This window comes from Grammomys surdaster, unplaced genomic scaffold (genome assembly GCF_004785775.1).
Source record: "Grammomys surdaster isolate TR1022 unplaced genomic scaffold, NIH_TR_1.0 271, whole genome shotgun sequence".
Lineage (NCBI taxonomy): Eukaryota > Metazoa > Chordata > Mammalia > Rodentia > Muridae > Grammomys > Grammomys surdaster.
In genome coordinates, this window is record NW_021604712.1 from 9,212,603 (window position 1) to 9,269,177 (window position 56,575).

The following is a 56,575-nucleotide window of genomic DNA, read 5'->3' on the forward strand; positions in this document are numbered from 1 at the left end:
TGCGCCTTTAAGAGGGGACCATGCCCGGCGCGCGCGGCCGGCGACTCCGGCGCGAGGCGACAGCGGCTCCTGAGGCTCGCGTCCCCCGGCTGGCTCGGCTCGGCTCGCGCTGCGCCCGCCCTCTCGGTGCCCTGCGCCGCCTCTGCAGCTGCACATCCTCCGGCTTAGCGCGCCATTGCAAAGGAGCCCCTCACGTCACGCACCGCGCGTTAAGAAGCGGCCCGCCGGCAGCGTGCCGTGGCCCCTCTCGGGATCCGTCCGCGCCTCGTGATTGGCGCAAAAGTGAATGGGGGGCAGTTCACGTGGCCAAAGTTTAACCAAAAAAAAAAAAAAAAAAAGAAGAAGAAGAAGAAGAAAGAAAGAAAAGCACCCGCCCCGCAGTCCGCGGCCAGGCTGAAGGGGTGTTGGGTTAGCATCGACGGGAGCGGGGCGGGCGGGACTCCAGCCCCCACTGCCGGGTACCCGCGGCCACGCCCCCGTCGCCAGCGCTCCGAGCCGGCGGCTCCGCACCGCACGTGGACTGAGTTGACCGGCTCCCCAGATGCCCCTAGAACTGCCACGCCCTTCCCTCCCCAGGCCGACCTCCCGGCTTGGTGGCCAGGACAGCCGCGTCCACACTGCAGCTTTGTACGCTGCGGACGGAGGTGGAGCCACACAGCCACAGTTCACCTCCGAGAGCTTGGGCATTTGTGGGCTGGGAGCGACGCGTGAATTTCGCTAAGTAGCTACGGCTGGCCTCGAACTCAAGAGAATCTGAGGTCTCCGTCTCTGCCTCTCGAGCCCCGCATATTAGTTTTTAATGGGTATTGAAGAGATGGATGAGTGAATTACCACTAGATGATAAATACCTTTATTTAGTCCCAGTGTGCAGGGAGCTGGTTAGTACCCCTCACCTAAGTCCGACAGTTTTTTCAAGAGTAGGTTTAAAAAACGGGTATGGATTGTGTACATGGTGTGGGGGAGGAGGGCACGCGGTTCCTCGGGAGCCATACACCTAGTTTTTTGAAACAGGATCGATCTCTCACTATCTTGGAGGTCTCCAAGTAGGCTAGGCTCACTGAATGGATTTTTTAAGTTGGAACCAGATTCCCCTATATTTGCTCGGTCTTAACTTATACATTTTGTTACAAATGAAAGCCCTTCAACTAGGGGGCCTACATGACAAATGTTTGTAAATACTAATTTTATTTCTTAGTCACCAACGTGTTAGGATTATAACAGCAAAAAGTAGCCACTTGGACCTGAGAGGTTCTTTAAGAAAGTCTAATAGAGCCCAGGTGCTAGCTGAAGCTGAAGATTACCTTGAACTCCAGATTCTCTTGTTTATGGAGCTGGAATGGCCTGGGCCTATGTGGTACCATCCCTGTTGGGATCAACCACTGGATATCTGATATTCTAGGCCAGTACTCTACCGTCTGAACTACAGTCCCGGAACCTGAGGAGTTCTCATTTAATCAAACAAGAAGACAGAAAACAAGAGTGCTTGGGGTGGTGGTGGTGGGGCTATTCTTGTATCTCTTTTTCATGATTAATAAACCAAACAACTAAAATATTCCAGTTTAAGCCACAAAGCTGTGTAAGGCACAGTTCCTCTCTGCCACTGAATGGTGGTTACTCTTGTTTATTCTTTGGATAGTACCACTTTCTATGACACTTGTGATTTATTTTGAGAATAGTTCATCACCTCCCTCCCCTGACTCCTTCTGTAAGAGATGGTCCACATCTAAGGATAAAATATTCATTGTGCAGTGAAGAACAGATTCCAGCAGTGGTCTCTGGGAAATACAGAATACCTAGCCATGAATTACAGGCTGGGAAACCATAGAGAAAGGTTCCAGTAAGACTATAACCACAAACACCAAGACATCACCAGAGCCCCCAAATTCAGCAGCTGCCCCATAATTCACACTGATTTACATAAAGCACAGATCTGGCAAGACACAGATGCTCGACTTTGTGACATAGTCAATGCCTTCAGTATCTTCAAGCCTGCTTTGGACGTGTCTATATTTTCTAAACTTGAGTCCAATGAAAAGACAGGAGTGTGTGTGTGTCGGGAATATGCTAAGAATGTTGAACATCTTGTTCCTAGTCCCCGGCTTCCTAGAAGTCCCTCAGTTACCAAGTCAACAACGGATGAATAGAGAAGCCAGGAGCTGGAGTGGCTCCTCGGAGAGTTAAAATTATTACATTAATTTAGTGCGTCTCTGCGAGTATTCGTGCTCATGCTATGATACACATGTGGTCCTCAGAGGACAACGTTCAGGAGATGGTTCTCTTTTTCCACGATGTGGAGCCTGACAACTGAACTTAAGTCATCAGGATTGGTGGCAAGTACCTTTACCTGCTAAGCCATCTCACTATCCCCTTGTAGCTGTTTGATAGCATGCATACACCGCCTGAACTGGATGCATGTCCAGCCTGGAATAAGATGTGAGTTCTACACTGAGTCCTACTTGGCCAAGCCCAGAGTCTTAGGATCTGACAGGCCCTTGTTTCTATGTGGGTGTTCGTGCTGCAGCATCTGAAGGGCTCTGTGGTAGCAGCAGTTCTAGGCTGGTGTTTCAAAATGTATTCAGAAGAGGCAGATCACCTACTTTTCTGCTTGCATGAGTGCAATTCTTTATGACATAATTAAGACTGCTCTCTGCCTTCGTTCCATGTTCTCACAGATTGCAGCTTTGTTCACTCACACAGCACCTTTTTTTCTGCTGCAAATACATTTGATTGCCTCTTTCTAACAGGTATAACATTTTGTATGATTTGCCGAAATTTCTTGGAAACCTGTGGTAAATACCTCAATTGTTTGTTGGCAGCATGCCTCAAATAACTGACAGAGTTCCCTGTGCAAGCTTCTTTAAAGACACAGCATCTGGACTCAAGCCTCAAACAGAGGTCCCTGGAAAAAGCAGTCATCTTTTTTAAAAAAAAAAACTTTTCTTTTAAAGTTCAGAAACACTTCTTTTGTTCTTTCAGCAGGTTCTGTCTGCTGCCTGCAAAGAGCAACTGTAATGGCCGTTCTAATATCACCACTTAATCTCAGTTAGTCCAGCGGTACTTTCTTCATTGCTAACTCGTCAAGATCTTCATTACATTAGCCATTTTTCTAATCAGGAGTGACAGTACACACTTGCACTTCTAGCTGAGGCAGGAGGACTGTCAGTTCAAGGCCTGGGAAAGTTGGTGAGATCCTGTTTCAAACTTAAATAAAAAAGGAAAGGGAAGGGAAGGGAATGGAAGGGAATGGAAGGGAAGGGATGGAAAGGAAAGAAAGGGAAAGGGTTTCAGGCATAGCTGAGTGTTTGCCTATTACACACATGGCCTTGGGTTCAATTCTCAATATTCCTCCATTTTTTTTCTCAATATTTCCTTCTATTTGAAGCATTTCCTGTCTGAGGCAGGAAATGACAATCAATTGTTGATTATGTTACAGCTGCCTGAGAGTAGCAGATTCAACATTTGTTGTCTAGAATGTCCTTAGTGCTGCATTAGCCAGGGTTCTCTAGAGGAAGAGAATGAATAGACTCTATATATGTTAGAAGGGGGGTTTTATTAGAGTTGCTTACGGGCTATAGTCCAGCTAGTTCAACAATGGCTGTCTCCCAGTGGAAGGTCCAGAAATCTGGTAGTTGTTCCATCCATGAAGCTAGGTGTCTCGGCTACTCTATGGTCGCTGCTAGAGTCTCAAAGAAGTAGGCTCTAATATCAGGAAAGAAATGCCTTGGCAGCAGGGTAGGTGAACTTGACGTCAAGAGTGAGGGCCAGCAGCAAAACTTTATTTATGTGGATTGCTACCAGAAGGTGTGGTTCAGATTTAGCATGGGTCTTCCCACCTCAAACTATCCAATCAAGAAAAATCTCTCTCAGGTATTCTCCAATTCTTGGTTTCCATTGGTTCCAGACTTAGTCAAGTTGACAACCAAGATTAGTCATCACAGGCGCCTCATGCATCCTTGGTCTACTTGTAAGTTCTATATACAGTTTTTACGAGACATGGTGAGTGCTTCTCACACAAGCATTCGTGCACATGCACACATGTATCTCAGAGACGCAGCACAGCGCTGGCAGCCCGCCAGATGCAATAGACTAGCCAAAGGAGACAGAATAACCAGTAAATGGTGATGCACAGACACTCTGGAGATAGTCTAAATGTTTTTAGGGGATGCCTTCACAACAAGGTTTGCTCTACTCAAAGATTTAATCCTGCTTTAGCAAAGACCTATAACTAAACATAGGTTAAATGCTATCTCTAAAGCAAGGCCAGAGTTTCTACAATTGAACAGTCTGAACAATGGTCCCACCCAAAGGAGGACACCCTTCCCTTCTGCATCGCACCCCCAGTGCTTGTCTGCTAGTGAATCATGCCAGCACTTGGTGAGCTGACCCACAGCATGGTCACCAGAAGTTTCAGATTCCGGCGGTTCATGGAGCCACTCCGGAAGTGTAGCTCAAACTCCCTTTGTTTTAGTGGTGGTCTAACGAGCTGCAGAAGAAGGCTTAAGCTACTGATTGAGGCAGAAGACATTTGGATCTACAGATATCTGTAAGTATAATTTTGAAGATAAGAAAAACATTTACAGTGTAACCTTTGCTGCTAAGTGATCCATCCATGTTACACACCCTGTTAACAGTGCTAGGCCATCTTGTCTTAACACTTACCCCGTAGGTGCTGACTGCTGTCAGCCAAGAAATGAAGGCCTTTCTGAGAAGTGTCAGAAATGAGAGCAAGACACATTTTGCTGGGGGAAAGTAAATCATGTAACTCATTATGAGGCCAAGTTTTTCGTTGTCAATAATGGCAACGGCACTTATCTATTTACTTATTTAGCCTGCGGTGTGAGTGTGTGCACACCTGTGAGGGGGCACATGTGCAAGCTTTAGTATAGAGGCCTAAAGTTGACATTGGGTGTTTTCTCTGGTTACCTTCCACTTTATTTATTGAGGCAGAGTTTCTCAGCAGGAGCAGAGCCCTCAAATCCAACTAGTCCAGCCAGCTTGCCACAAGGATCCTCTCTTTGTCTTTTCTGGGATTATGGGCAGCTGCCACATCTGCTCTGTTTTTATGTGGTTTTGAGGGATCCTAACTGGGCCTGGCACTAGCACGGCAAGAACTCTATCTACTGACCCACCTCCTTGGCCTCTGCGTTAGCTTTTGACCTTAGCAATCTCACTTCTAAGAATTCTCCCTCATCCACACCAGCACAAAGTGCCACTCGGACGGGTTATTCTCGGCTCCGTTGTATGTGAGGGTGAACTGGGCAACCCGAGTGTCCATTTATAAGACTATGAATGGAAGACAGTTGCTGCTCTATTTGTGATGGGGTTATGTTCTGATATCCCATTGTAAGTTGGGACTGTTTTAAGTGGGAAAGCTGTGGAATACTCCTAGTGTACTAAAACACCCCAGTGTAGCTACAGGGCCCATAGAAAGCTGACTATCTCTCCTAGGGATTATGTGGCTGTAGTCCAGCATCAGAAGAGAGGACTAGATCACAGATCACCAGCCTAGGAAAAGAACAAAATTCAAAGTGCAGTTTCTACTGAATGCATTTTACTTTTAAAAAAAAAGCAGCAAGAAGTCATACTTTCTTTTTCTTTTTCCCCCCAATAATGTATTTATTTATTCACTTTTCATCTTCATCACAGTCCTTTTCCCTCCTTTCATCTCAGTCCCACCATTACAAATCTCTTCCCCTATCACCGCCTCTCCTTCTCCCCAGAGAAGGGGAAGCTCCCTTGGGTACCATCCCATCCTGGGACATCCAGTCCCAGAAGGACTAGGTACCTTCACTCCCACTGAGGCCCAGCCAGGCAGTCCAGGTAGGGGAAGGGGATCCAATGGCAGGCCATGGAGTCAGAGACAGCCTCCACTCTGGTTGTTAGGGGAACCACATGAAGACTAGGCTCCACATCTGCTACAAGTGGATAGTGGGCCTAGGTTCAGCCCCTCATGCTCTTTGGTTGGTGGTTCAGTCTCTGTGAGCCCCCATAGGCAGAGGTTAGTTGCCTCTGTAGGTCTTCTTGTGGCGTCCTTGACCCCTCTGGCTTGTTTACCAGAAGTCAAACTTTCTTAAATTAGGACCATCTGTGTCCTGCAGCTGTAAGACAGAGAGTGAAGGGTTCCCTCCACTCGGAGTTGGAAAGAATCCATCGAGATGAGACACACACAGCAGTAACAAAAGGCATTTCCTTAGTGTCTTTATTATAAAATGCAAGAAATGAAAGTGAAGACCTGGGGAGCCAGGGAAGCGAGTGGTCTGAAAAGAAGGATGAGTCCGAGTGAGATTGCCCATGTACGTCAGCAAATTCAATGCTCTCAAATATTGACAGTGTAGCTCATTAAGACAATGGCTTCTACCTCAATTTATTCAAGCCTTTATCTTACGTGAGTGGAAACTGAGGCCCAGAGAAATGAAGTCACTGAGGGCCGTCACCAGCAGCAACCAGAGAGCCTGGGTTAGGAGCAGGAATTGCCAAAACGCTCTCACGCATGTCTGGTTTCTCACCTCTCAGCAGTCTACTTAGTCAAAACTGCAAACAGTAAATCGACTTTTTGCTTCGTAGTTTCTTTAACAGACCACTGTGTCCTCCCAGTTGGGAAATACTACTGAGAATCTTCCTAAGTCATTAAAGGGCCTACACGGGGTGGGTGTCCCTAACCTGGAAAATCTCAATCCCAAATGTTCCAAACTCTGCAATTCCTTAACTGCTTGCTGACAGATGCCACAAGTGGAAAAACTCCAAAACACGATATTTTGTCTTGTTCACAAATTATTTAAAATAGTGCCTAAAATTACTTTCAGACTAAGTAAATGAAGCGTATATGAAATATAAATGAATTTAGTCTCACATCAAATATGTCTCATTATACACATGCAAAAGTTCAACAACAACAAAACTACTCTGAAGTCAATCCTTTGCCTGTGCGCACTTGGGTGAAGGCTGTTCAACCTCCGTTCAGAATCTCTCTCCACCCGGTTCATACTCAGCATCTCCCTTCACTTTGTTCTTGGGCTGTACCTAGTACTAGAGATTGATCTTTTTACCCTTAAACAGGTAGAAGAAAAAGGCTTCCAAAATGTTCTTAGCTAGTACATTGTTCATGGAAAAAAAAAAAAAAAAAAAACCAGCACGGGTACTTGGAGCAACAGCGCCCCCTTCTGTTATATTTATTCCATGATAGGATTTCTTTTTAAAGAGTATGTGTGTCTATGGAGGTCAGAGGATAACTAATAGGAATTGGTCCTTGTTTCCATCATGTGGGTTTTGGGGATTGAACTGAAGATGCCCAGAGTTCACAGCAAGAGCCTTAACCCACTGAGCCATCTGGTCCACCCAGGATTTCTTGAATCTTCCGTCTCACAGAGAACGACGAGCTGAGCATGGTGGTGTGCACATTTAATCCTAGCACTTGGGAGACAGACAAGGAGAATCTCTATGAGTTCAAGGCCAATCTCATCAACATATTGAACTCCAGGACAGCACAGACTACACAGAGAGACCCTGTCTCAGAAGAGAGACAGAAAGACAAAGACAGAGAGCAATGCTCCCATGTTTCATGGTCCATTTTACTGTTTCTAAATATACCTAATCCAGGATTTAAAAGTGGTGTTCTGGTTCTGGGTTTGTGATGAAACTGTAAACTGAGAGAAGTTTCACTTTAAAAATCTGTAAGCCTGAATCTATCCTCGGCATCCCGAGTTGAGAATTTCAAGAAGGTGGGGTTGGCTTCTGCAAGATTAGCAATTATTCCAGCTGACCCTGATGTGCAGACTGGTATGGAGCCATGGCTGGCCTCTTTGATGAGCGTCCCATCTCCCATCTCACCCCCCCCAGTGAATGTGAAATATCAGTCAATGTAAGTATCACATATAGACATAGATGCTACACAGAACCACAAGGTGCACATGGGAATGGGTATCAGAAGTCTCCTGCAGCAGACTCTCAAAGCTCTGGCATTACATGGCTGCAGAAACTGGGGAGGCTTTTAAATATGCTCTACTGCGTGTTCTGTCTCCACCATGCACAGCCGTGATTCAAACAATCATAAGAGTGCTTCCCCCAAACCTGAGAAGTCCACGTCTTCTGGGGTTTGGGTAGCAATGGAGTCACTTAGTGTGCAATTGGAGGAAAGAATGGATCTGAAGGTCAGAAGGGTGGTTTATGCCATCAGTATTTCATCAGTAACCGCAGCAGCAATGTGAAGACATCTATGTCCCTGCTTGGTGTCACAGCTTGGACCTGGAATGTCCTGCAAAGATCCATGTGTTCAAAACTTGCTCATGAGTCCCTAGTGCTATTGAGATGTGGTGGAACCTTTCTGAGTTGGGACCTACTGAGTGAGTCCAGTCTTAGAGGCATGCCCTAGACGGATGTTGGGGCCAGGACTCTTCCTGTTTCTCATTTCCTGCTTGCCATGAGGTGAGTAGTTTCCTCTGCTGTGGGTTCCTGACATGATATGCTATGCTTCCACAGGCCCAAAGGCAACGAAGCCAAATGGCCTGGAACGAAAACCTCAGAAATTAACAAGTCTTTATAAGCTGGATGTTGCCATGGTTTACAATTAGCCCTGATTCTCAGCTGCCACTGCTGATGCTTCAACCCATTTCATCAATGTTCAAGTGTTCAAATGAGTCCAGTGCAGTGGTGTATACCTGTAGTCCCAAGAATTCTCCTGAACTAGTGTGTGTGTGTGTGTGTGTGTGTGTGTGTGTGAGAGAGAGAGAGAGAGAGAGAGAGAGAGAGAGAGAGAGAGAGAACTTGGAGTGAGTAAAGGCTCTTGCCATCAAGTGGCCTGAGTTCTGCCCCAGGCCTGCATGGTAGATAGAAAGAACTGACTTCCCCAAGTTATCCTCTGACCTACACACACACACACACACACACACACACACACACACACACACACCATGACTGATCGATCAGGGCCACAGAACAGACTCAGGAGCTGGCTGCAACCATGAACCAGGATCCTACAGTGCTTTTAAGCCTTGAAACCCACAAACATCTGTGCCAAGTTATTTCATTCAACCAGGATTTAGGAATAGGGGACTTCCTTAGGAACATTTCTTTGTTGTACATTTATCCTGTTACCATTGGTTGAGATATTCACCTGTAGTGGGGGAATTGCCTTGCCAAACATTCATGTCTTAACTTGCCAACCAGGACATCAGTTACCCAGGTACATGTCTCTTTCTGCCAAGCAGAATGTTAGTTCCCAGGAAGGTCTTGGCACTTAAACTTTATTCGACTCCTACTCAAAATAGAGGTTTCTTATATTGGTGCAGGTGTCCCTCTTATGTTGGAGTCCATTTCAGGAGCAGCTTATAAAGGCAAGAAACCATAAAAGCTCAAACCTGGGTGCAGGAAGTGTTGCTGGGTGGTTGGTTTGGGTCCAAGCTTATGGCGGGTAACTATACAAAGCAGTTCTAGTTGACTTCTATGGTGACTGGTTTCCAAGAACAGCAAAACGCAGAACATAACCGAAAATGCAATCGACTGGAGCATGAAAAAGCTTCCTAGGAATAGCACATGAAGTCATTTCCTTATAACACTATTCACAGCACAGGGTGGCAGGTTAGACAGGCAAGCGTTACCTAGGCCTTAACATTTTAGCTGGGCCTTAATACTGAGCACAATCCCTTCCCGGTTCTTCCATGTCCACCTCTCCTTGTGACTGACCTCCTCACCACCACGCCCCACAAAAGGAATAAAAAATAAGAAGAGAATGAAAACAAGAATAACACAAGTCCATTTTGTGTTGTCTATATCCTCGCTGGAGCATGGTTAAACTCTCAGTGGCCTGCCCCTTAGATAGAACTGAGTCCCTGTCCTCCCACACTTCTGTGGGGTGGGGTAGGGGTCTCAGAGACTCTTTCCATGTCCCTCCTTCTCAACTGTGCATCTGCAGTCATTGATATAACAGCAAAAGTAGCATCTTTGCTCTTCACATCAGTAGGAGTACGTGTGGTAGGACCATAGATCCAGACAAAGTCCTTGGAGGTTATTCGAACCATGGTTATCACCATGGCCTCAGGTGCAGTGTAGGCCACTGGGACCAGTCTCTGGTCCACCCCCACCTTCCACCTCCGTGACACCACTGTAGATATCAATGCAGCTTCAGGCAGCAGCACATACCATGGCCATCTGCACGGCCTTTGGTGGTAACATGTGTCATCAACATCAACCCAGACCTCGGCAGAGCAGAACCAGGCCAAGTGTCTGAAGTCATGGGCCTGTCTGGCTCACTCGGCTGCAGACTCAGCTGCCTCTTGAGCACCCTCACCTGCCCATGTTGGGGATAGGGAGCAGCGTTGGCTGCTGGTTCTTTTGCTTCACACCTTTGTCAATTTTTAATATTAGAGACAAACACTTATACCATTGTGATATGTATTTAATCCTTTCTGGTTTTGAGACAGGGATTCCTGGTGTGGCCCTGGCTATCCTGGAACTCTATATAGACAAAGCTGGCTGATCTGTCTGCCTCTGCCTCCTGAGTGCTGGAATTAAAGGCATATGCCATCACAGCTGGGCTAAAATGTATAATTTAAATTCAGGGGCAGAGAGCTTGCCTACTATGCCTGAGGCCCTAGGTTTAATCTCCAGTGCCACACATTTTTAAAATACATTTTAGTTTTTAACACATGTATGTAACTGAATTAGTTACTGTTCTACTGCTGGGATGAAACATCATGACCAGATGGAACTTATAGAAGGAAGCCTTTATTTGGGATTATGGTTCCAGAGGGATATGGGTATGTCATGGCTGGAGTCAGGGGTCAGGGTAGCAGGTTGGAGCAGGTTAGTGTGAGAGAGCTGGAACAACAAGCTGAGAGTTCACAATGCATCGGCAAGAACAAAGCCGAGCGTGTGCTGGAGACAGCATGAGATTGGGAACAACGTAAGTGTCCACCCATAGTGGCACCTCCTCCAACAAAGCCACACTTCCTAAGCCTCCCCAGACAGCGCCACCAACTGAGGACCAAGTGTTCTGACATCTGAGCCTATGTGGCACGTTCTCATTTAAACCACCACAGTGCCTAGGACACCACAGCCACAATCAGTTGAAACAGTGAACTTATCATCCCATTGTTTTCTCCCACAACCTCCTATTGGGGGTGTGGATAGAGTCTCCCACTGTAGCCCAGCCAGGCCTTGCACTTCTGACAGACTTCTGTCTCAGGCTCAGTGTTCAGAGCTGCGGGATCACAGGTGTCAACATACACATCTAGTGTTGGTGTTTTAACATTTTGCTACGTAGCTCGGGCTAGCCTAGAAATCACTAGCTTCCTACTCAACTCTTGTTTCCCTTTATAATCGTCCCTCTCTCTGCCCACCTCTCAGGCAACCTGATGTGAGCTCTATTGCTGTAGCTTAGTGGGCCTACACCAGGGTTTTGTATGAATGGAATCATGAGTGTGCTTCTTTTGCCTGTCTTCTTTCATAAGTGTTTTGAAATCTGTTGTGCTGTGGCATGTGCTTCATTCATTGCATTTTATTGCTAAGTGACATTTTACTTTATGAATGAACGTGTCTGTCCATTCACCTGTTCTTGAATGTGTTGATTTCAAGTTAGGCTGTGACCTGTATAGCTGCTGTGGACATTGGTGTTGTGGTCATGCTTTTCCAGGGGCCTGTGCTTCCTTCCATGTCCCTTAGTTAAAGTTTATGAGTACACTGGCTAGGTGGTGTTGGGTTACTACCTAGTAATTAATTTATTAGTAGAAATACTAGTAGAAATTTTTTTAAAAAGATTTCTTTTGGGGACTGGAGAGATGGCTCAGTGGTTAAAAGCACTGACTGCTCTTCCAAAGGTCCTGAGTTCAATTCCCAGCAACCACATGGTGGCTCACAACAATCTGCTCTCTTCTGGTGGGTCTGAAGACAGCCACAGTGCATTCATATAAATAAAATAAATCTTTTTTTTTTAAAGATTTCTTTTTATCCAGGTGTAGTGGCATACACCTTTAGTCTCAGCACTCAAGAGACAGAGGCAGATGAATCTCTGAGTTCAAGCATGGTCTACAGATTAAACTCCAGGACAGCCAGGATTATACAGAGGAAACCCTGCCTCAGAAAAAAAAAAAGTTTTTAATTCTTGTGTATGTGTCTTCCATATGTGTGGGGGTGTCTGAGGTCAGAAGAGGGTACTGGACCCCACAGAGCTGGAGTTACCGGTGGTAATAAGCCAGTGAACACAGGGCTAAGAAATAAACTCAGGTCTTTGGGATGAGCAGCAAGCACTTTAAGAGCTGGGTCATGACAAACTGTTCTTGTTTCTCGTTTTACCCTCCAGGGCAGTGCTGGAGATGGATCCCACAACCTTGCACATGCTAAGTGCTCTATCACTGAGCCACACCCACTGCCACCCTTCAGTTTGTTTCCAGCAGAGATTGTGTGTGTTCCAGTTCATGTGTCCTCATTGACACTTGAAAAAGTAGTCTTCTTTTTTTTTTTAAAGATTTATTTATTATATATGAATACACTGTAGCTGCCTTCAGACACACCAGAAGAGGGTATCAGATCTCATTACAGATGGTTGTGAGCCATCATGTGGTTGCTGGGATTTGAACTCAGGACCTCTGGAAGTGCAGTCAGTGCTCTTAACCACTGAGCCATCTCTCCAGCCCAAAAAAGTAGTCGTCTTAATTTCAGTCATCTCACTATGGTTTTGCTGTGTGTGTGTGTGTGTGTGTGTGTGTGTGTGTGTGTGTGTGTGTGTGTTCGCGCGCGCTTGCAGAGGCCAAAAGAGGACTTCAGATCCCCTGCAGCTAGTTACAGATATGAGCTGTGTAGTCTGGGAACCTGTGGCCCTATGTTCTGCCTCAATGCTGGCAATGTCTGGATGCTGCTGTCTGGGACAGAGTCCACAGTCCACATTTCCCTTCCAGGCATAAGACATCACTGTACACCAGACTGAGGAGGATGAAGCCTCTGGGACAGAATTTCCACAGGTCTCAGGTCTGGCCAGGAATGCTGGGGGGTGTTATAGCTCTTAAAGGGGAAATAGATTCGGGCAGCCTTTGAAAGGCAGGTAGCTGGGGTCCAGGGTCCCACAGTGGCTGTGGCAGCAATGTCAGCAGGCAGGTCCAAGATCCAACTGAGAGCTTGGGCTAGAGAGCCTTCTCTACGTGTTATAGCTCAGTAAAGACAGTCACTCTCAGACGATCCTTGGTGAAATAACTTATACACTTTATTCCATGTGGACAGGAACTATGTGAACCTTGGGTTGCGGGGTGGGATTTGGGGGATAAATGCTTTCTATCAGCTGAAGTTAAACGCTGGCGATGTTCCATTTGCATAGGGAAGAACTCCAGGTACCGTGTTACACGACTGACTGCCAGTAGCCACCTCAGTTAGGGGTCATGGTTACATGTTGTAGAGCAGGCAGAGAGGCAAGGAGGGGGCAGCTCCACTCCTGCCCTCTCAGAGCTCTGAGATGACCAGGGTTTGAACATGTCCCACCTCACCAGTTCTTATGCCTGTCTGGTGGCCAGTCCCACCTTTCCCACAGGCACCAAACTCCAGGTCTTTGGGAGACCATTATGAGCGTTTAACCATGGAGCCATTTCTATTTCCAACCCACTCTCACTTGGCTTTTAATTTGCAGCCTCCTGACTACGTGATGCTGTGGATCTGGAAAGCGTGCTCCTAAAACAGGGTTAGAGAAATGGCAGTATCCTCAGAAGCAGTCAGAGGGTCCCTGGATCAGTCTGTGAATGTAGACATAGGTAAGATGGGCAACAGGGGTCACAGGGCTGCTGGGACGTGACAACCAAAGGGACTGCAGGGGCTGTGGGGTCAACTTGCTGCTTCTGATAGCTGCTCCAAGTACACAGAGGAAGAAAGAAGCTGCAGTTATGGCCCAGTGTAGAACACAAGGGAAACCAGAAAGCTCTGCTGGTACCCCATCCTGATGACGTAACGAGCTGCAAAGGACTCTGACCCTGGGTCTCAGCACCCCGCCAGCCACGTCTATCAGCACCAGGAGCAACACTGCTAACAGGGATGCTCACCCTCATGCCTCACTCCGCAGTTCCTCATGGAGTTTCACAACACTCTTTTGAGAAGTGCATGTCTGCTATGAGTAGCCATACATATTCCTTGAGTGTGGGGCAAGATCCCATCTGCACACACAGGCAAGCAGTGGCTACGATTGTGTGTGTGGGGTGTCTCTTAGGCAGGCAGGGGACAGGACTGTGAAGGCTTATGGACATAGTGCAGGTTCACTGTTTTGGGAAGAGGGCCCAGGAGTGGTCGTATCTGCTGGGTTAGGCTCATAGTCTTTACCTTCAGGTGCTGGCCCAAGTGGACTATGTGGATGAGCTCCCACAGCTCCTATAGGTCAGCCTCCTGGAGCAGAAGCAGGTAAAGAATGGATACTGAGAGGTTTGTCTCCTGTCCTCATCATTGACCTTGCTACTAGGGCTGTTCAGGAATGGAAATGTTCTCAGGCATCTCCTGGCATGGTTCATGTGGGAGTCCCATGTAACCTTTATGCCTCACGAGCCTTCAGACTCTATCCTTTGCAACATGGGAGGGAAATGTTCACAGTGAAACTTTTTTAGTGGCTACTATAACAAATTGCCAGAAACAAATTGACTTATCGCCACAGAAAAGTAGGGAAGGAGCCTACCTTGCCCGTTCTGTTTCTGGTCAGTCCAGATGTTTGGGTTTGTAGCTATGTCACCCCCATGGCCACATGGGCACCTTGAATTTGATTACATCTACTCATACCCTATTTCCAAATAAGGCCATATCCATAGGTATGGGGCAGTGGGCTGTGAAAGGCAGCTGGGCGCCTGATCGAGCACAGGCCTCGAACCCCAGACCTTAATCAGACAGCAGATGTTCAGCTCCACTCCTGGGCCCTGGTTCCTTTCATTTAGCTTCAGCCCTCCAAAGCCCCTCCCACAGAGAGGTCTTTGGCCATCAGTTATGAGGAACAGTCTCAGGCTCTCCCACATGTAGATGAGGTATCTCCAAGCTCTCAGACCAAGCCAATACGCATTGTCTGCTGCCAGACCCTGACCCACCCCAAAACTGTATAAAAGAGCCCTATTCGGGAGAAGTAAAGTTGTGCGAGAATCATCCTGGAGAGTTTCTGTCACAAGAGCTATAACACTTGGGAAGAGATCTGCTCTCCCAAAACGCCTTCAGGACCCTCCCCTCCTTGCTAGCTAGCTAGCCAGCACCAGCACAGCCCAGACCAGCTCAGCAGAAGGACAGGTGCAGCACCTGGGAGTGACTGGGAGGCAACAGTGGAGACGTGAGTGAGCAGAGGCAGCAGCAGCAGAGGTGACTCCCCTCCCTGCTGACTGACCTGCTGACCTGGCTGGGCCCTCCAGAATGCCCTCCGGAACAGGGACCCACACATAGGTACTAGGAGTTAGAACTTCCTGTTCTTAAAAGCCTAAAAGGCAATGGTTAACCAATTTAGCAGATATTAACACATCCACAGGGGCTCCAGCTCTCAATTAGGATCAGCCAACGGAAGGCATTGGCAGTGGTAGATGGAGGAGTGTGGTCAGAACACACTGGATCTTGTTCCCTGGGTCCCTGCCAGTTGGCTGTATAGCCCTCTCCACAGATCCCTTCTGCAGACACTAGTAACTGTCTGATTACTCGCAGGTATTGACAGCTCTCTAACCTAGCAAAGCAGGCCACTGCCTGGTATTGTCTGCACCTAAACCTTGCCTTCTTGCTTGCAGAGTGTTTTTGCTAAATTCCAACCAGTCTGTATGTCTTGTTCCCTACAGGCATCAATGAAGGTTGTTTTTAGATTCTCTGTGGGCTGGGAATATAACGGATTGGTCAGAGTGGGACTCTGCACAACTGCCACTCAACCATCCAGTGTAAATCTTGGGGGTGAGCCTTAAATGTAAGATGGGCTAGCCTTGGCACAGACTGGGGCAGATTTCATACTGCAAATTATGTGATGGCTCTGTGAGGTGTTGTAATAATTATTTAATCTCTCAATTGGGGCGTCTACTCCACATCTGATCATTCAGTTCCCAGACAAAAGACACATAACTTTCATTTTTATGATAAGCCTTAATGAGCACTAGAGCTGGGCAGGTGTCTACCCCCTATGCCATTAGAATCTATTTCCCTATCAATAGCCCTGAATTAAAACTTGCAATGTTCCATCTGGGCTGCTCTTACCTGCAATTGGCCAGGCCTCATGGCCATGTATTAATAACTCACTTACCCCATGGCAGCCTCTTCCTCAATCCTTTCTCTCCCCCTCCTCTGATTCTAAGCTTGGGAACCTGGGAACCCAAGAACCCCACCTATCTTTCTTCTGCCCAGCTATTAGCTGTAGGCATCTTTATTACCAATCAAGGATAACTTGGGGGTGGGGGGCAAGGTTATATATAGAATCACTTGGGTAGTACCCCTGGGAGCAACCAGACCAGGCCAGTATTTAACATCACAATACAAGCAAAAGACCAAACTTCAACTGTGAGGTCACCTAATAATACCTGGCCAGAGTTAAGCTAATTCTAAATGGCAAGGTTTTTTGTTTGTTTTTGTTTTTAAATTCTCCTCCCTGCATTTATAGCCTTATAATGTGACTTTATAGGTCTTACCGCTGAGTACTGGTCTCCTAGCTTTTGCATTCTGAACTGCCTAAGTCAATGGGATAGTAGCAAAACGTGAAGATTTGAAAATGTCAGCCAATGCAACTCAGTGGGTAATCCACAAAAAACTGGATGCAGTGGCTTACATCCACAATCCCAAATGAAATCAGAGGTGGAGACAGGAGACTAATGGAAACTGATGGGCCAGCTAGAATGGGGTACACACAGTGGCAGAAACAAGATAGACCCTGCTTCAACAAGATGGAAGGAGAAAATCAATCCAAAGTTCTACTCTAGCCTCTATACATGCACTGTGACTGTGTGCTCCAGAAATGGCTAACGCACCTAAAACCAAACCAACCATTAAACTCTGGCACCCTGATCTTGGACTTGAGTGCCACATGAACAAGCATGCCCAGGCTCCCCTACTTCAGACTGAGGGCCACAAGAGGGTGGATACAAAGGGATGGAGAGATGAGTGGGCCTGGGGTGGATAATGTGAAATTTACAAAGAATCAATAAAAAGTTAAAAAGAAAAAAAAATACTGTCCAGAGAGTAAGCTCTGAACATCCTGGTGATCAGAAGTCAGGAAGCTGAGAAACGCAGCATCTTAGCAGCTGCTTTGTCTTCATTTCTGCAAGTGGGCACAGCCTGGGTTTCAAAAAGGCTTTATGACTGGCTCAGTCCATCCTTCCACGGGAGCCTTGGGTTTTGAACTTTGTCCTCCTGCCTTCAGTTGTCTTTCTACAGCAGGGAGACCTTTAGTAACCCCAGGCCACCTACCTGAAGTACTTACTGGCCTCAATTTGTCACAATTTCCACATTAGTTGTTTAACTGGACTAAGCTGGCCACACGTTGATTAGCTAAGGCTTTGTGGGAAAGGAAGACAGGAATGAAACAGACAACTCTTGATTAACACTGAGCGAGTCACTTAACTCTTCCAGCTTCAGTTCCTAAAACCAAACTACCTGCTTCACAGGCACAGAGTATTAACTAAGTTTGCAGATACCACATGGCAAGTGCTTTTCTAAACTGTTATACAGGTGGCATCGAAATGCATAGCCCATTAATTACAAACAGGTAACCCTGTTAATCTCTTGATGAGTTCTGTATGATATCACCATCATAGCCTATAACCATCATAGCCAGGAACTGTAATAGTAAAGGAAAACCACACTTAGTACTGTTTCTCCTGCTTACTTTCTACTACAGATCAACACTGCACCTTAGCTGAGAGCCACTTAACACACTCAGTCCCTCTAGCCTCTAGCCTTCATGAGCTATTTGTTTCTGATTGCAGTGCTACCTCATCCATCCCAACTCTTCCTCAAGTCGTCCCCCAAGACCTTTAGCCTGCACACTGCCCAGCCTGTCCTTGAACTCAAACTCCCCGGCCCAGTCCCCTAAGTATATGACTACAGGGGAGCACTGCTAGGCGGAGCTCCCCACTTAGGCCCTGTACACACTGCATTCTCTTTCAGGTCAAGACAGATAAGCACATACTATTTTGTCTCTGTAGACTTGTAACTTTTGAGCCAAGTATACTATTCTTGTCTTTTACTTTCTATAACTAGTTCTACAGCAGACGTGTCCAACACCCACCACGTAAGCCAAAGCTAGCACGAGCTAATAATGGGTTTGCTGTTTAAAACAAGCCTTAAATTATATAAAAGTCAAAGACTGCATAGCTTGGCATGATGGTGTTAGGCTCAACACTTAGGAGGCAAAGGCTGGTGGAGTTCTTAGTTCAAGGCCAGCCTGGTCTACAAAGTAAATTCAGGGACAGCACATAGAGAACAAACAAACAAAAATATCAAACAGTGACACATACACATATACATAAACAGTCTTGTAGCAAATCTCCAGCTGGTCTTCTCAATGACATAACAAATGAGTCAAATGCATAAAGAGTGTCCTGGCAGTTTAAGCAAGACTTTGTTGGTTTCGTGGGCAAGATGAGGTTTTGCTACATGGGCCAGACTGGCTCTCCCCTGGTGTCTGGAGTATTCACAGGCAACCTCCTACAGGCCTACTTGCTTTCCTTTAAACATGTTTTAGCAGTTTATTAAAAATGTACTTGTCTTTCCTTCAGCAGGGTCTCACTAGATAGCTCTGGTGAGCCTGGAACTCACCACAGAGCTCAGGCTAGCCTCAAATGTGCAGGTATCCTCAGGCCCTAGCATCCAGAGTGTGGGGTCATAGGCATCCACCACCACAGCCTGCTGTGATGTGGCTTTATCCTACTAATGTAGCAGCTGAACCCCAAGGAGTCTGTCAACTTTAAAACCACCAACCATCTGCCACTGGCCATGAGAAATAAGAAAAATAATTGGAGACAGTGAATGATATGAAGCTGTTTACTGTCTGACAAAGTCAAGCTCACAAAGAAATTTCCTTGAGTTTAATAAAGATGCTAAAAATGTTACTTTTTAAGTATGTAACTTTTTTTTTTTTTTACAAAGTTCTGTACATAAAATAAATATACAGAAGCAAACCCCATCAACTGTGTTCATCAGTAATCCTCACTGGTGGGCTCACCGTTTATAAGGAAGACATCATTCAACGCATCCTGTCACAGAGACCATCCTGTCAGCAAGGACTTCTACCCCAAAGGATCATTGCTGGGCCTCCTTTATGAAGTCTGCTAAACAGCAAGAAGCCTTCAACCTACCAACTAGCAAGTAGCCATGAAACTCGTCTAGAGTGTGGCCTAATGGCAATGTCTATATCTCATGCTGACCAAAGCCCTTAAAATACGAGTAGTTTAGAACAGAAATAAGCCCCACCTCTCCTTGGCCAGTCACTGTGAGAGTGTGCGTAAGGCAATTGAGTTGAGGGTTATAGGTTCACCTTGCTAATGTCAAAGCGACACTAACAAGAGTCTTAGTTTCATCCACCAGATGACGGGCCCCTGCGTCCAGGTCTCCAGGAGCAGGTTCCACCCCCTTCACCCGTCAGAGGGTTATAACCTGGAAGTGAAAAGGAAACAGAACCATTTCGATGGCTGGAAATCTGGGAACATCCTATATTAAAACTGTAACAGCAAATCTAGCCTGTAAATTGCATGATATAGATTCCAAATTCATGGGCAATTTCCAAGGGACTTTAGTTATTACATAAAAATAAAGAGGGTTAAGACAGTTGTGCTGCCTTCAATCCCAGTGCTTGCATGGAAAACACCAGTTGGAAATTACTGCAGATAGTCCTAAGATCTAATTATATAAAAACTCCAGTCACCATGCATAAAAAAGTATATATTCAAATAAAGGCTATTGAAGCTGCAGAAAACTTCCAGATGTGAGGCTCACACCTGTAGGCCCACTCAGGAGGTTGAGGATATATCTTCTTGGATAAGGCCAGGCTTAATTACATGGTAATTTCCAAAACAAACTCGGCTAGGTTTGAGAGCTTGTCTCAAAAACAAAACAAAATGAAAACACTTTAAGAGTGTGGTGGTCTAGGCCTATCATCTCAGCACTGGGAGCTGGGGCAAGAGGAGCAACAGGTCAAGGTCACCTTGGCTACATATGGAGCTGAAGGTCACCTAGGCCTAAGACCGTGTCTCAAAAACAAATCAACAACAGAAACCAAGCCCAACAACCAGAATGGAACTTTCCATGTCTAGTAGTCAGAACTGGGTCACCTACATCCTTTTCCATCTCTCCCTCCCACATCAGCTCCTCACAGCCAACACGGATAACTGGGACTCTGCAGATCGGCCCAGTCTCCAGAGCCAGACACACCTTCTGTGGGCTGGTTCTTTTCCTTGCTCACTGTGAAATCTTGCCTTGAGCCTTAGTTTCCTCATCTGCAAAGCCAGGCTATTTGGGTTGGCCCTAGCTCAGGGCTGCTGGACAGTACAACAGACCATGTACAAACTTAAGCATGTCAGGTGCTTTGTTTTCTACAGCTTCCACTGTGTATTCAACATTTGAGAAGTTTCAAGTTTCCACTCTTCCTTCTGCAATGTCCCTGAGCTCTGGAGGGCAGGAGGGGAGATACCTAACACACCAGGTTCTGTTGCCTCAAACTTAGCTTGACTCACAAAAGATTACTGATTACTCCATTTGTGTGTTCCATCTTCTTAAGAGAGGTGAAATCCCTTAGGGACAAAATGAAGACACGCTGCTATACTGTCACCTGAAGAGTTTGGTAATGCACACAGAAAAAAGCCAAGTGAATGTCTGTCCACACCCTGAGACACAGGAAGAGGGCAGCACTATCAGCAGGACACAGACAGTGTCCCCCACATCATCCTAGTTGCTTAGTGAAGAGCCTATTCTGCAGCTTCTTCCCTTAGATTGACAGTCCTAAACTTGGGACCCAGAAATTAAGTCTTCTTTCTTTTAGAGACAGAATCTCACAGTGTAGCCTAAGCTGGCCTCCACTTGGGCAATCCCTCTGCTTCAGCTTCCCAAGTGCTAGGATTACACGTATACATCACATGCTTTCAGCTGGAGAAATACTGGGAAGATGGCTGCTCAGCGGGGAAAAGGACGAGCAAGCAAGGACCTGAGTGGAAATCCCAGCACCCATGTACAGAGCCAGGCAGTGTAATCTCACATGCGTGTAATCTCAGTGCTTTAGTACACACAGGAGCACAGCTGTGGCTTTCCAGATGCCAAGCCAGCTCCAGGATGAGGGAGACCCTGCCTCAAGGGAATAATGTGGAAAGTAAGAGAACTAGAGACGTAATGTCCTTCTCTGGTCCGTGCACAAGCACGGGCACGTGTACTAGCGCACACACCACACATAGAGAGCACAGATAAAAGGACAATATATTTTGTAAGTGTTGAAAATCCTAAATATTTCGTTCACATTGCTAAGTTCTTACCACCTCCTCGCAAAGGTTTTTTGTCAGATTTTCCTTTGGGGATGACAGATGAAGTAGAAGGCCCAGGACCATCTTCTTCCTGTTTGAACAAACATAGGCTTAAGAATCAATACATTCCACTCGGGGCTGGAGGTACAGCTACTATATGCTATGCTCTGGGTTCAGTTTGCAAAGCCACAAAACCACTCCAAATGCCAGCACTCTAAATGACTAAGTACTGCCACCTCCAGTTACCTGAGGCCTCCCTGAGTTTCTTTTGTAACTTCGGCCTTCTTGCATGCTGTCCCACATTTCAATCTTCTGTCTCCTTTTCTCTTCTTCAAGCTAAGAAAGAAGCACACACACAATGAGCCAGGTGGTGATGGCGTGCAACTTTAATCCCAGCACTTGGGAGGCAGAAGCAGGTGGATCTCTGAGGCCAGCCTGGTCTACAAAGTGAGTTCCAGGACAGCCAGGGCTGTTACACAGAGAAACCCTGTCTCAAGACACACACACAAGAAAGCACACATAGGAAGCATACGTAAGCTCCTACTATTCTCAAAGAAAGTGCTCATTTTAAGAATTCTTAGTTCAGGCTGGAGAGGTGGCTCAGAAGTTAAAAACCACTAACTATTCTTCCAGAAGTCCTGAGTTCAATTCCCAGCAACCACACGGTGGCTCACAACCATCTGTGATGGGTTCCAATGCCCCCTTCTGGTGTATGTCTGAAGACAGCAACAGTGTACTCACATACATAAAATAAATAAATCTTAAAAAAAAAAAAAAGAATTCTTAATTCAAATATATCCCCAAACAAGTGTTCACTTTCATCTCTTTAACAACAACAACAGCAAAGCTGCTGTAGAAAGCTGGGCATGGTTGTATGTACCTGTAAGCTGCCACTCAGGAAGATGAGAGAAGTAAGTTCAAAGCCAGCCTGGCCTACACAGTGAGACCCAGTCTCAAAACTGACCTGGAATGAGTGTGTGTGGCTGGCAGAGCAGTTTTATTATCCCCTGGGTGACAACCTGGCAGTGCCACAGCCTTTTTGCCTCAGGCACTGGATCATAGGACAGCAGATTTCCAAGTGCACTGGACAGTTAAGCAGTATGGAAATCTAAGGGGGGATGACTCCCCACAGAAAACCTGCACTCAGTAAGGAGTGCCCAAGAAAGTCTGCGGGAGGACCCAATGCATGCTCTTTGTGCTGCCTCCTGTTCCATGGACAGTAGCCATTTTTTCAAGCAACCAAGTATCCCAGTGGACATGAATGTCAGTGGTATGTACGCTCCCATTTCCAATGCAGTCCATTCTGGTTCTAATTAAATTGTGATATAAGGACATGTGACAAGATTCTTTAAAAGCATATACTCTGCAGATCTCTCCATGGCCTGTACATCTCTTGCTAAACCTGTCCCTTCAGGCTTCCATTGCTTGTAAACACAGGAAGTTGAAAAAAAATAGAAAATACTTCCTAATATAAAAGTTGCTTTATGCTATTAGCTACATCAAGAAGCCAGGTGGAGGCCAGGCAACGGTGGCGCATGCCTTTAATCCCAGCACTTGGGAGGCAGAGGCAGGCAGATTTCTGAGTTCAAGGCCAGCCTGGTCTACAGAGTGAGTTCCAGGACAGCCAGGGCTACACAGAGAAACCCCATCTCAAAAAAAAAAAAAAAAAAAAAAAGCCAGGTGGTAGCAGTGGTGGCAGTAGCAGCAGTACCAGCTGCCCATGCCTTTAATCCCAGCAACTAGGGAGACAAAGACAGGTTGATCTCTGTAGGTTTGAGGCTAGCCTGGTCTATAGAGTGAGTTCTAAGACAGCCAGAAGTACACAGAGAAACCCAGTCTTGAAGGAAACGAATCAACCAACCAAACAATAACAAAAATACCCCCAAACAAACAAGAAAAAGAATATATAGCATATCACCGAGTTGGCATGGTGGCACACACCTGTGATCCCAGAATCCACAGCTCTAGGGAAGCAGAGGCAAACTTCTAGGCTAGCCAGGGCTGTATGAGACCACGCCTCCAAAAAAAAAAAAGGCAAAAGGGGAGAGAGGTGTGCAGCTGGCTCAGCAGACAGAAGGACCTGCTCAATAAGCTGGGTGACCTACATGAGCCCCAGAACTCGTGGTGGAAGGAAAGAATGGCTCCTGTAAGTTGTCCTCTGACCTCCATAGCATACCACAACACGCACATGCCTGCACTCACACACAAATTATAATAAAATAAACATCTCAAATAGATGCATAGCAGATAAATTCTAGCATTATCTATGAGAGCTCTAAGCTAACTATGAGCCAGCCAGATAGGCAAACATTCAAAAAAAATGTGCATACTATTTCTATGGAGAGGGACCCATACAATGTGCTCATAAAATATCAAATATATCTGTGAAAATACCTAAAAAAAAGAAATTAACATTACATAGGCTATCTAAGCAATAGGTAAGAAGCAAGGACAGTAGAGACTTATTTCTACAGAACAGACTTCTATACCACAGGTTTCTAATTCTGAACTTTCCAGTCAGTAGCAAACACTTTAGGCTGATGACTGAGAGAGGATGGACGACTAACTTCCACTGAAGGCTGCTACTGGAAGAAGCATTAGGAGGAGGGTGTATGTTTGTGTCTTGTTATATCCTTTCCTTCTGAGACCCAGCCAAGCTGGGCAGACCAGACCCAAAGGGATGACCAGGCAAAAATAAGAGAAGCTGCCAACTACAGCAGAAAGGCATATGTCCCTGGAAATCTCAGTAACACAACTGAGACTATAATAATGACCAAATTCTCTGGTGCCTCAAAGCTGGCAGAGGGTTCTTTTTGAGGAGATGAGACATGCTCTGGAAACTTCTGGACTAAAACTAGAAAGCAGTCATCAGTGAGAGGTCAGCTCAATGCTGGTGTGCAAGTGTGACCTCAATGAAAGGTCACCCACAGGCTCTTGCATCTCAGCGCCTGGTCTCCAGCTGGTGGCAATGTTTGGGAATGGCATGGAACCTTTGGAAGGGACAGCCTTGCTGGAGAAAGCATGTGGGTTTTGAGGATTTATAGGCCAGCCCTATTTTCTATCCTCTCTGCTGCTTGTATGAGAATGAAAAGTCATCAGTCTGTTTCCTGCTGCCATGTCCGACCATATCCTCCCCCAGGACTGTACACCAAAATAAACCCCCTCTCCCCAGCTGCTTCTGTCAGTCATCATAGCAACAGAAAAAAGCACCTGACACAGCAGTCTTATTCCCATGAATAACCTGGCTGATCAAGGCAATCCTTGTTCCTTCTGGTCCACATCTTCACCAACACAATCTTCAGCTAAGCCTTATGATGCCTTTTCTTGCCTCTTCTGAAACCCACTGCAGTGTGCTCGACCACCCCTAAACCAGGTCATATGCAATACACAACTTCAAACAAAGCTCCATACAAAGCTTGTAATCCCAGCACTTAGGATTACAAGGTATCCAAGCACAGGGAAGACAGGCTGGCATCTCCCCTGGCGCCAGTGGCCTGTGACCTGGGCACACCGTTTTGTTGACTAATACTGTTATAAAGAAAATACCTGAAGGGAAAACAGGAGATACACTTTTCTTCAAGAGTGTTTTCTCCCCTGACAATTCAAAACTGCACAAAGCAAGCATGCTGACCAACAGTAAACTAAGTGAAATTAATTCTTGATATCCACCCAAGACATACTCACTCGCTCACCTACACCACCCTCATGTGCTGTCCGTCTTTCACTGCAGCAGTAACGTATTCACACAACTATTCCTAGCTACAATATTTTTTCTATATCGCCAATGTAAACACAGTAGACTCTGAAATGCATCTTGAATTTAATGAGGCAGGACTCTGCTCTATAGGCTTACAAATAACAGTAAATATACTTTACTGTTATCATGAAGCCTTGATTAGTGATATCAAGGGCAGAAGTGTGGATCAGTGATAGAGACCCTGCTTAGTATTTTCAAGACCCTGAATAAGCAAAGAAAAGACGCAACAAATTAAGTCAACCCAGTTCATACCTGTCTTAGTTTTTCCTTATGCTTTTCAACTTGGGCATTTAGATCTTCCTGCATTCTCAAACGAGCAGCTGCTAAAGCTTCTTGTCGCTTAACAACAACATCAGGTTCTAAAGCAGAAAAACAATTAGGTGTGAGTGCTTATGAAATAGCCTATACATATAGAGAGGTTCAAATGTCAGGAAACCACAACAAAGTATCCCCCTGTCTACTCAGCAGAGCACTAAGCCCTCTGACGGCCACCACAGTGAGAGTCCGCTGTACAGGCGGCCATCTCACTTGCACCTGATCTTTAGGTTGACCAGCATTCTGCAAAGCAAAGCTGAAGGCTTTGGCATCTCTATCCATCACTTGATTAGCCCAGGTTGATGAGAACAGGTGTAAGCTTCTTGTTCCTACAAAGCAAAGTCCCTTCAACCAGCATTAAGAATCTGAATGTCCCAGTTTAACTTACTTGTGGTTGAGACAGGGTCCCATGTAACCTCAATTGGCCTTGAATTCACTATGTACCATAGAATGACCTTGAACTCCTGATCCTCCTGCATCTACCTCCCAGAGGGAGAATATAAAAGTGTGGCACCATACCCACTTTTATTTGGTACTGGAGATCAAATACTGTCTAGTATATGCTAGTCAAGCACTCTACAAACTCAGTCACGGCCCCAGCAAAAGCTTACTTAATTTTTTTTTTTTTAAACAGTGCCTCAGTACGTAGTCTGGCTGACCCCAAATCCATACAGATCTGTTGTCCACTGTCTCCTGAATATAGGGATTAAAGGTGTGTGTCCCACACCCAGACCTAGTTTACTTTTCTACCTCATTGTAAATCAAGCTTTTCCATCCCAGTCGCAGTACTGTAGTAACCAGATGGGTGGTGATCTGTATTAAGTTATACTGTAATATAAAACAGTATTTCTTTAGGAAACACCCACAGGAGTGTAGCTTCTAGATAGAATGGCTGCCCTTTGAGATTTCTTGAAGCAACCTAACAATAACTGGAAATCAGGTCTGATGAGGTCAGGGAAAAATCAAAATGAAGCCCATGTAAAAACCTAACACTAGAGATTGGGGGAGGGGGCACAGCAATTGGAATGTGAAAGAAAGGGAAAGGAAGGAAGGAAGGAAGGAAGGGAGGGAGGGAGGGAGGGAGGGAGGGAGGGAGGAAGGAAGGAAGGAAGGAAGGAAGGAAGGAAGGAAAGACCCTAACACAGGAGTGTCTGGTCACTCACAATAATTCTAGAGGTTCAATAGGGATGTCACTGGAGCACAAAGAAAACAGTGAAATTTTCATTTTAATCCTCCCTAAAATTAATGGGAACACTGCAAGTCCTAATCCAGAACAGCTGCTTGACCACTATCTAGGCTGAGCCGAGTGACACCACCACTGTCAGGTGGTCTTCCACTTCTGGTCCATCTCCACGTGTTACATGCTTGAGAGCTTTAAATATGTGTACAACTTGGGGGTATTGGATTGATGGGAAACATTAATTTTTATGCCTTCTCCCAGGATTACAGCTTCTAAGCTTTCCCAGGAAAGTCCTGAGGATACCACCCATCCCGCTTTTAGGGAGCTATCCTTATCTGGCCCTAACTTGAGAATCTTCCTTAGGCCCGGAGGTTGTGTCTTAAATAAAGACAGCAGAGATCTCCTTTTGAGACTCTGGCTCCGAGGTATTCCTGGATCACCTGCCCTGTATTCACTCAGGAACAAGATAATGAGAACAAGGGAAACTTAAAAAGATAAGTAAGATTCAGTGAGCTAGGGAAGTTGGGAGCAGACCAGGTTAAAAGCCTCTTCCTCCTATTTGCTCAGGTGAGTACATGGCATATAAGACTGGGGACCACATGTGGTATGCCCCTCCAGGAAAAAGATGTAGCCACAAAGTTAAATTGGTTTGAGGTATCTCCGCCCTGCATGGGACTTATACTGATGAACGAAGTATGGTCTGGATAAACGATAAAAAAAAAGAACCTCCTTTAGAAAAGTTAGTTCGTGCAGGGCCACTGTGGTGTCCTAAAGCATACTAAGATTAGACATATAAATTCCACAAAGATATAAACACTGTCCAAAAGTGAGTAACTGTAGCAGCTATGGCCTGAAGATTTCCCTTGGGCCTAATGACAATTAGCATTCTGACCATCAAAAGTTGATAATGAACTGTTCAGGACAAGACAATCTGCCGAGGCTGCCTTGGAGATTTTCTGTCTAGCGCCCTTGAAACCACAAAAACTATCAGCTTGAGAATGGGCTGTCATGCTTTTGCAAAAAAAAAAAAAAAAAAAAAAAAGCCTCTAGATTTTTCAAAAATGGGTTATGGAGTTGAGAGAAAATGATTGTAAAAGATAACTCTGGGGCTGGAGAGATGGCTCAGCGGTTAAGAGCACTGACTGATCTTCCAGAGGTCCTGAGTTCAATTCCCAGCCCACGACTATCTGTAATGGGGTCTGATGCACTCTTCTGGTGTGTCTGAACACAAGCTATAGTGTACTCATATAAATAAAAATAAATAAATCTTAAAAAAATAAATAATTCAGTAAAATAAAGTAAATTTTAAAAAAGATAGCTCTGTTCTGTCACGGTTTATCAATGATGACATGACTATGAGAAAGCTAAAATACATCTCGGGGACAAAAATATGATCTGTGTTTTGGAAAAACATGAATCAATCCCTGTCTACTGAGTTCTGTATAAATAAAGAAGCACCCCACTTCCAGTCAGTCAGGTTACAAGATTCCCCGGACCCCGTGTCTGACTCCCTCCTCCCTCACCACTGTTTATTTCCTCCACAGGACCTGGCCATCTCCAGGGACTGGCTCCCAGCAACTAAACATGATGTGCATTGAGTATGCTATACACCATTGGGGAGTTTTTGCATCTCAATAAAAATCTTTCAAAACCCAGACTCAGTCATGTTTTGCCGCCACCCACTAAGTAAACAACAGGCGCCTTCACTTCTATCACATGGCACTAACCCAGAACAGCCTCAGCTTGGTCCTGCTGCCTCTGCCTCAAAGCGCTCAGTCTGAGGGAGAGCTTCTGGATGACAAAGTAGAGGAGGATGCAGCTGAATAGGATGTACCAGCCGTAGCTGGCCAGCAGGGAGCCCACTGAAAAAGAAACCAGTTTCAGAAACGGAAAATAGCATTTTTTCAGTAATACTCAACAAAAATAATCATAGCTCCTTCTTTCAGAACCTTCACAATCCAGCTGAGGAAACGGACTCAAAGAAGTGAATCGGTGGGTACAGAAACTTCTCAACTACAAGGGGACTCGGGAGTAGCCCAGAGGGTGCAGAGCACAGCAGCTAGGTTCTGAAGGACTAAGGGGGACCTGTCTGTCTGATTCAGGAAAGCAAAGGCCATCCAGAGTCCGTTGAGTTACACTTTGTTAAGGAGACAGCAGTGTTAGGGGGAGGCAGAGCGAAACGCCGGGCGGAGGACTCCATTGCGCCCGCCCAGCTATGGCAACTTAGAGAAAACTGAGCTCGGGCCCAGCAAGCAGGCCCGGCCAGCCCGCGGCATTAACGCCAAGCCTCCTGGACACCGACTCACCGAGCATGGCGGCATCCGCCGCCTCTCACCTGTGACGTGCAGGAATCGCAGGCTCTCGGTTTCCAGCGCCGGCCTCGCGGACAGGGGGTCCTCTGCGCGATCCATAGCCGCCACCGCCGCCAACGACTGGCCAGCCGCTCCTCTCTGCTCTGCGCTTCCGGTTCGGCCCTATGTACACGTGGCGCTCACGGCTGTGGCGGTACTGACCTATCGCGGCTCGACCTGCCTCGACGCTCGACCAATCACAGAGGGGGTGTGACTAGAGGGCGGGGCTAAAAGAAGCCCAGGCGGAAGCGCGTTTGACTTTGAGGGAGGAGCTTGCAGCTCAGCTCAGCTTAGCGCTGATACCGGATCTCGCAAGCATTTTTTTACAGACCTTGTACTTGATAACCGATTGGACATTGAGCCCAAGAGATTTGAAGCCTCCTGGGGATGAGATTTGCGTCCGGCCCAAGTCACCGGGCCACTGAGGGGTTGCAGCATAGATTCCCCTCCCCAAACGTGCGGAAAGCGATCTATTTAAAGTTCCTTTCTTCTGAACCACTATCTCAAGGGACGGAATTAATGTAGTAATGACTTCAACATGTTTAGGCTCTTATGTGTAACTTTACCAGTTTTTGTACTGGTTCTCTGCAACATACTAGGAACGCAATAAAGGAGATAGCTGAGATTTGGAATGGAACTGATGGAATCAAATTTCCAAAGTTAGGTTAATGGGATTAAGGTAAGAACTCTGAGGTGTTTAAAGGTGGGACCTTTGGGAAACTGCTATGAGGTCAATGTGGGGTTCCCCAGGGAAAAGGAGACCAGATTTATATGCACCCCACCACGAGATGACACAGCCAAACGACCTTGGTGGAATCTATACGTGCTGCACCAAGCTTTGTGGACTTTGAATCTCCAAAATGGAAATAAAACTCACTGTGTCATAAAAATTAGTCTGTTAAGTATCTTGTCACAGTAATAAGCTAATGCAGTGATTCCATTTGAAGGACGGATGTTCGTGGGACATAGGAGAGAAAAGCCTGGAATACTTCACGTTGTCAACCACCTTGAAAATGGACTTTCACGACTGGATATTATCAGCTAAGAATATGAAGATAGCCATGAGTTTGCTGATTTTTTTTTCAGACACAACATGTTTTTTTTTTTTAATTGCTGAATTTTTAAAGTTTTATGTTCTCAATAGTTTCCTCTTAGAGGTTAAAAAAAATGATCATTCTGTTTAAAATTTTTTGGTACTGATGACTGCCATCCCACTAAGCCACACCCTAATTTGAATCATTTCTCTTTGCTTAAGGTGATTTCTCACTTACTTTGGCTTCTGAGACAAGAAAGAAGGTTGCTCATTTACCTGTTTATCCAGTCCCTTAACATCTGTAATCATGATGATGAAATAAGTAGTAATGTTTAGTTTCATTAAAAGACAAGGTGGGCCGGGCGGTGGTGGTGCACGCCTTTAATCCCAGCACTTGGGAGGCAGAGGCAGGCGGATTTCTGAGTTCGAGAGTTCGAGGCTAGCCTGGTCTACAGAGTGAGTTCCAGGACAGCCAGGGCTACACAGAGAAACCCTGTCTCGAAAAAACAAACAAACAAACAAACAAAAGACAAGGTGGAGGGGAAATTCGGGGCAGTGGTGATACACGTTTCAACCCCAGCGCTCAGCAGGGAGATACGGGTGGATTTCTGAGTTTGAGGCTAGCATGAGCTAGAGTTCAGGACAGTGAGGGCTACAGATAGAAACCTTGCCTTAAAAACTGAACAAGTCGGGAGGTGCTGGTTCATGCCTTTAATTCCAGTACACTGGTTAAGAGGGGTTAGTTTCAGTAAGAGAGTAGGTGGTGGCTCACACCTTTAATCCCAGCTCTCAAGGAGGGAGAGGCAGGTGCATTTCTGAGTTCGAGGCCAGCCTGGTCTACAGAGTGAGTTCCAGGACAGACAGGGCTACACAGAGAAACCCTGTCTAAAAGGGAGGTGAGTAGATATGATCAAAGTACATGATACAGATATAACAGTGTCATAATGGAATCATTATTTTACACAGTGACTGCCCATACAAAAGCAATCTTTTCCACTTGGGACTTTGCAATCTAAAATGGAAACTAGCAGCAATTCAGAAAGATAACATTAAAATACACAAAGTAGAAGTAGGAATGTATCTCAACTGGCCATGTGCTTCCTTGCCTACATGTACAAGCATGTAAAGCACCTCACTGCATAAACTGAGCATGTGGCAAATGCTTCTAATCCCAGCATTGGTGAGATGGTTGTAAGAAGATCAGGAATTCAGGGTCATCTTTGGTGTCAAGAGGAAGGCGACACTGGACAGTGGGAGCCTGCCTCAAGAAACAAAACCTTGAGAGACAAAGGCAGGTGGATCTCTGTAGTTAGACCTTCTCAAAAACAAAGTCAAATGTAAAAACTGACACACACATCCAACGTTAACTTTGTTTACAAACCCAGTGTACATACTTAGATACACAGTATAATATTCAACTAAAATTTAAGGTATTTTGAGTTGAGTGCATGGATTTTAGGCTTTTATTTCAGTTCCTACAATACTGCTCCTACTTCTCAGGTGTGACACCTTTGTCCCTTTCACCAAGTGGTAGCTGTCTACCCATACTTACTGCAGCACTTGAACAGCTCAGGTGGATTTGGAAAACTAGGGCAAAGGTGAATAGTAACCACAACTCCCACCGATCACTATGTAGACTCAATGCCTAGCTCTAACCTGCCACTTACAGTCACATCCTTGTATGAGTCCTTCTCATAGCCATGGCCTTAAGGTTAGAAGTTCTCCATCCATTGTATTCAGCCAGGTAAATTGCTTTGGTTAACGGCAAGTAAGCAGAAGTGTTATCGGTTTTGAGTATAGTTTAGTTAGTTGTCCAAGGAGAATTGGGCATAGAAAACCAACTCTACTCTGGTTAATCACAGATATCACAAGATTTGTACAAGACAGGGCTCCTCAACATCCTACCACTGAGAGGAGGAGGTGCTAATTGGGGCTTACCCCACCTCTCAAGACTTACAGGTATTAGTTGATGGAAGAGTAAGAAACATTTTCTTCAGTGGTGTAGCCATTGGTAAGGTGGCCAAGCTCCCATAAACAGCCCTAATTCATTCAGTCAGACACAAAAAGGGAGTAGCTAACTGGAAAGAGGGTGATCATCTGAAGGACAAAGAAAGCTAACAGGTGTATGTTTGTATATACAACTAAATTACATTATGGACATGTATGGACATGTCAAGAAGCCCATTACTATATATAATTAACACAGGGTAACAAAAGCATTAAAAATAAAGAGCAGAGTCAATATCAAAGCAAACAGATGGTGTGGCTATAACTGCCGACGAACTGCCCAAATTGCTGTTTTCCAAGGTAAAAAGCAACTACAAGGGCGAAGGGTGTGGGGAGCTCAAGGCCTCAAAGGTGGCAATAAAATGACAGTCCTGCTCAAGCAATAAGGACCTGCCACTTTCCAGGAATGCTCTTACGTGCCCGGATGTAAGTGCACCACACCTTCAGTGCCATGGAGGCCAACAGAGGCTGTTAGATTCCCTGGAACTGTTACAGAAGGTTGTGTGATCTGCCAGGTTGGTGCTGAGAACCAAATCCAGGTCCTCTTAGAGAACAAGTCCTCTGAACACTGAGCCATCTTTCCAGCTCCAACTCCTGTGTGTGCACATATATGTATGTGAGCACACGTATGGAGAGACCAGTTCTATCCTGTGGATTCCAGAGATCAAGCTTCAGCTAGTCAGTCTTGTTAACCGTATCCATTAATTTAATTAAGTCAAGCCTCAAAACTAGGGCATTTACCACTTATACAAATGCTATGAGAAAAAATATTCAAGGTCAGGTGTGGAGACACCTGTAATCTCAGCTGTTGGGATGTGGAAGTAGGATTAGGCGTTCAAGGCCAGTTCCTGTTATGTGGCTAGTTGAAGAACAGCCTGGGCTATGTGAGACCATCTCAAATTAGTATGGTAATGTAGTCCCACCAACCAATTCTTGCAGGTGTTGTATGACTATCAGGTGATACAAATTTCTGCGGTAACAGGACCAATATTAGCCTGAATGAAATTCATGCTTTACAAAACAATACATGGAAAATGTTAGGATCCAGGAAAAACATGGATTGAAGGTTCAAATGATTCAACCTCATCAATTATTTGGGTTCTGAGACACGTAAGAAAGGAAACCTCATTTGCCTCTAGCCAGCTTTGCAAAGTCCTTGATTGGGACAGTGACATACATGATGCAATTGTGTCCTGTCTTTCTTACCTACCCCAAATACTAAACCATCTAGTGGCAACATGGTTTCAGTCCAGACTGGTTAAATACATGCCCAGGCCAGTTTCAGAGTTAAGCTACTTTTAGTAAAAAAATATACAATTAGAAAGTCATCAGTAGGCCGGGCGGTGGTGGCGCACGCCTTTAACCCCAGCACTTGGGAGGCAGAGGCAGGCGGATTTCTGAGTTCGAGGCCAGCCTGGTCTACAGAGTGAGTTCCAGGACAGCCAGGGCTACACAGAGAAACCCTGTCTCGAAAAACTGGGAAAAAAATTTAAAAAAAAAGTCACCAGTAATTTGTCATAACTGGGACTACTGACCAAGATATAGCCTCATTCAGTAAGAAGACTCTTAAACGAAGCAATGGAAAACAGAAATCTGTTTTTGCTTTGGTGATGGGGGTCTTGTAGTCTTAGGAAGACTGCCAGCAAGCCATACCCCTAGCCAAAGGAAGCAAGTATTTTATCTGTCTTATCAGCACCAGGGGCTGTACATTAACAGAAGGGCTGTGGGAGCAGTACAGGTAGGCTCACTGGAGATGCTGAAAACCAGACTCCAATCCAGCATGGGAGAGAACTGAATTTATGGCTAGGGCTCAGCAGAAGCCACTGTTCCTCCATTCTTCTCAACCAGACACTTGAGAGCCACAGTTCCTCTGTATCTTAGGCATCTGATGACTCTATAAGAACAGTTTGTTACCAGCAATCACCAAGAAGCATCCGGAGACTACCTAACACGCTTGTCACATTCAGAATCACCAAAAGTTTTCAAACTATGACAAGGGCCTGGGAGGGTGGCTCAGTGGGTAAGAAAGCTTGCTATGGAAACTTGAGTACCTGAGTTCAAATTCCTATCACCCAGGTAAAAAGCTGGGTTCTTTCTACATGCATACCTGCAACCCAGTGCTGTGAGGTAGAGATAGGAAGACCACTGGGATTTGCTGGCTACAAATGAGAGGCTCAATGGGAGACAAGTGTTCTCAAGGCAACAAGGCAGAGCAGGGAAACTGAGGCACTGGTATTTAACAACAACAAAATCTTTCCTAGATAAGGAATACAGTAAGAAGCCTAGATGCTGAGAAAAATGTACCTTAACCTGCCCAATGAGAAACACGACCTCCGTGTCTCTGTCCCACAGGCTGGAGGATTATTTTTGCTCATGCTATAGCACCAACAAACAAAAGTCTCATTTCCTATTTAAAAATTTTCAAATCATTATAAATTGATTTGTGAGATGCTCATGTATGTTGATTAAAGAGGTCAAAGAACACCTATCTGTCTAGTCCTACAGCCTTCCTGCCTTTACCTTTATGAAGAATCTGTAAATTTCATGAGTGAGAATAATGTCTATTCAGGAACCCCATTCTCTCCAACTTCTAACTTAAACATCACCTTATACCTCACTGAAAACACACAGCACACAATCTGGCAGTGCAGTAAGTTGCCTTTATTTTACCATTTGTAGAAAACTGGCATTGCTATTTCAAGGTTCATATTAAAAAAATTATCAGCAGTAGTTCTGAATATTCAGCAAAGCTGTAGATTCCACGTTGCTGATACAAGCAAGGTTGTTACTCCATGCTCAAAATACAAGACTTGTCCCAAGAGAGCTTATCAGAGCATATGGCAGAGCTCAGGACCCATTTGTGACTGTGTCGTCTTCCATCTCTTCTTCACCCTCATCACTCGGCCCTGAAAAAAACAAAGAACAAGTTATGTCAGTTTTGTATTATCTGTTTACTCTCCGGACATACACATTGATTGAACCTGCACGCACGGCTGTTAATTGTGCTCCACAATTTGTGGCAGATTTCTGCATTTGAATCTAGCGTGGTAATATTGAGTTCCAGAATAGCCAGGGCTACATAGAGAAATCCTGTCTCAAACCACAAACACACACAGACACAGACAGACACAGACACACACCAAAAAGTTTTGCCTTATTCAAATGTCTAGGGAAACTACTGACAAGTCTGTCTATTATTTGGAAGCAAACAGCAGTATTCCAGATACAAGTTAGCAAGGCTTGGTTGGCTATACTGGTAGCTTCTTAGAGACAGCTCACCAAGTGAAGCTGAAATGTTTCTAGGAATCCTTCCCATTCTCACCTGCAGCCCACTACTCTACCGTGTACTCGGAATGTATCTTGCACCCATAACAGGCACTTGAATACTCAGGAAAGCTCCTTTCCTGTGTTTTGTACACCTTTCAAATGTTGAGTTGTTTCATGATTCATTAGCGTTCTCACTGACCTCCCCAGAGATGTTTGTAATATTATACCCGCAGACCTACCTTTTCTTTAACTGCCTTTCCAGTAACAGTGAAGCCTGAACCCAGGGTCTCATGCGTGTTAGGTAGTGCTCTACCAGATTTACACCCCCAGCCCAAGTTTTCCAAATTTCAATTTTTTGCTTAAATCTTCAGTTTTATCACTGGTAATAAACACTGTCAGGGGCTGAGGATGGAACTCAAGGACTTAAATATGGTATTTATTACTGAGCTCTATCTTCAGTACCACAGAAAAATCACTTTTTATTTCAGTGATGGAATGGTATATACTTAGTGGGAGTGGAAGCAAGGAAGAACAGAGCACGTGCCCTCCCTTGGCCTTGCTGAGCACCAGCAGATTTTACCACCACTGCAGATGCATCTAAACGGAAGAGCAGACATCTGGGAGTTACTACGTAATTTTACCTTGCATGTCCCCAGGGACTCAGAACCACAGTACCACAGTTCTTTAAAATATCTCAAACATTCTCCCTGATATGTTTATAAAAAGGTAAAGAGAAAGGGGAATATGTTCTAGGGGTGTGTGGTGAGGTATAGGGGAAGGGGATGTCTCAGCAGGCCCATGCCAAGGCATCCCTTCCCACTGAGGGAACAGGGATGGTATAGTATAGAACAGAGTTTATTCAGGGCATGGGGAGGGGGAGTTAAGAGAGTAGTAGAGGTAGAGAGAGAGAGAATAGAGATGTAGAGGCCCGCCATGAACACGTGGAGAGAGGGGAGAAAGAAATGAGAGAGGGGAGAGGGAATGGAGAGGGAACAGAGCGGTAGCAAGAAGGCAAGAGAGGAACAAGAGAGAGAGAGAGAGGAGGGGGCAAGCAGCCCCTTTTATAGTGAGTCAGGCCTACCTGGCTATTGCCAGGTAACTGTGGGGATGGTTTGGACAGAATGCTAACATTCCCTGAGGAGCAACTGACAAGTGATAGCTGCTGAAGTAGGGAGAGCCATTTTCTTCAGGAGGGTACTCACTGGTAAGTTGCCCTTGCTCCAGCAAACACCCCTACCCCATATTCATGCAAGCAACTGACTAAACTCAGTGGGTCACAAAAACTAAAAACAAAACAAAACAAAAAAAAACAAAACCCCCCAAAAAAAACCAGCTAAAAAATAATGACCCTTGGAAAGCTATCAAGATAGGCATCCCAGGAATACTCATACCCAACTTTATACTATGTGTTTACTTTATTTGAATAGTGTATCTCTGGTGCTCAACATGCTGACACAAATTTGGTATTCAAACAGTAGACTAGTTAACAATCAGCAAACACAGCAGTCCTCCCCCTCCTCCCTCAAAATCTTTAATGACAGCACTTATCTGAAACTGAAAGATGCAGATATTTACCTTAAATGATGAAACCTGTCCAAGGACAGTACTGGTCAGGCTCTTTATACAGCCTGTGCTGAACCACTGAATTATCATATACAGCAACACCTTGCTTTGCAGGGATTATGTTCTAAAATTTTCCTCACTGGAGGTTTTGTTATTTTGTGAAGATGAACATGACAGGGAGCACACTTACACAAACCTAAATGGCAGAGGCTATTGACCTACCTGGTGAAGGCAATTATTTTCCTAATCTATGAACCTAGACAACACGTCACTGTTCTCAATAATGCAGAGAGCTGAAAAAAAGGTACATACCCATTCATCTACACATACCTAAACTTACCCTGTGGGATCACTATTGTATGTGCAGTGTATCAGTCCACTAAAATGTCCATTATATAGCATGTGACTCAGAAGTTGATAGTCATCTCTAGAACTTAGTTCTGTCCATATGAAATGTTTTGCTACAACTTGTAAAGATTGCATAAATATCCTAGTGGCTTAACTTTCTTTATTGACCCTCCATGCCTCCTTCCTTTGTTGTTGTTGTTGTTGTTGTTGTTGTTGTTGTTGTTCTTCTTCTTCTTCTTCTTCTTCTTCTTCTTCTTCTTCTTCCTCTTCCTCTTCCTCTTCCTCTTCTTCTTCTTCTTCTTTTTTTTTTTAAAGGGGGGGTGGGTCTTATGTAGCCCAAGCTGGTCTCAAACTTGTTTTGTAGCCAAGAATGACCTTCAAGGCTCAACCTCCCAAATACGGGGATTGTGGGCCTCTATATCATTCCAGTCAAATAGTACTGTGATATTTTACACAGTCCACACTGAGTGTGATATTTTACAAGTTCAGACAAAACAGTTTTCTGACCTGATCGGCGCTCTCTGCCAGGTATCTGGCCAGACTGCAGCAAGCCCTTCAGCCTCTCAACTTCAGCCAGCGTCGATGCGTTTGCTATGGCATTCTAGGAAACACAGGAAAGCGAGGATGGATGATGACAAGCACTACAGAAACCCCAAGCAACTTTCCCACTGAATGTCAACCACACAGCTCTGTGTCAGGGAAGGACTTCACTGGCACATCACAAATCAACCTAGAAGACAGGCTGTCGATTTTCATATTTAGGAGGAGATTCATTTCTCGTGCTCCTTAAAAAGCTAAGTATCTGTCTGGAATCCTGTTACTGGAGACTTTAGGATTTCTACCTATATTCCAACCAGAATTGTCAGCCAGCAAATCTTGGAAAGCAAAGAAACTAAAGCAAACTCCAAGACTGCACACAAAGATATTTAACTGTTCACAGAAGTAAATGGATCCTGGGGAAAGGAGAAGCATACAGATGCCTTCAACTACTTTATCTAATTATTTCAAATCAAAGTCTGGGCAAAGGTAAGTCTTAAGAAGTTTTTTTTTTTTTTTTTTTTAAGATTTATTTATTTATTATATATGAATACACTGTAGCTGTCTTCAGACACACCAGAAGAGGGCATCAGATCTCATTACAGATGGTTGTTAGCCACCATGTGGTTGCTGGGATTTGAACTCAGGACCTCTGGAAGTGCAGTCAGTGCTCTTAACCACTGAGCCATCTCTCCAGCCCAAGAAGTTTTTCCTGAACTAGAAATAGCAGCACCCTAAGGACTGTGGGAAGATGGGCTCTACAAGGCTCAGTACTAGCACACACCACCGGCAGCCCCAACCCGGGTCTCTCCAGTTCCACAACCTGAACACATCCTCACCTTGATTGCTTCCACATCCCCTGCAGATGGTCCACCTTTTTTTTTGTCAGTTGGCAAACCAGCACCTGGATTAAAACTGGGGAGGGAGAAAATAGTCGTTACATTCTGACTGGTGCAAGCTGCTTCTCTTACTTTCAAAAGCTTGAAAGTAATTCAACCAGTGTAGTATCTTATCTTTGTTAACAAACTGATACAAGAACTCTCTCCTTCAGAAACACCACCCAATCCATCTTCCTACAGAGAAAGCATGATGTTTAACATCACAATTAAGATCGTAAGCCAAAATATATGCTCTGCTAACCGGGTAGAAACTTCCCAGGACATGCAGATCATGAATGGTCAGACGCCACCACTGAAATGTAACACTAAGCATAGTTTTGGGTTGAATTTTGTAGGAGGCAAGCTGTCAGACAGCCAGTGTTTCTGAAGGTGAAGTAGAGTTAAGTTAGATATCCGTCTCTTACGTTTTGCTCCTCCTGGCAATATCCTTTGCAAGCTGTGCACCCCGTTTGCCCTTGAACATTTTCTCTGCTTCCTGACGCTCCTACAGCAACACCACACACAGAGTTAATGGAAATAGGAACACCACATGCACTTAGATGCATTCCCCAGGAAACATGGAAGGGAATTCTCCAGAAGTACTCTGGGTTGGTAAGAACACCAAAAGCCAACTTTAAATTAGGAGATATAGTGGTCCAACATTCTTGGGCAAAATTCTCAAAAAGAACTCCCTCCTAGTTTTAAAGAGGGACTTCCAAAAGACTAGAGAAGAATTAGCACTTCCAACATGGAAACGCCATTCTAACATGCAGAGCTACTCACAGCTGGACTATAGTGGGCTCCCTGTTGGAAATGCATCTAAGCAGACAATTCACTGTGTAGTTCCAACTACAAAGTTTGGCCAACTTTGGAATGGCCAACAAAGCCCTACCATAAACTGCTAAGAGAACAGAACAAAACAAATGAAAAAAAAAAAAAACCGACCCCACAAAACCTGTAACAAACAATCCTGACTAATGTTTTCTTTCCCACAGATTAAGTTTCAAAGTAACCACAAAATCTACTTATGAAGCAAGTTTAAAAGGACCTGGCAATGAAAGTAAAGGACAGCTCGGTACCACCTCATGGCGGTGGGTAACACTCACTTTTAGTTTCACTTTCTGAAAGTCCAGTACTCTGACTTGTGGAACTTTATAAATCACATAAAGTCGATAATGCTTCTTATTGGTTACAGGGTTTCTGAGGATGCTGTAAGAGAATGGACAGTTCCAGTCTTACTCACCGAAGCCCATGTAAGGTGGGGGTCATCTGAAGGTGCCGTGACTATAAATCAAGAGCCAGCACGCACTCTTCCCACTTTACTGTCAGGAGTAACACACAGCATCCAGGGAGGAGCTGCTCATTAGCAGCCTGAAGGTATTATTTCAGGACTATAGTCACATCATCCCAAGTAATTTCCATACCTTAGATATGTCAGTGATTTGAGAGATGCCAACGGGTCCAGATCACCCTATAAAATAGTCACGGTAAGAACGGGGCTGATAAGTCACACTTCTACTCTGACAGTTTGAAATGGCAAGCATCTTTGAAGCAAGTATCTACACTAAATTTTATTTAGTTTTCATTGCTCTGGCATCTACTCCATTATTAATACAACAACTGCTTAAATATCTTCTACCTAATAAACTGATAAGGTTTGGTAGTAACAACATCTGCTTTAACAGAAGACAAAAAGACGATTTTCTACAGCAATCTCAACATGGCTACTAAGCAGTGATTCAAAAACGAAACCAATGCCAACATCAGTAACTTACTTGGAACAAGCTATTTACACAGCAACCTCAAGCCAAGATCTTGGTCTAATGTGGGGTTTTTGTTGTGTAGACAGAATCTCCTAGAGCCTGGGATGGCCTTGAACTTGTTGTGCAGCCTAGGATGGTCTTCAATCCTGATTCTCCCAAATGCTGGAATTATGGGTATATGCTGCCACACCTGGTGCAGAATGTCTTTTCTTGTTATTATATCCCAAGTGGCTTCAGAGAGTGTATTTATTATCTTTGAAAAGGAACTTTTATCCTAGCCCACCTCTGCTCCCATATCTTCAAACATCTTCAAAGACAAGGTGGATAGTATAGTTCAAAAAATTATGGATGCCAATCATGGTGGCACATATCTTTATCCCAGCACTCAGGAGGCAGAGACAGACAAATCCCAGTGAGTGTGAGGCCAGGCTATTTATTCTCTATAGTGAGTTCAGGCCAGCCAATGATAATCTCAGCTTTTCCCAAATTGTCCTGGAAACCATGATGAAACAAAAATAGCAATACTAAAAATCCATCATCAAAAGCTAGAATCAGACTAGACAAGTTATTTCCTGGACATCTCAGAGTAGGAATAGTTAGGGATACCAGCTACAGGACTTGCACAGTGTTTGTGAAGGCAGGAAGGCTATGAAAACCCAGAGAACTCCATAATAACCAACAGATGTTCAGTTTGAGAAGTTACCCAAGGATCTGCATGTTCCAATAACAAGTACAGGGAGATCCGGATAGGGTGTGTGATGGGGCTATAGCAAATGTGGGCCCTCATGCTTGCTGTCTCGTCTCCCATTTGAGACAGTCTTACTAAATATATTGCAATGGTTTGTGTATGTTTGTTCTAGGGGGTGGCACTATTAGGAGATGTGGCCTGTTGGAGTGGGTGTATCACTGTGGGTGTGGGCCTTAATTCCCTCACCCTAGCTGCCTGGAAGTCAGTCTTCCACTAGCAGCCTTCAGATGAAGATGTAGCACTCTCTGCTCCTCTTGTACCATGCCAGGCTGGACGCTGCCATGCTCCCACCTTAATGATACTGGACTGAATCTCTGAACTTGTAAGCCAGCCCCAATTAAATGTTATATTCATAAGAACTGCACTGATCATGGTGTCTATTCACAGCAGTAAAACCCTAACTAAGATATATATAATCCTGGGTGGTCAAACTGTGTCCCTTCCAGGACAAATACCTACAGTAAGTAAAATCTTGGAATAGACCTAAATTAAGTAATTCAAGAGGAAAATAGCACAGATGAAAGCAGGAGTACTCACTTCCTCAGCATACACACCAAAACTGGGAGGATACAGAGGGCAGCGTAGCCTTGTAAAAAAGCAATGACAGAGAACAGAGTTCTCAGAAAGCAAGCAGTCATCTTTACATGATCAGAGGGAGTACTAGAGATTGAAAACTGGCCTACTACAGCAAAAAGACTCCAAAAGGAATAAAAAACAAAGTGTCTGTTACACACACACACACACGCTACAGAACACAATGACAGCATGACAACCTGGTTAGGAAAAAAAGTACTGTTGCTCAGTAGTAGGGAAGGCGAGCTTTCCCAGTATCTGAAAGGTCCTAGATAATTTTTGATCCTACAATGTATCACCAGATACACTGATTCTAGAAAGACGACCTGCTGGGACTCCCTACACCCCAGCTGTGACAGGAGAGGTGTCCTGGCTCATACCTGCAATCTCACCATTTGGAAGGCTAAATCAGGAAGACACAGTGAGTTAAAACCAGCATAGGCTACATATGGAGTTAAAAGTCAGCCTGGGCGACACAGTTAAGGGACTACTTTAAAACACAATACAGGCTAATGGTTGATCATAGATTGCCTACCAGAAATTTGATGGTAAGACCCTACTGGTGAAGCAAACACTTTTGTCACTGGATATGAGTAATCAAGTGTGTACTGAGCAGGAGGCTTCCTCTCAGCAGGCTAGCTTCCATAGTACCAGAAGGTGCTATGCAGGCTGCTGGGGGAAGTCATCAGCAGTCTCACCCAGTTGTGAGTACTGTCAGCTCGGTAATGACCATGTGACAAGATATACCCATGAGTGCAGTGGTGGTACACATGTTACAGTATAAACAAGAATTTTCTGACTTGATTTAAGACCCAGTTCCACAGAAGAAATGCATGTCTCATACAATAAAGCTGGCTAAGAACTCATGGTTGGGAAGCTCATAGGCCCTAGGGGGCCATCACTATTTTGGTAAGTGTACATAATAGCATCACACTATTCTCTAAATATGTATCTATCCCCAGAGATTAGTAGTACAGCTCTTGGACCTCATCAGAGAAGTTTCTTTGCAGAGTGGATGATAGTTATTAAGAAACTCAAGACTGGCCAGAGCATAGAGAATACACTGGAGGGCTAAGCCACGATAGCACATCTATAGCATGCCTTTCTTCCACAGGCTCACAGTCTATTGAGGAGGAAGGGCAAATGAACAGACAGTAAGAGCTAGAAGTGGGAAAAGCCAGGCCTTCCAGTATCTTCTAGACATGACAAGACCACTGCACTCATGAACTTACAGTAGCTGTGGTCATCTATACAAGACCAAGCCAGGCAACATTTAGCACAGAAGATGGTAGGGAGCTCACAAACCTCTAGCTGGGAAACTTTCCACAGTTCAGGCAATTGGGGAAGGGAGAGTCAGTATTCTTTAAGGGTGTGGCTCTTGGTAGGTCGGCCATTCTCCTGTATTCAGCTCCACACCCGAGTATGGATAAGATCAGCACAAATAAGACTTGGTGGGCTTAAAATAAAAGTGTGTGGGGCGGGTGTTAGGCATGGTGGCTCAGGAGGCAGAGGCAGGAGAAACTCTATGAGTTCCAGAACTACAGAAAAGATCCCATCTCACCAAAAGACGGAGGAAATCAAGTTGTGAGAAGGTATGGGCAGATGGGAGGAACTGAACATAAAAATGACCAAAACTCACTGTATACAGGTATTAAAATTTCAAAGAATAAAAATATTATAGTAAAAAAGAGTAAAGGTATTTGAGAAGTGTTTGAGAAGAGAAGTGTTTAAGGTATTGAGAAGAATAAAGGCATTAGTTGACTTTAAACTGATGAAGTTGCTAAGAATAAAAAGAGATACAGCAAATATCTATGCCATTTGAAGGAGGAATGGAATGGCAGAGACAGTGCACATATATACATACGCAATTTAAAAACAAAAAACAAAAAAACAGAATGGATGACACAGGGAAAGCTCCCCTCAAAAGACAAACTGTGATGTGCCAGTAACACCACTCAATGTAAACAGGATATAGGCAATGCAGTTAAAAGACAAACTTAACAGTGGATTTAAAAATCTTATCACTGGTGCTGGAGAGATGGCTTAGTGGTTAAGAACACTTCTTGTTCTTTTAAAGAGCTGAGGTTTGACTCCCAGCACCCATGTGGTGGCTTACAGGCATCCATAGCTCCAGTTTTAGGGGACCTGATGCTCTTTTGAGCTGCATGGGTGCCAGGCATACAAGTGGTACACATACATATATGTAGGCCATACACTCATACATATAAATTTAACAACTGGGGCTAGAGAGATGGCTCAGTGGTTAAGGCCTGCTCTTCTAGAGGACTGGGGTTCAATTCCCAGCACTCACATGACAGCTTACAACTGTCTGGGATATGACACCCTCAAACAGACATGAATGCAGACAAAACACCAATGCACATACAATGAAATTAAGTAAGTTATTTAAAAAAAAAATCTAAAAATTTAAAAAGAATCCTATCTGCAGTTTTTAAGAGACAACAAAGATGAAAGTTAGTTCTGGATAGAAAAATGATTTATCATGGAAGCAGTTAACCAAAAAGAGCTTGTTAGGAATTTATTACATTACATGACATAAACCTCAAGGTCAAACAGTGTTAACAGGTCACAAAAAAGTTAATCAAAAGGTTCAGTTCCCAGAAATATTAACATTTAAAACTTGTATATGTTAAGAGATCTAAAACTGACAAAACTCCAGATAGGCAACTGAATCTATTATCATGACATAAAATCTTAATACATCGCTTTCAGTGTGTGTGTGTGTGTGTGTGTGTTAGGCTGGCTGCTTGAACTGCAAACTAGAGCCACTATGCCCAGCTTGTTTGCTTGTTTGTACAGATCCTGGATTTAGAACCCAGGTCCTCATGATTAGGTGGTAAGCACTTTAAACTATGTCATGAGACTCAGGGAATTTTAGAACTTGCTAATAGCTATGTTAATATGGAGAAACAGATATAATGAAATCCAACCCCTTATCCAAAATACCAATGCACTATAAAATAAAAAGCCACTAAGAAAGTTAACACCTTCATTTGTTGAGGATTGGTTCTAATGCTTTGATTTGATGGAGAATCTGCCTGTCCAAACGCTGAAGGTTTTTGTCATCCCCAACTGGTTTTGAGTGATCAATAAAGATGCCAGTGGCCAATGGCTGGGCAAAGAGAGATGGGGCAGGACCGTTTGTGCAGGCTAGGACACGGGAGAGGGGAGAAGAGAGGAGAATCGCCAGGCTTTGGAGGGAGATAGATCAGGTTTAGAGCTGCAGGAGGAAAATCATCCAAAATGTAGGTGAGGAGGAGCTCCGCCCCTGAAAAGGCTGCCCTTCGTGTCTGGGGCAGCAGACACTAGATGGCTGTCCAGAAGGAACAGGACAGCAAAGACAGATGACAGACTTAGAGGATGTTGAGTCAGGATTACTGGAGGGAAAGCTATGATAGCCAGGCAAATGCTTAGAACAGCCCAGCCTTTGAGCTAGCCAAGGCATTTGAAAACTAAGCTAATGTGAATGTGTCTTTCATCTGCGAATCCAAAGAGTTCCTGGGTAAGTGGCTGGAAGTGCGATCCACGGAAGCACAAATCGGAGTAGCAAACTCACTGCTACATTCAATTTTAATACTAAGTCTGGCACGTATTTTACAGTTTTGCCCAACCCACTTAAGAACTGAGATTAGAGTACCACACTGAACACTGCAACTCTGCAAACATGGGAGTTTATCCATGGAAGGGGAAGGGAGTTTCAACAGAACATCAGAAGCACTAATGATAGTGACTAACAAACTAGATTGCACCTAATGAGAACTCCTACCAAGACACTCAGCAGAATCAAAACTCAAAAGGCAGACCTGAGTGGGCAAAGAGGTCTGGGACATATAATCCAAATTTCTTGCCAATCCCCAGCACAAAAACCAACCAGACCAACACAATCAAAAATAAATAGATAAACAAACAAACAAACAAACAAACAAAGGCTTAAATAGTAAAATCAGGAAAAAACTCAAAGAGGAAGTAGAAAATAAATTTTCTGAAGCAGGAAGAATCCTTACCCTTGCCCCTTAAATAGTTTTCTCCATTCAACTTACCAGTTCCACTAGACTGTTGTTGGTGAGAATGAGTTCTGTCAGACAGGGAAGAGCCTGATCAAGTCCTTCACCTATACGGCTAAAATAAAAATAGAGAGGCTCTCAGTGAAAACAAAAATAAAATAAGCTACCATTTCTCTGTCCTTTCGAGTATCAACGCTTCAGTGATAGAATACTCTTCTCCCACATCCCATCTCAGGGAAAGTATTAAAGAGGGAGGGAGCCTTGTCTGAGGCACAGGGTCAGTGACAGGGATGGGATAACAAACCCATGCCTCCTGAGCTTCCTTCCACTGCCAAGTGGGCTAGTGCAACCCAAGGAAAGGTGAGATTCTGGGGCAGGAAAAAACTACTTAGTCAATTTACAATTTCTCATTCAGAAAACTCAAAACCCAATAACTTTGCATTTAGAGCTGGTGTAAGACATTCATCAGAAGAAAATGTTTAATCGTGAAAATGGCTTCTCCCTAAAAACACTACTCAGTGCTTTAACGTGTATGGGTGTATGCCCTTATGCTGCATACCAACTGCGTGCTTGGCTCCTGTGGAATCCAGAAAAGGGCCTTCAATTCCCTGGAACTAGAGTTTCAAGCTGCCACACTGGTCTGGGAAAAGCAGCAGCCAGTCCTGTTAACTACTCATATCTCCAGCCCCTGGGTCCTTTTCTTAATGAAAGCTTTGCCAGCAGGGTGGTGGTAGCGCATGCCTTTGATCCTAGCACTCAGGAGGGAAAGGGAAGCAGAAATCTGAGTTTGAGGCCAGCCTGGTCTACAGAGTGAATTCCAAGACAGCCAAGGCTTACAGAGAAACCCTGGCTCAAACAAATATGATCTTAATTTCAGAGAATTATATTGTAGAAACCAACTACAAAAACAAAAACCAGCAGAATGGATGAAGTATAGGTACTCAGTGAAAAGTAATTTTATTTCATAAAAAGATTTTTATTGTGACAGGGTCTCACTATGTAGCCCTGGCTGGAATTTGCTGACAAGGCTATCCTTGAATTCAGAGAGATCAGCCTCCTCAGATTCCAGAGTATTAGGATTAAAGGCAGACACCACTTCACACAGCCTTTATAAATCTTTTTATTATGATGCTGTTGATGACTGCTCTAGAATCTGAAATGTTGACAGTGTTTCAAATTCAAAGTTTAGTATCAGTTACAAATATTACAGATTTCTGAAGAGTGGCACGTAAGGGCAGACCAATGCCCACGTTAATCTCCAGTCTCTAAGGAAAAGTGTTCTCTTCATTTCTCCCTTTAAGAGGCATGGAAAGGCTGGAGGGGTGGCTCAGCAGCTTAGAGCTCTGGCTGATGTTCCAGAGGACCCAGATTCTATTCCTATGCTTGGAGCAGCTCAGGACTATCTGTAAACCCAGCTCCAGAAAAGTCAATGCCCTCTTCTGGCCTCCAAAGCCACTAGAGGGTGTGTGGTACCTGCAGGCAAAACACTAATATACACTTTTTAAAAAGTCATCTTGGGGGTACATTAGAATACTTATTTAAGGGAAGAAAGTATTCTTACTGGCAGACACTCACCAAATTCTGTTGTTGTTCACTAACAATGTTTTCAGTCTTCTCAACAAAGGAAAACCATCCAGCTTCCTGATCTCATTGTCAGAAAAATCTATAGCATCAAACTGGTCTAAGGTGGCTCCTAGATTTTCAATAACAGGAATTTTATATCCTGTAGAGGGGAAAAAATACATACAACAAATATTAATATAGATGAAAAGTCCTGAAAATCGTAGGAATATTTGGTGGAATTTGGCTCAAAGCTTTCATTCAGGAAATATTAGCCTGCCGCTAGTGCCATGCCAAGCACTGAACAAAAATAAGATAAATGGCAAACGAGTTATGGGAGTCCCTAGTGCTACAAAGCTTGTAGTCTTGAAGAGGCTAAAAGGCAAGAACAGATGGGCATATTTACTAGTATTGGTGCCCATAGTTTATTAAGAATGTCTACGACATACTCACACTGTTCTAAGTCCTTAGCTTTACTAGACTCCATGACGGAAGGTAACACTTGAAACTTCTTACTGTTGATGCCTACGTCTTGTTCAGACACTGGTGACAGGTATTCTCAATCTTTCATAGAACTTATCAGTGTAGCCTCATGGTATCCTGACTCACCCTCCTCCCCACCAGCTCCAATTCAGAGCTGAAAATGGTTTATACATTAACCACAAATCACAGTGAGCACCCGCTTCATTGTCTAATGGGCATCATCATTGAGCTAGGCACAGTAGGAAGAAAAGGAATGAAGTACACAACCGTTGTGTTGCAAGTCGTGAAGGAGAGTGCAATAAAATATATGGAACCAGAATAAACATTCTCAAGATTGCATGGTTTTCAGAGATACAGCAGAGACCAAAACTGTGCTGAGACAGTAAAAGGATCCAGATGCTCCTGAACCGGCCTTTTCTCTGAGAAAGTTAATTTCAACAAACAAAAGCACTAGTATTTCCCATAGGCAGTAAGAAACTGTAGCAAATGGCACTATATAGTGTCCTGAGACTGTGGTTGCCTCAGGTCACAGACTTATAATCTTAACCCTTTCAAAGCCATCTCCTGAATAGTTAACGATTACACTCTCAATTCCATGTTTTAAAAAAATCAAGTGCTACTGCTGTCAGAACTGAGCAGGTGAATTCCACCACCCTACACACGGAAGTGATCATTAAGCATTGGTCAAACAGCTCAATCTTGAAAACACACTTATAAAAATCGGATCTGACTCAGTGGCGCGAGTGCTTGCCTAATAGGCATAAAACCCTGGGCTCATCCGAATTACCATATAAACGTGGTGCACGCATTTAAACCCAGCACCCAGGAAGTGGAGGCAAGAGGGTCCGAAGTTCGAGATAATCCTTAACTATATAACGGTTTGAAGTCAACTCGGAATACACGAGACGTTGTCTTAAAAACAAATGAACAAAACCAAACGGGAATTATTTAAACAATTAAGGTAATTTTGGTACATATCCAACCTCACGTGCCAAATCAACGCATTTGCTAAAAAAACAGCTGGGCGCAGTCCTTTATGCAGCATTTTCTATTTTCCTAGTCTTAGGAAAATAGAAACAGCTAAGGCTGCTCAAACTCGGGGCAAAGCCTAATGAGTACGGTCGGGGGAAGGAATCGAGGCGCCGTGTTTGCTAGCAGGAGCGCGGGTAACAGACTGCTCCAAAGGGCCCTGCGGGACCATCGATCGGAGGCACCCCAGGCCCAGGTGGAGGCCCGCGGGCCAGGCTCCAGCCTCCGCGCACGCGGCGGGGCCGGCTTCTCGCGGCCGCGCACCGGGGCTGAGACACAGCCTGCGCTCCGCCTAACTCACCGCGGAGGTCCAACTCACGGTCCCGTACAGCATTGGTGTACTGCGCCGCCTGCTCGATCAGCTCCGCCGTCAGCTTCACCATCCTGTCGCCGCCGGTGTACCCTCACCTCGGAAACCGGCCTGTGCCTCCCGCCAGTGTCGTATCCCAGAGTGCACCGCGCCTCACCCAGACAGCACCAATCAGAGCCCCGCTCAGCTCGACCGCCAGGCTAAAGCAATCGAAGGTGTAGCCCCATGTCTTTGCATCTGGGTTCTGGGCTTGAGCGTGCCTGAGAGTGTGGGGAGCCCAGTTCCAGGTTTTTGTATCCAAAAGATAAGAACACGCGAGAGATACTCTGTCCTAGGTCAGTGAACGTCAAGGGAGGATTAGTTGGGACTACCCTCCCTTCTCCACCCAACAAGGGGCGGAGACTGAAGGCTCCTGGAAGTCAAGTTCCTAAACGGCTGGCTTGGGCTTCCGCAGATAAGGGGCAGGACCAGTAAAGCTTGAGGGTGGACTTATGGCCTATAGTCAATTAGGTATTCATATCTAAGGTTTGGTCAGGTGACTTAGAGGTTAAGAGCACTTGCTACTTTTGTAACGGATTTGAGTTGGCTGGCATTCCAGTACCCATCTGGACACCTGACAACTGCTTGTAACTCCAGCTTCAGGGGATTCACTATCCATTTCTAGCTATCTCAGACAGCCACAATCGCAAACACACACACACACACACACACACACATACATATAAAATAAACCATAAGTGATATTCATATTGAAGGCTAGGCATGGTGGAAAATGCCTTTAATCCCAGCAGTTTGGAGACAGATGGAGGTGGATCTCGGAGATTGAGGCCATCCTGGTCTACAGAGCCAGTTCCAGAACAACCAGGAATACACAGAGAAACCCTGTCTCAAGCAACCAACCAACCAAAAAAAAAAAAAAAATTTCATATGAAGTGCAGGAGAATACACACATCAGAAATTGACATTTGATGAATGCTCCACAGTGAACACAATATACCTGCAGAGCTTTGGCCTCTGTCCCCTCCAAAGGCTTAATCTCACAAAATTGTGTGATTATTTTTTATCATAGCTTATTAATTAATGTACATGCCCACCTGTGTATGGGTGCAGGGGAGGCTTCAGTCTAAAATTCCCTGGAGCTGGCCATCGTGATCCTGTGGACATATGTATTAGAAGTTAAACCCTGGTCCTCTTCAAGAGCAGAAAACACTCTTAAAACCACTTTTTAAAATGATTTGTGTGACTCTGTGGTTTTGCGCACAGGAATACAGATACCCACGAAGGCCAGAGGTGCCAGATACTCTGAAACTGGAGTTACAAGTGGTTGCTGGGATCTGAACTCAGATCCTCTGAAAGAGCTGTATGTGACCTCTTGCCTGCTGAGTCACGGGATGACTGACCTGAGGGTGAACTTGAACAATTCACTCTCCTGCCTCCACCTCCATGTGCTAGGATTATTGGAGTGAGTTTATGTAGTGGTGACCCCTTCATCCCCGGGCCATCAACTCCAACTGAGGCTGCACTTTCACCAATGGCCTTCCATGGCCTCTCATAGTGCCAAGCCTTAGCTGCTCTTCATGACCCCTTCATGCCTTCAAAACCCGCACCATCTGGGTGATTCTTACACATTACCAAGTCCAGCTGCAGCACAAGGTGTAACTTTGGCTATCTTTGGAATACACCTTCTTTGTGCTCTCAGAACACATTTCCCAGAAGATTTCACCTCAGTGATGCTGGTCTCTTCTTCAATCACCACTAATTTCTTAGCTCCAGCTAGCCAGCACCAATTGTCCCAGTAGTCCCTTCTATTCTAGACTCTAAAGCCAGAGCCACATGGTGAAAGCTGCCGAGTTCTGTTGCTTGCTGGGGCTGGAAACATGGCCCCCTTGATCTATAACATTATCACCAACTTTCTGTTTTCTAACTCCTTCACTGCCTAAGCTTGGCTGTCCTGGATCTTCCTCTGTAGATTGCTCTTGAACTCAAAGAGATCTGTATGACTCTGCCTCCTGAATGGTGAGATTAAAAGTGTCAAAGCAAGCCTAGACCTAAGCTCCTATATGGTGACTATGCTGCAAGATCCAGATCAAAAGCTTGTGTCATCCCATGTCAATTTGACACATAATCATATCTCCTTATATCCAAGTGAAAGCAATACACCAAGTTATAATAATATAACTATCTGTTGTTCAACTGTAAACACACAAACAATAAATTTACCTGGGTGGGACCTTGCCCTGAAATTACCACTCTCTGAATCTGTTGATCTCCTTCAACACAGGCTTTAGCTTCATTGTACTTCTGGTGCCACTTTAATACTTGAACCATATATTTTGTATTTTTTCTTTCTAAGCGTGCCACACTTGATCAAAACTCTCTTTATGAGAGTAAATCAGAGGACAAAGTCTATGTTGGACTTTTCTTTTCTTTTCTTTTCTTTTTTTCTGGTTTTTCAAGACAGGGTTTCTCTGTGTAGTTCTGGCTGTCCTTGAACTCACTCTGTAGACCAGGCTGGCCTCGAACTCAGAAATCCGCCTGCCTCTGCCTCCCAAGTGCTGGGATTAAAGGCGTGCGCCACCACCGCCCGGCAGTACGATATTGCCATGACTCAGATTCGAACCGAGGTTGCTGCAGCCACAATGCAGAGTGCTAACCACTATACGATCACGGCGAGCCACGTGCCCGGTAAGGAGCAGTTTGGACTTTTCTGAGACTTCTTTTTTCTTATCCTTTTTACTCTTTACCTTGGCCTCAAGTAGATTCTTCAGACAAGGGCAAAAAGCAGCAACATTCTTCACCAAAACATCATAAGAACAATCTCTAGAGTTCAAATCACTCTCAGTATCAACATTCCTATTAGAATAGCCCATTAAGCCCCACTTAAAACATTTCACTGTTTCCAAAGTCCCCAAATCCACATTCCTCCAAACAAAAACATGGTCAGGCCTGTCACAGCAAAACCCAAGTCCCTGGTACCAACTTCTGACTTAGTCATGGTTTCCATTGTTATGAAGAGACACTATGAGCATGGAATACTCTTATAAAGGGCAACCTTTAATTGGGGATGGCTTACAGGTTCAGTGGTTCAGTCCATTATCATCATGGCAAGAAGCATGGTACTGTCCAGGCAGACGTGGGGCTGGAGGAACTGAGAGGTCTACATCTTATTTCAAAGGCAAAAAAGAGAAGACTGTCTTCAGGCAGCTAGAAAAGAGAGTCCTAAGCCCACCCTCACAATGACACACTTTCTCCAACAAGGGTGCACCTCCTAATAGTGTCATTCCCTGGACCAAGCATTTTCAAACCACCACATCTTGAAATACAAGATCTTGGATTTAGACTTTATCTTAGAGAACCCGACCTAAGGTTGAACGAAAGTTAACTAACAAGCCAGCATCTAACATGTGTTCCCAGGTTACTTCCAAACAAGACCAGTTTCCAGGTTACTCTCCCTAAAAAGCCTGTCCTTGGCACTTCCTAAAAACCACCAATCAGGAGGAAAGTAGAAGTTAAGTTTATGGTTTGGCACCAGCTAATTGTGTTAAAAGACAACAAAATTCCTTAACGGCTCCCTAATCAGATGTGTGGCAGGGTAGAAACCCCCTCACTTGCTTACCATTTCCTATAAAACCTTGTCCTGCTGAGAGCCTGGGCTTCACCCCCCTTCCTGCTGCATCAGAGACAGTGGACTGGCCCAAGCTCGAGCTTGTAATAAAGACCCTAGAGTGATTACATCAGAATCAGCTCTTTCGTGGTCTTTTGGGGTTCATGAAATGGGCACAACAATACAATTGTGGGTTTTGTCTTTAAAAAAAAAATGCTGTACCCCTGGGCTTTAGTTTGGTTGAAGAAGCATGAGCTCACTCCTGGTTACCAGCTAATAAAAGGACTTAGACACTCCTAACTGGCTCAGTTAGTGTGGTTGTCAATAACTATCTTATGTGAACCATTTCACCACCATATCCAGTTAATCATTGCGTTATTCGTGTGTGTGTGTGTGTGTGTGTGTGTGTGTGTGTAGTAAAGGCAAATGTGTTTGTGGGTGCACCTACCTGTGGCATCTGAAGGAGAGAGAAGGAAACAGGTGTCTCTCATTGAACCTAGAGGTAGGCTGGCAGCAAGCAAAGCCCCAGTGATTCTCCTGTGCCGGTGTCTATTTTATCCCCCAGCACTGGGGCTGTAGGCCCATACTACCACACCTGCTTTTTACGTGGGTCTCGGGGACTTGAACTCAGGTTTTCAAGCCTGTGCACCAAGCACTCTTAATTGCTGACCCATTTCCTAGCCCTTGGTTTTTAGTTTTGATATATCATGTAGTATGCTTTCTGCCTGATAAAACGGTGGGAAGGTTTGCTTTGGCTTATGGTTAGGATATGCACCGTCATGGTGGTTAGCATGTAGGAAGTCATGGCTGTAGGGATCTGAGACAGTAGTCACATTGTATCTACAGTTTGGAAGCAGAGAGAAATGAATTCTGTATCTGGCTCACTTTCTCTGTTTTCATTTGACCTGGAAGATAGCTCTTGGGAGGGTATTACCTTTATTCTGGGTGGATTTTTTTTTTCAGTTAAACTTATCTGGAAATGTTCCTAAACTAAAGGAAGCCTCACTAATGCAGTGTTTCTGGAATCAATATAGGAAGGAAGCGACTAAAATATACGTTTCCCCTAACTGTGGTGGTTTGAATAGATACGGCCTCCATAGACTCAAGTGTTTGAATGCTTGGTCCATATGAAGAGGCACAATTAGGAAGTGTGGCCTTGCTGGAGGAAGTGTGTCATGGTGGGGGCCTGGCTCAAGGGGCTGCAGAAGAAATTTAGTATGTGCCAGAGAGACTGTTCTTGTGATATTTTGGTGAAGAATGTGGCTGCTATTTGCCCTCATCTGAAAAGTTTGTCTGAGGCTAAAGTGAAGAGTTTTGGATTAATTCTGTTGGCAAAAGAAATCTCAAAACAGCCTAGTTTAGACTGTCCTGTGTGGTTATTAATGTGCACTTTTAGGCAAATCTATAATGAAAAAGGAGCAAGCTGAGCAAGGAAAAATACAATATGTTCAATTTGAGGGGAAAAGAAACACCTAGAAATGGAATGAGGCTAATGAGGCAGTCAAGGAGACAAACAGATTAAAGAAAAGCCTGATGTTAAATGGAATAAAGGGAGTGGTGGCCGCAGGGCAAGACCCCATCCAGCTAAGCTTCCAACTTGTGAAAAGGGATTAAAGGAAAGTGAAAGGGGCCGGGTGGTGGTGGCTCACGCCTTTAATCCCAGCACTTGGGAGGCAGAGACAGGCGGATTTCTGAGTTCAAGGCCAGCCTGGTCTACAGAGTGAGTTCCAGAACAGCTAGGGCTACACAGAGAAACCCTGTCTTGAAAAACAAAAAAGAGAGAGAGAGAGAGAGAGAGAGAGAGAGAGAGAGAGAGAGAGAGAGAGAGAGAGGAAAGGGAAAGGGAAAGGGAAAGGGAAAAAGGGAAAGGGAAAAAGGGAAAGGGAAAGGGAAAGGGAAAGGGAAAGGGAAAGGGAAAGCTTAGGGCCAACCATGGAGGTTCACAACTTTGATCTCAGCACTCAGAAGCCAGAGTCTGGTGAATCTCTAATTTTGAGGCTAGCCTGGTCTACAGAGTGAGTTTGTGGAGAGCCAAGCTTAAGCAGTGAAGGAAACCATAAAAAATAGAAACCTGGTGAAGATGTAACTGAACGAGGAGAAATGTTCTAGCCCCAGCAGAACAACTAGTGGCACTACCGGGAGGTGTGGCCTTGTTGGAGGAGGTGTGTCACTGTAAGGCCAGACTTTAAGATCTCCTATGATCAAGCTATGCCCACTATGGCACACAGTCTCCCCCTATTGCCTGTGACTTAAGATGTAGAATTCTCAGCTCCTTCTCCAGCACCATGATTGCCTGCATGCTGCCATGTTTCTTGCCATGACAATAAGGAACTAAACCTGTGGAACTATAAGCCAGCCCCAATGAAATGTTTTCCTTTATAAGAATTGCTGTGGTCTGAGCAATAAAACCCTAACTAAGACACCATCTGAAAATCAAGTTAACACCATAGTTGAAGGCCATCCTTTCGTTCTAGCTCTCCAAAGTCACTCTTGCCCAAACCAAGTGTTCAAACTTGCGACGGTCTGCTTTTGGACTAGCCATTCTGTTCTATGGGTTTGCTTGCATAATATCATGCTGCTTTAATAATGCATGCTTTATAAAAGAACCTTCAAGCTTCACTTTTCCTCATCACCGTGGTTATTCTTGTCCTTTATAGCTTTTAAATTTAAATCTTAGCTACATCTTATATCTAAAAAAGATTCTTTGGAGATGAGATAGGGAGGGAAATGAGGCTGGATAGGGACGGGAATCAGGTAGAGGGAGAGCCAAGGAGAGAGGGCTGGGAGAGTGAAGGAAAATCAGGGGTGAGTGGGACGGAGTGGGGCATTTCTAGGATGAGCCAGAGATGTGGGACAGGGCAGGCTCTAGGGAGTCTATGAGAGTGACTCTAGTTGAGACTCTTAGTGGTCAGGGGTATGGAGCCTGAAGTGGCCACTTCCTGTAGACAGACAGGATGTCCAATGGAGACCAAGCCACCCACAAAATCTCCCACCCAAAATTTGTCCTGACTGCAAGAAATCCAGGGATGAAGATGGAGTAGAGGCTGAGGAAATGGCCAACCAATAACTGGTTCAACTTGAGTCCCATCCCATGGGCAAGAACTAATCCCTGACACTATTGATAATACTCTGTTATGTTTGCAGTCAGGAGTCTAGCATAACTGTCCTCTGAGAGGCTCCCACTCGGCAGATGACCAAACATTAGACAGAGCTCAAGGAGTCTTCTGGAAGAATTGGGAGGAAGGATTGAGGGATTCAGAGGGGATAGAGACTCCATAGAAGACCAATAGAGTTAACTAACCTGGACCCTTGGGGGTCTCCCAGAGACTGAACCAAAGGGGACCTAGTCCCCGCCCCCCCCAACCACATTATGCAGCAGATGTGCAGCTTGGTCTTCCAACAACTGGAGCAGGGGTTGTCCTTGACTCTCTTGCTGCTGGTGAATCCTATTCCCCTAACTGGGCCGTCTTGTCTGGCCTTATCGGGAGAGGAAGTGCCTAGTCCTGCGGTGACTTGATGTGCCTGGTGGGGTTGTGGGTACCTGGGGGCTTGGGGGCTCCCCTTCTCAGAGAAGAAGGGGAAGGGGGACTGGGAGGAGGAGCTATGTGAAAGGGGGGCTTGGAGGAGGGGGTCTGTGATCAGGATATAAAGTGAATAAATAAATTAATTAATAAATAAAAATGCCTTCTAAAATGTTTGAGAAAATCATGGACATAATTTCAGAAAATTACTGTCACATTGCTCAGGAAAATATTTTTGTGTTATATAATTTTTCTATATTTTGCTTTGTGATTGTTCAAAAATTACACAAAACAAAACAAGTAATGACACACCCCCCCC

At 44.8% G+C, this 56,575-nt stretch overlaps 2 protein-coding genes and 1 non-coding gene across 3 annotated transcripts; all 3 read right to left on the minus strand.

The window, feature by feature from the left end:
* Positions 1–18,925: 18,925 nt before the first annotated feature.
* Positions 18,926–29,092, minus strand: Selenos (selenoprotein S). Its single transcript, XM_028776683.1, has 6 exons — positions 28,992–29,092; positions 28,384–28,518; positions 25,414–25,520; positions 21,651–21,740; positions 21,417–21,495; positions 18,926–19,551 (listed from the first exon to the last, which is right to left on the minus strand). Exons 1-6 carry the CDS (start codon positions 29,065–29,067, stop codon positions 19,472–19,474), a joined length of 567 nt encoding a protein of 188 aa, XP_028632516.1. The 5' UTR covers positions 29,068–29,092; the 3' UTR covers positions 18,926–19,471.
* A 5,595-nt stretch (positions 29,093–34,687) lies between these two features.
* On the minus strand, positions 34,688–49,496 carry Snrpa1 (small nuclear ribonucleoprotein polypeptide A'). The gene is made up of 9 exons (XM_028776719.1): positions 49,123–49,496; positions 47,325–47,472; positions 45,786–45,864; positions 40,065–40,111; positions 39,747–39,849; positions 39,066–39,145; positions 38,602–38,677; positions 37,733–37,826; positions 34,688–34,953 (listed from the first exon to the last, which is right to left on the minus strand). Exons 1-9 carry the CDS (start codon positions 49,202–49,204, stop codon positions 34,895–34,897), a joined length of 768 nt encoding a protein of 255 aa, XP_028632552.1. The 5' UTR covers positions 49,205–49,496; the 3' UTR covers positions 34,688–34,894.
* A 2,234-nt stretch (positions 49,497–51,730) lies between these two features.
* On the minus strand, positions 51,731–51,802 carry Trnah-gug. Its single transcript has one exon. It is a non-coding gene; the product is annotated as a tRNA-His (tRNA).
* Positions 51,803–56,575: the final 4,773 nt, after the last annotated feature.

Excerpts from the sequence above, each read along its gene's own strand:
- Selenos (XM_028776683.1), bottom strand. The coding sequence starts at position 29,067 with ATGGATCGCGCAGAGGACCCCCTGTCCGCGAGGCCGGCGCTGGAAACC. Across the intron at positions 28,519-28,991 it reads GCGATTCCTGCACGTCACAG|TGGGCTCCCTGCTGGCCAGC; the intron begins GTGAGAGGCGGC and ends TTTCTTTTTCAG. Across the intron at positions 21,741-25,413 it reads ATAAGGAAAAACTAAGACAG|CTTGAAGAAGAGAAAAGGAG; the intron begins GTATGAACTGGG and ends CTTCTTTCTTAG.
- Snrpa1 (XM_028776719.1), bottom strand. The coding sequence starts at position 49,204 with ATGGTGAAGCTGACGGCGGAGCTGATCGAGCAGGCGGCGCAGTACACC. Across the intron at positions 39,146-39,746 it reads TTCAGAAAGTGAAACTAAAA|GAGCGTCAGGAAGCAGAGAA; the intron begins GTGAGTGTTACC and ends GTGTTGCTGTAG. Across the intron at positions 38,678-39,065 it reads ATTGCCAGGAGGAGCAAAAC|TTTTAATCCAGGTGCTGGTT; the intron begins GTAAGAGACGGA and ends CTCCCTCCCCAG.